The following is a 71,639-nucleotide window of genomic DNA, read 5'->3' as shown; positions in this document are numbered from 1 at the left end:
TAGCATCAACCTGGGTGAATGCAATAGCTCCACCTCCTTACTCCTTGTCAGCCCTGTGTCACACTCTGTGGAGGAGTCAGTTACCTGGGTCCGTGGTGTGGAGATCCAGGTGGACACAGTGGTTATCTAAGACTGGGTTGTGTGGCTCTGGGGCAAGAGCCATTTCTACCCCTCGCCTGACCAGTGCCCCTCCCCCCACATGGGATATCCACTAGCCCCACCCTCTCGACTCCCTGTGGCACTGCTCTGCCAAGCTCAAGTCCTGCAGAATTGTCACGTGGCTGTGGTGGGCCTGGGCCTGCAATACAGAGTTTCTGGGAAGACTCTCAAGGACGTCTGGACAGAATTGGGGAGAGAGTTAGTTGTGTGGCTCTGGTATGGGGCTATTTTCCCCTTGAACTCCTGACTAGCACCACCATTTCTGTGCAGAACCCTCCCTTCATACAGCCAAATCTTGGTCTATTTGAACCTGTTGAACTCTGTTGGCCTCACCCTGATAACTCTCTGAGATCCCGCCACACCACAAAAGTCCATGGGTACCCATCAGGTCATGGCTGGTCTTGGTGTACCCTGGGACATTTGCTGAGTGACCTTAGACACAGCACTGGTACCGAGTTTGAATCTGTATTAGTCTGGTGAACACCACTCACCCCTACCAGGTGACTCACTGAGAACCAACTGTGCAGAATTTGCATACTGCCAGAGGCTCGGTCAGTGACTAAGACTAATAGGCAGCACCCAAGTCTGATAGCTCAGTTGGTTAGAGTGCTGTCCCAGCATGCCAAGGTTGTGGTGCATACAAGAATCAACCAATGAATGCATAAATAAGTGGAACAACAAACTGATGCTTCACTCTCTCCCTCTCCCATCTTCTCTCTTTCTGAAAATTAAATAATAATAATTAAAAAAACTAACAGACAGCTGGCAGGTGAAAACAGATCTCAGGGTGCCTTGGGTTTTTTGCTGACCTGCCTGGGGTCTTGGTGCTGTAGGAATCTGGCTATGGTGTGCAGCTTGGTCCTTCCCACTCACACCCAAGCCCAACAGAGGCAGCCACAAACTATGGGTCACTTTGCTGCTCTAAACAGAGCAGGTCACAGGCAGAGCACTTTGTAGCTCTATCCCAGAGCAGGTCACAGGCAGTGCTTGACCCCAACCTGCACTGAGTCCCTCCCAAGAGGCTCCAGGGTCAACATACCTGGTGGCAGGCTTCAGACCACATCAGAGCACAACTCAATTAGCTCTAAAAGTGGCACACCCAAAGGGAGATCTCAGCACACGCCAGACCCTGCTGGGACAAATCCCACTTTGTGGAGTCAGCCCTCACAGAGCAGCAGCAGCACATGCACTGTAGTAAGGGTTGATCTCCACAGTTAGCCAGTTTATGGGTTAACCCCACCCACAAATAGGCCAACAGCAATCAAGACTCAAGTACAACAGGAGAGGTCACATGAACCACACAAGGGACATTTCTGGAGCACCTTCCTCAGGAAAATCCCTGAGCCCCACATGATACCTACTATATAAAGGCCACCTATCAAGACTGGGAGACATAGCAGATCTACCTAATATACAAAAACAAATACAGAGAGACAGCTAAAATGGGGAGACAAAGAGACTTGTCCCAAGTGAAAGAGGAAATCCCTAGAAAAAGAGCTAAATGGAATGGAGGCAAGCAATCTACTAGATACGGAGTTCAAAACAATGGATATAAGGATACTCAAGGAACTTGATGAGAACAAAATGATAGCAAGCATAAAAAACATAGAAGTCATTTTTAAAAGTAAAAAATGAATAATACAATATCTAAAATGAAGAATACACTAAAAAGAATCAAAAGCAGATTAGATGAAACAGAGGATTGAACCAACAATTTAGAAGACAAGGCAGCAGAAAACACCCAATCAGAGAGCAAAAAGAAAAAAAGAATTTTAAAAATAAAGCATTATATTACCTGACCAGTCAGTGACACAATGGATGTCACTGGGAAGCAGAGAACTCAGGTTCGAAACCCCGAGGTCGCAGGCTTAAGCATGTGATCATAGACATGACCCCATGGTCACTAGCTTGAGCCCAAAGATTGCTGGCTTGAAGTCCAAGGACGCTGGCTTGAGCCCAATGTCACTGGCTTGAGCAAGGGGTCACTGGCTCGGCTGTAGCCCCCTGGTCAAGGCACATATGAGAAAACAATCAATGAACAACTAAAGTGCCACAAACAAATAATTGATGCTTCTCCTCTCTCTCTCCCTTCTTGCTTCTTGTCTGTCTGTCCTTCTCTCTGTCTCTTTCACTAAAAAAAAAAAAAAAGATTGTTTAAGGCAGGGGTTTTTAATCACCAGTCTGTGAACCAGTGCCAGTCTGCCAAAAATTTCATGCTGGCCCACAAAAGAGTTAGCCATCTTGGCCCTGGCCGGTTGGCTCAGCGGTAGAGCGTCGGCCTGGCGCGCGGGGGACCCGGGTTCGATTTCCGGCCAGGGCACATAGGAGAAGCACCCATTTGCTTCTCCACCCCCCCCCCCTTTCCTCTCTGTCTCTCTCTTCCCCTCCCGCAGCCAAGGCTCCATTGGAGCAAAGATGGTCCAGGCGCTGGGGATGGCTCCTTGGCCTCTGCCACAGGCGCTAGAGTGGCTCTGGTTGCGGCAGAGAGACGCCCCGGAGGGGCAGAGCATCGCCCCCTGGTGGTCAGAGCGTCGCCCCTGGTGGGCGTGCCGGGTGGATCCCGGTCGGGCGCATGCGGGAGTCTGTCTGACTGTTTCTCCCCGTTTCCAGCTTCAGAAAAATACGAAAAAAAAAAAAAAAAAGAGTTAGCCACCTTGATGTTGTATGAAGATTACAGAGTCTGTAATCATTGGGTTTATAGTCTTTACACAACATCAAAGTGGTTAACTCTTTCATGGACCAGCATGAAATTTCTGGTGGACTAGCATCAGTCCACATACTGAGGGTTGAAAAACACTTGTCTAAGGGACATCTGGGACAATATGAAGCATAACAATATCCACATATAGGGGTACCATAAGGAGAAGAGAGAGACCAAGGGATTGAGAACATATTTTAAGAAATAATGACTGAAAACTTCCCTAATCTGGTGAAGAAAAAAGACACACAAGTCCAGGAAGCTCAGAGAGCCCCAAACAAGATAAAGAGGCCCACACTATGACACATCATAATTAAGATAGCAAAGGTTAAAGACAAAAAGAGAATCTTAAAAGCAGCAAGAAAAAGATAGTTACCTATAAGAAAGGTCCCATAAGACTGTCAATTGATTTCTCAACAGAAACATTTCAAGCCAAAATATTCAAAGTGATGAAAAGCAGCCCTTACCAGATGGCTCGGTTGGTTAGAGCACTGTCCTGAAGCACAGAGGTTGCCGGTTTGATTCCTGGTCAGGGCACAGACAGGAACAGATGCTTCTATTTCTCTCCTGCTCTCTCCCTTTCTATCTCTAAAATCAATAAAAATAAACATTTTAAGAATAGCAAAGACCTACAACCAAGACTACACTACCCAGCAAGGCTAGCATTTAAAATTGAAAAAGAAATAAAGAGCATCTCAGACAAGAAAAAGCTAAAGGAATTCATTACCACCAAACCAGTATTACAAAAAAAGTTAAAGGAACTTCTTTAACAAGAAGAAAGAAAAAGAAAGGGTAAGATAGATATAAAGAATAAAATGGCAGGCACACAGGCAATCAACAGTTCAAATGCTATAGTGATGTTACCTGAAACTTGTGTATTCTTACTGACCAATGTCACTCCATTAAATTTAATTTCTAAATAAAAAAATAAAATGGCAATAAATATGTATCTGTCAATAATCACTTATACGTAAATGGTTTAAGTGCTCTAATCAAAAGTCATAGGGTATAGGCCCTGGCCTGTTGGCTCAGTGGTAGAACGTCGGCCTGGCGTGCAGAAGTCCCGGGTTCGATTCCCGGCCAGGGCACACAGGAGAAGCGCCCATCTGCTTCTCCACCCCTCCCCCTCTCCTTCCTCTCTGTCTCTCTCTTCGCTCCCGCACCTGAGGCTCCACTGGAGCAAAGATGGCCCTGGCGCTGGGGATGGCTCCTTGGCCTCTGCCCCAGGCGCTAGAGTGGCTCTGGTCTCAGCAGAGCAATGCCCCGCAGGGGCAGAGCATCGCCCCGTGGTGGGCAGAGCGTAGCCCCTGGTGGGCGTGCCGGGTGGATCCCGGTCGGGCGCATGCGGAAGTCTGTCTGACTGTCTCTCCCGGTTTCCAGCTTCAGAAATTTAAAAAAAAAAAAAAGAAAGAAAGACACATGAGGCCCTGGCCGGTTCTCTCAATGGATAGAGCATCAGCCTGGCATATTGATGTCCTGGGTTTGATTCCAGGTCAGGGTACACAGGAGAAGTGACCATCTGCTTCTCACCCCCACCCTTTTCTCCTCCTCCCTGTCTTCCCTTCTTGTAGCCAGTGGCTCAATTGGTTTGAGTGTCAGCCCCAGGCACTGAGGATAGCTCAGTTGATTGAAGCATTGGCCCCAGACGAGGGTTGCCAGATGGATCCCCACTGGGGAGCATGTGGGAGTCTGTCTCTCTATCTCCCCTCCTCTCACTTAAAAAAAGAGAGGAGAGACAGAGAGAGATGAGCAGATGCACGTGCTTGAACAAAGCCAGCCTGTGTCTGGAAGGAGACCGAAGACCTTAGTGACATGTGTCAATGTAGAGAAGGACTGAGACAGGGGGTCTTTTTGTTGTGTCCTATTTGGTAGGGCTGAAAATACTTTTTTAAAACCACTTCATATAACAAAATAAATATGCTTGCAATTGAAAATTTACTGTTGGTGCCATCATCCTCAGAAAGCAGAGCTGCCTCTCCAGCCCAGGTTTAAAAACCTTTTCCAGTTGAAATTTTGACCTTTTCTCAACTACCCCATTCCTCTCCCTCAGGTTCCATCTCCAGGCCTTTGAGGTTCATCCCTCCCCCTTACACAGGGCTGAGTGTTCCTCCCCAAACTATGACTCACTCCTACATAGAGGAGACCAAATAAGTGTTGACTGAAAGATGGGGAGATAGACATACAGACAGGGACACGAGTGAATGAACAGACCAAAGGATGGATGGGTGGGTGGAGAGTGGACAAAAGGAAACATGTGAAAGGTTTAGAGCAGGACCTGGCACATAGTAAACCATTAATTAAGTGTTAGCTTATTGTGGGTAGGGGGAGAGATGGGATGAATGAGTGGCTAAGTTGTAGTGAATGGATGAATGAAAATATGAAAACATGATGGACAACCATAGGCAGACCAGATATGTAAATAAGTGCCTACATCAATAGGTAAACAAATGTTTGGATGGATAGGTGAATGGACAGATGGTAGATGAGTAGGTGAATGAATGGATGAATGATGGATAAATGTATGGGTCTATGTATGGATGATGGGTGTATGGAAATATGGATGGATAGACAAATGGTGAATAAATGAATGAAGAATGTATATAGAGAGGGATGTATTATGGGTGACAGATGTATAGAAAGCCAGATGAATAGATGAATGAATGGAGGATGAATGCATGTATGGATGATGACTGGACAGATAGATGACCATACACAGAGATAAAAGAGCAGATGCATAGACAGAGACCTGGATGGACAACTGTTCTTATGCATCCCACATTCAATAGGGCTGCATGCCATCACTCCCAAGGCCGTTGGCTTATAGGTGCCACACTTCCAGTACTGGATGCAGCCATCTGCTTCCCTCTGGGTTTCAGTCTATCCCTATAGCCTCATTCTGGGGGAGGGGACATGCAGGGGCCCAGAGTCCTCCTCACCACCCTGTACTCCTCCTCCCCATGAAGGGCAAGTCCAGGAGCAAGGAATGTGGTGGAAGATGAAAATAGGTAATCAGCCCATGGAGGGGAAGCAGTGTTAATATCTTGAAGATACTGGGGACACACTGTCAGCTCCTACCAATTAGTGGCCTAAACCTGTGTGGGTGCTCTTCGTGGTGTGGCCAAGTTGATTACTCTAATTAATTTTACATCGACCTGCATGGATCGGCTGGGAGAGCGCTGATCAGCCTGGGAGACAGATGCTGCCAGCCTGCTCGCAGCCCCCAAGGTCTAGCCTCCCCCAACCCAGCCACTCAGCCCCACCCTCACCCCACAGTTCACTAGATCAAACTCCTTCCCACCTGGTGTTCAAGATCCTGGAAAGGGGGCAGCCCCTTCTCTCCTGAGTCCAGCCAACTACCCAGGACCCACACTTACACCTGCCTCACTTGCATCTTTGCAGAGTAGGGAGGAGCATAACGGGGAACCTGCACTCTTTAGCCTCATTTTCTTGTAACAGTGGTGGGAAGGAGCAGCGGCATCTCCTAGGGCAGAGGAAATCCCTTAGCTGGACTTGATACCATTTGTGGTCACTGGAGGCTGCCCCATGAAAGAGTATGTCGGTGGGGGGCACCATGAGTTAAATGCAGTTAATGAAGCTTTTCCCGCAGTGGCTTCTGATAACAGCCAGGCTAACCTTCCACCACGTACAGGTGACTTCCCTATATCAAAGGGGGTATTAGTTTCTTATTTCTGTTGTAACAAATCATCACAAACTCAATGGTGTAAGACAACACAGATTTGCTCTCTGACAGTTCTGGAGATTAGAAATCTTAAACTCCAGGTGTGGGCAGAGCTGGTCCTTTCAAAGGCTCCAGAAGAGAATTGTTTCTAGCCTTTTCCAGCTTCTAGAGTTGCCGCATCCCTGGCTTGGGGCCCTTCCTCCACCTTCACAGCCAGCAGTGCAGCCTCTTCCATCTCTGACTCTGACCCTCCTGCCTCCTTATGAGTATCTGGGATGACCCTGGGCCCCCTGGGGTAATCCAGGGTCATCCCCATCTCAGGGTCCTTGACTTCATTCCAAATGCAAAGTCCCTTTACTACATGAGGTGACATGTCTTCAGGTCCTAGGACCAGAACAAGGACATTTCTGGGGGCCTGTTAATCTGCTGACCACAGAGGGGCATCCCTATACTGAGACAAAGCAACCCCCCATCCCAGCTCTGGTCAGAAGCTGGATACAGCCATGTCTGAATGGACCGTTTAGCTTGATCAGGTGAACAGAAAACAAAAGATAGGGGTTAACCAACACATCCACAGAAAATTACATGGGACCAATACCTGCCCCAAGTCTCCTCCTGTTTCCCCATCAGAGGGCTGAGTGGAGTGACCTCCAATGTTCAGTTTATAATGACTGAATTTTGTTTACAGCTGGATCAATATTTACATATAGATACACCTACTAACTTTCATCCCAGTGAAAATCTACAGTGTTTCCTTCACCCCAGAAGGCTTCCTCCTGCCCTCCAACAGTCTGTGCCCCGCTGGAGGTAATCACTACTCTGACTTCATCACTGAAAATTAGTTTCATGTGTTTTTTTTTTTTGTGGCAGAGACAGAGAGAGTCAGAGAGAGGGACAGATAAGGACAGACAGACAGAAAGGGAGAGAGATGAGAAACATCAATTCTTTGTTGCAGTTCCTTAGTTGTTCATTGATTGATTTCTCATATGTGCCTTGACTGGGGGGTTACAGCAGACCAAGTGACCCCTTGCTCGAGCCAGCGACCTTGAGCTCAAGCTGGTGAGCCTTGCTCAAATCAGATGAGCCCATGCTCAAGCTGGCAACCTCAGGGTCTCGATCCTGGGTCCTCCACATCACAGTCCGACACTCTATCCACTGCACCACCGCCTAGTCAGGCTCATGTGTTCTTGAAATTCACATAACTGGAATGTATGTGTGATCTTTGTGTCTGGCTTCTTTTGCTTAACATCATGTCTGGGAGAAGCACCATGAAAGTGGATATATTGCTAACTTATGTTTTCTTAATGTTATATAATATTCTTTTATTTTTATTTTATTTATTTTTGTGTGTGTGACAGAGACAGAGAGAGAGAGACAGATAGGGCCAGACAGGTAGGAAGGGAGAGAGATAAGCATCAATTCTTCATTGTGGCTCCTTAGTCTCTTTAGTTGTTCATTGATTGCTTTCTCATATGTGCCTTGACCTGGGGGCTACAGCAGAGTGAGTGACCCCTTGCTCAAGCCAGCAACCTTGGGCTCAAGCCAGCAATCATGGGGGTCATCTCTACGATCCCACACTCAAGCCAGCAACCTCACGCTCAAGCGGTGAGCTCACACTCAAGTTGGTTGAGCCCATGCTCAAGCCAGCAACCTCAGGGCTTTAAACCTAGGTCCTCGCATCCCAGTCTGACACTCTATCTACTGCGCCACTGCCCAGTCAAGCTATAATATTTTATTATATGAATAAATCACCATTTATATAATAATTCTACTGTATTTGGGTTGGATGGACATTTGGGTCATGCCTAATGAGGGTACCCATGAGCAAATGTATAGTGAACCATCTTAAAAAGGTTTTTTTGTGTGTGTGGACATGAGCCCTCATTCTTTGGGGGCATTTTCTCAGGAGTGGAATTGCTGGGACCCAAGATAAGCATATATGAGCAATCTTCCAACATAGTTGAACCAAGTTACACTCTCACTGACCATGGAGGAGAGTTCTTGCTCCTCCACTATAGGAGGACTAGCTCGCAGTCAATAGAAAAGAATATATTTATACCATTATAATACTAGCAAATTGTAGTCATCTCAGATCTGCCTTCACTTAAGGATAACTAAAAATAAGAATAAAGAACATGACACAGTGTGTAGAAGGTGTTATATTGAGTGGGACACTTGAAACCATGTCAACACAATAAATTTAAAACTAAAACAAAAACATGAAAACTAAGAGAAGAACCCAAACCTTCAAGAAAATTAGAGCTGCCGATAGGAGCACAAGAGAATTGCTCCAGGAAACAGATGACAAATGTTCCATGCTCTCTGAAGGAAATGAAGGAAGACATGGGTTATACAGAAAAAATATGAAGGATTAAATCAGCGGTTCTCAACCTGTGGGTCGCGACCCTGGGGTCGCGACCCACAGGTTGAGAACCGCTGGATTAAATGCTAAGTAAGAGATTAATATGAATACCAGCTGGCAGGGCTAAGAAATGATGGGAAGGAATAAATAACAACAGAACAAAAATATAAAAATCATTAAATGTTAGACCAGAATCCACATTACTAAAAATCAAAGAGATGTGGATCACTAGTTTTATAAATTATTCTAGACAGCAGGGGGGAAAACAGACAAAACAGCATTGTGCTCCCAAATAGAGCTGAATTCTGTGATCCAGCAAAGAAAACTTTCCTCAGATGAAAACAGGTCTGAATCCTTACTCCAAAAAGGGCTATCATTTTCTGAGGCAAAATGGTAGTAAAACAAACAATATCTACATTTCCAGCTGGGAAATTTGTGCATTTCAAGACTAAGGGAAAACATACAAGAAGAATGCAGATGAAAACAAATGAAATCTGAGCACCATCATAGCCAAGAGGAGACTAAAGGGAAGTGGGGGCTAAAGGTTGTGTGAGATTCTGGGGCAGAAGAAAGGACATTTAGGGGAAACTAAGGATATAGGAATATAGTATAAACTTTATTCATGACTTACATATCAATATTGGTTCAATAATTGTAACAAATGTACTATACTAATGTAAGTAATTGGGGAAACAATGTGGTTTATAAGAATTCTTTGTCTTGTTTTAAAAATTGTTTTTCTTAAATCAAAAACTGTTCTAAAAAATCAAGTTTAGGCCCTTGTCATTTGACTCAGTGGTAGAGCGTCAGCCCTACATGTGGATGTCTTAGATTTGACTTCTGGTCAGGGCACACAGAAGAAGCAATCACCTGCTTCTCCACCCCTCCCTATTCCCCTTCTCTCTCTCTCTTCTCCTCCCACAGCCTCAATTGGTTTGAGCACATTGCCCTGGGCACTGAGGATGGCTCCATGGAGCCTCCACCTCAGGTGCTAAAAATAGCTGGGTTGCAAGCATGACTTCAGATGAGCAGATCAGCCCAAGATGAAGACTGCTGGGTGAATCCTGGTCAGGATGCATGTGGGTGTCTTTCTCTACTTCCTCTCCTCTCACTTGGAAATGAAGAAAAAAGGTGAAAAAATAAAAAATTAAGTTTATTAAAACAACTTACAGAAGAAAAAATCAGGCAGGCTGGGTTCAGATTTCTCATTTATAACTTCACATTTTAAATACAATAAAAGCATTTTCATATACACACAAATACATATATGTATATAAATAATGTGAGGTGATGGATGATTAACCAGATGGTGGGAATTTTTTTTAAGGAGAATTTATAGTTTATTTATTTAAAAGAATTTTTTTTTATTTGGGTCAGTCAGGTAGTGAGAATACTTTACCACAATGTACATGTATATGAAGTTACCACGATGTATACATTAACTATCTTACATTATATCTCAATAAAGCTGGGAGGCAGGGGACAGAAAAAAGGCAATAAAGCAAAATGTTTAGATGGGAAAGCACAGTGTCCTGAGTTCTATTCTGGCAAAGTTACCACTCACTTTTGAAGACAGTAGCTGTACGTGTTCAGGTGGAAGTCAGGAAACATATCACTTCTTTGTCTTTCCTAAACACATGGAAGGATGGCATGTTGTGGACAGAAAAATGAAAGCAAAATAAATAAATACCCAAGAAGTAACATTAAATATTACTATAGCTATGTATGACTGAAATGTGATTATGAGACAGATAAGAAATATATATTTTGAGGTAACCTGGGGGAGGAGGTTAGGAGGAGGGGAGTAAAGAGGGACAAATATATGGTGACAAAAAATGATTTGACTTTGGGTGATGGGCACACAATGCAATAACAGTTCAAATGCTATAGAGATGTTCACCTGAAACTTATGTACTCTTATTGATCAATGTCACCCCATTAATTTCAAAAGAAAAATAATTCAAAAACACAATAATTTAATAGCAAAAAAACTAGGACAAAAAATTCTTGATTGTACTAACAAAAATTGAGTTTGAGAAAGTTAGTTAGTTTCTTACAAAACTACACATACTCTTAGCATATGATCCATCAATTATGCTCCTCAGTATCTACTCAAAAGCACTGAAAATTTATGTTTACACAAAAACCTGCACACAAATGTTTATAGTACTTTTATTCATAATTGTCAAAACTTAGAAGCAGCAGATCTGTCCTTAGGTAGGCAAATGAATAAATAACTGTGGTACATCCAGGCAATGGAATATTACTCAACACTGAAAATAAATGAGCTACTTAATAAATCAAAAGACATGAAGAAACTTAAATGTGCATTGCTATATGAATAAACATAAATTACTAAGTTTATATTACAATCTGAAAGGGCTATGATTCCAACTTTATAACATTCTGGACAAGGCAAAACTATAGAGACAGTAAAAAGATCCATGATTTCCAGGGGGTGATGAAGAGGGGCGGGGGAGGTATAAAGTATGAATAGGTGGAGCACAGAAGATATTTAGGGCAGTGAGAATGCTCTGTATGATGCTATAATGGTGGATACCTGACATGATACATTTGTCCAAACTCATACACTGTTCACAAGAGCAAACCCCACTGTAAACTATGGACTTGGGGTGATGATAAGGTATCAGTGTAGGTACATCAATTATAACAAATGCACCAGTCTTGCTGGGGACATTGATATTGGGGGAGGCTGAGTGTGTGTGTGTGGAGGGTGGTCAGGGGGTAAGTGGAAAATACCTTATTTCCCACACTTTTTCTATGAACTTAAAACTACTCTTAAAAATACAATGTATTTAAAAAGCAAAATAATGGATAAAGCTACACCAGGCAAATGCAGGCCCCAAAGGCAGCAAGGGCCATAATTCTGAGATAAAAGTGAATTCAGGGTAAAAAGAATGGAATGCAAAAGAAAGCCTATTTGTTATTGTTAAGAACATAATGCAGATGGAAACATAACCTGTCAGGAACCTAAATGTGCCAAAGAATACTCGATGACACAAAGCTGTCACACAAAGGGGACATCTTTAGAAATACAGAGAAAAGTGGTCAGATGCCTCATAAGAGGTTTTGACCCACCCCTCCTAGTACGTGTCAAAGGAGTAAACAGAAAAAGAAGACTGACCAGGATCATTATAGTTTCAATAATGAGATTCAACTAATAGGCACATCAAAGTCTGCTGAAGCAGAGGATAGAATTTATATTAGAGGCCAGTGAAACATTTCAAAAGCCAGCCAACTACTGGGCCACAAAGAAATCCTCAATACACTTCTTTCTTTCTTTTTTAATGTTTATTTTTTATTGATTTTAGAGAAAGGAAGGGAGACAGTGAGAGAGAGACACAAACATCAATCTGTTCCCATATGTGTCCTGACCAGGAATCGAACTGGCAACCTCTATGCAGGACAATGCTCTAACAAACCCAGCTATCTGGCCAGGGTCCCAGTACATTTCTAAGAGTGGAAAGAGCATTGGCCATGTTTGTCAACCACAATAAATAAAGTGAAATAAATAAAAAAGTAGTAAAAAAAAAACCTAAGTCTCAAATCAAAACAATTTCAGGGTATTTTAGAAATAATGATGGCCCTGGCCAGATAGCTCAGTTGGTTGGAACGTCATCCCAAAGAGCAGAGGTTGGTGGTTCGATCCCTGGTCAGGGCACATACAGGAACAGATTGATGTTCTTGTCACTCCCTCTCTAAAAATCAATAAAATAAACATTTTTTAAAAAGAAAGAATGAGCCTGACCAGGAGGTGGCGCAGTGGATAGAGCATCGGATTGGGATGCAGAAGACTGACGTTCGAGACCCCGAGGTCGCCAGCTTGAGCATGGGCTCATCTGGCTTGAGCAAAAAGCTCACCAGCTTGGACCCAAAGTCGCTGGCTCAAGCAAGGGGTCACTTGGTCTGCTGAAGACCCGTGGTCAAGGCACATATGAGAAAGAAATCAATGAACAACTAAGGTGTCGCTACGAGAAACTGATGATTGATGCTTCTCATCTCTCTCCGTTCCTGTCTGTCTGTCCCTATCTATCCCTCTCTCTGACTCTCTCTATAAAAAAAAAAAGACTTCAAAAAGAAAGAATGGGCCTGACCTGTGGTGCGCAGTGGATAAAGCTTCGACCTGGAACGCTGAGGTCACCCATTGGAAACCCTGGGCTTGCCGGTCAAGACACATATAGGAGTTGATGCTTCGTGCTCCTCCCCCTTCTTTCTCTTTCTCTTTCTCTTTCTCTTTCTCTTTCTCTTTCTCTTTCTCTTTCTCTTTCTCTTTCTCTTTCTCTTTCTCTTTCTCTTTCTCTTTCTCTCTTTCTCTCTCTCTCTCTCTCTCTCTCTCTCACACACACACACACACACACACATACACACATCAATGGGGGGGGGGGAGAAACCGTGGCTTCTCCTCAGTGATAAGAATGATAAAGGGATCTTTTGTTATTCATAACAAGCCCTTTCACTCAAAGTAGAATTTATGTTAACCAGGTGATTTGGAGTTGTCCTAGCAAATTAATTGAATCTGAGAAGGGGGTCATGGGAACCTCCAATATGGCACAGGTGACAACCTAGACTCTCGATTGGAGTCTGAGGTGGGGATAGTCCTGTGGGACTAGCCCTGAAGCTGTGAGATTTGACTTTATAGCCAGGGAGATGGTATCAAAACTTGAGTTAAATTTAGGACATGCAGTAGGTGCTGTGGAAAAAGCTCCACACATTTGGTGATGAGAAGTGGAGTACATTTCTGTAAGTGTCACAGTATAAAAAAGAAATACAGCAGTACTTTACCATTAAAGTGGCAATTAAAAAAGTTTTGAAACTAGAGAGAGGTAATTGTTGCATGAATATACCAAATGTCTCTGAACTGTACATTTAAAAATAGCTAATTGTGTTAGATAAATTTCACCTCAATTGCTTGAAAATGGGGCAGGGTGGGGGCGGGGTGGGGGGAGTTGATGCCAGACCCAGATGGTTTAACAGATAAATTTCTTCAAGGTTAAAGAAAGGGGACATGAACTTGATTCCTTTCAGCCATCTCAAAGCATGGAATAATGAAGAATATCCCCATATTAGGGTGTCTAGAGTCCTGTTCCCCCAATTTGTGTCCACTCAGACCTTCAGAATGGGGCTTTATTTGTAAATAGGGTCTTTGTTGATATAATTAGTTAAAATAAGATCAAATTGGAGTAGGATGAGCCTCAAATCCAGTGACAGATGTTCTAATTAGAAGGCCATGTGAAGACCCAGAGAGACACACAGAGAGATAGATGGCCATGTGATGACAAGGCAGAGATCTGAGTTATGCTGCCACAACCAGAGGAACACAAAGGATTGCTGAAATCACCAGAGGCTGGGAGAAGAACATGGACACGATTCTTCTTCAGAGCTTCCAAAAGGAACCAGCCCTGCCAACACCTTGATCTCAGAATCTCAGACTTCTGGCCCCAGAGTCTTGAAGGTATAAACTTCTGTTGTTATAAGCCACCAGATTTGTGGTACTTTGTTATGGCCACCTCCAATGTATGAGTTTACATGCCAGCAGATCCCAATACCAAACTTGCCAAGAACAAAATAACAAATAAATCTGCAGGCCACTCATTAAAGGATGCAAATATACCAAGTAAACCCTCATCCAAGTGAATCCAGAGATGTTTGAAAGGAAAAACCATCATCAATTCAGGCTGGTCCCAGAACAGCAGAAGTTAGCTAGCAATAGAAGATCTATTCTGTCATCTAAGTGAATTGGAGGAGATGACCCAAAGGCTCCACCAGTTAAATGCCAAAAACATTTCACACAAATTCTAGATAGGATGGGAGGAGAAAGAAGTGGGCACATCAACTGGCATTACTACCCACCACATGAAATCTTCACAGAAGTTTTGAAGAAAGAGGCCCCCTAAGTGTTTTTTGCTTTTTCATTGGTGACCGGCATGTACCTTAATGAGGGACAGGTGTCCACATGAGAGCAGAGAGCTGGACATGAGGTGTGCACTGAACAACGAAAGCTGCAACAAGTGAGTGTTCTGAAATCTCTAAATCCCACGGCATATTGAGAGTGATGGTTGGGTTGGGACCCCACGGTCCTGCTAGTAGAGTTTGCCCCCTTCTCTCTCATCCATGAAGCCTCCCCATCAATGCCTTTGCCGATAAGTACTTCATCAAAATCATCAGCATTTAACCCCACCTTGGAAGTGCTAGCCAACTCAGACCATCTGGGATCAAAGCCTGCCTCACCCTGAACCAGTTGTGTGATCTTGAGCCATGGCTTGATCTCTCTGGGCCTCAGTTTCCACATCTGTAAAACAGTGAGTCCCCACCACAAGACTAAATAAGATACTATGAGAAAAGCACTTAGAACAGCACCTGGCATCCAGTAGGCACTTAAATAAGTATGAATTTAATGCTTTCTGAACACATTTCTGTTTAGTTTGCATTATTTTATGACAAGCAAGCAAAAAACAATAAAATGGAGCTAAATAAAGCCCAGGGGGAATAAAGTTTTAAACATAAGTAATAAAAGTACAAATTATTATGAGCAATAATTTGAGCTTGTTCCAATGTATATAATTTGAAGTGAGAGGGACTTTCTTGGTGAGACACTGAAGGCAGAAAGTATAAAGGGAAGATGGATAAATTTGACTACATAAGTATATTTTTAATTTTTTTATTTATTGAATTTAGAGAGAGGAAAGGAGACAAAGCAAAAGAGAGAACCACTGATTTGTTGTTCCACTTATTTATGTATTCATTGGTTGATTCTTGTATGTGCCTTGGCCGGGGATTGAACCCATAACCATGGCATATCCAGACGACACACATAACCAACTGAGCTAACTGGCCAGGGCTCGGCCACATGAGTATTAAAACATCATAATCAAAAATAGAAATCAAATGAGAAACTTAGGAAAAAAAGAGTAAAACATGCCTGACCAGGTAGGTGGTGGAGCAGTGGATAGAGTGTAGACCTGGAATGCTGAGGATCCAGGTTCGAAACTCCAAGGTCTCCGGCTTGAGTGCGGGCTCATCCAGCTTGGGCATAGGCTCACCAGCTTGAGTATGAGGTTGCCTGATTGAGCATGGGATCATAGACATAAACCTTTGGTTGCAAAGGTCACTGATTTAGCTTAAGATTGCTTGCTTGAGCAGGGATCACTGGCTTGGCTGGAGCCCTCTGAGTCAAGGCACATACGAGAAAGCAATCAATAAGCAACTAAAGTGCTACAGCTATGAATCGATGCTTTTCATCTCTCTCCCTTCCTCTCTCTCTCGCTCACTAAAACAAAAAAAAAAGTGAATGGCAAACTTAATATCCTCAATTTATAAAAGAGATCTTGTAAGTTGTTGAGGAAAAACATAGCTACCACCAATGAAAAATGGTCAAAATCACAAAATAGTCAATTCAGAAAAGCAATGGCAAATAGTGAAAATAAGATACAATGATATACAAAATGAGATACAATGATACTATGTTCTACATAATAGACTAACAAGACTAAAAAGAATAACAATGCCAGCTGCTGGAATGGACTTAGGTATTTTCTGTCCCCTGGTGAGAGTATAAAGTGCACAGACTTTCAATAAGGTGATTTGATGATAAGTCTCAGAACTTCTTTTCCTGTTACTATACTTTAACTTACAAAACCATCAGAGAAGATTTAGTACAAGGATGTTCATCCCAGTATTGCTCTCAAAAACAAAATTGCTGGCCCTGGCTGGTTAGCTCAGTGGTAGAGCAGTGGCCTGGTGTGTGGGTATCCCCAGTTTGATTCCAGGTCAGGGCACACAGGATAAGCGACCATCTGCTTCTCCACCTCTCCCCCCCACCCTTCTTCCTCTCTCTTTTTCTCCGTCTCTCTTACTCTCTCATTCCCTCCTGCAGCCATAGCTCGAATGAGCAAGTTGGCCCTGGGGGCTGAGGATGGCTCCATAGCTTTGATGAGCAATGGAGCAGTGGCCCCAGATGGGCAGAGCATCAGCCCCAGATGGTGGTAGGGGGGCCTTGCTGGGTGGATCCCAGTAGGGAGGTCTGCAGGAGTCTGCCTCTCACTTGATTTAAAAAATAAAAATAAAAGGTAGATTGCTGGGTAAATAAACTTGGTATTGAAAAACTTAACCATAGAATACTGTATGATGCAGAAATTCCACTCCCAGCCAAGCGGTGGCACAGTGGATGGAGTGTGGACCCCAGACTCTGAGGACCCAGGTTCAAAACCCCGAGATCACTAGCTTGAACGCAGGTTCATCTGGCTTGAAGGTGGGCTCACTAGCTTGAGCACGGGGTCTCTGGCTTGAGCAAGGAAGGGGTCACTGGTTCGGCTGTAAGCCCCCCCTGTCCTCCCTCCCATCATAGCAGGTATGAGAAAGCAATCAATTAACAACTAAGGTGTCACAATTATGAGTTAATTCTTCTCATCTATTTTTCTGTCTCTCTCTCTCTCTCAACGAAATCTACTCCTAAGTATATACAACAAAGAATTGAAAACGGATATTTGAATAGATAGGCTACTCCCACGTTCATAGCAGCATATCATGACAGCCAAAGGTGGAAGTGTCTATCAATGGATGACTGCATAAACAAAACTGATCCCAGACAGTGGAATATTACTCAGCCATAAAAAGGAGGAAAGCATTGACACTTGCTACAATGTTAATGAACCTTGAAGACATAGTACTCAGAGAAGTCAGACACAAAAGGCCACACAAGTGTGTGATTCCATTTATGTAACATGTACGGAACAAGCAAATCTACAGAGACAGAAAGTGGTTGTCAGGGACTGGGGAGAGGTATGGGAATGATTGCTAATGATGGACAGGGTGTCTGTTCTGGCATTTGATAGTGAAAATGGGTGCATGACTCTGTGAATATGCTTTAAAAACCATTGAATTGTACATTTTAAAATATTTAATTTTATACTATGTGAATTCATCTCAATCTTAAAAAAAATAAATAAACTAAGTTATATTGGCAAACACAATACAGCTATCAAAAATTGTGAAAAAGATGCATAGATACTGGCTTAAAAATGTTCACAATATCAAAAACAGCATTTTACTCCCCTATTTATAAAATGAATGTATTTGTATCCTCAAGAGTATCTGCATGAAAAAAGCCTGAACTATCATGGGTCAAAATAAGAGAGATCTAAACCCCTTTGTGGGATTCTGGAACAGGAAGAGGATGTTAAGAAACCTGGGGAAATCCAACTCAAGTCTATACTGTCAACACCTGTTGGACCAATCCCAATTTCTCAGCTGTAACAAACACCCTATGAAGGAAAGTAGTGGGGAAAGAGGGACGTCTGTCTTATCTTTGCAATTTGTCTGTATATCTAAAATGATTTCAAAGTAAAAAGTGAATTTCTTTTAAAGGGACAGAACTGCTATTTCTGTTCTAAGAAATGAAATGATCAATGATTACATTTTTCCCATTACGCCTTCCAGTGTTCTCTAATTATTTCTGACCCTGGCAACACTTCTTTTTTCACTGCAAAGAACTGCTAACCCTAAAATATATCTATAACAATAAAAAGAACTACTAACCTTTCAGTGCAGGTGGCAAAGAAGGTATGAGGCCATTTTTTTAAACTCTTCTAATACATATGCACAATTATTTTACAAGAGTATGCACGTGAGCATGCAAGAAAGCACATAAGCTTTCTCTCTGGAATGATACGATGGATATTTTTAGTTGTGATGGTGAATGAACTTTATTTTACTACAATTCACCACCATAGACATGCAGCATTTGTGTAAATAAAATAATAACAGCTCCTGCTCCTTGTGACAGCTCCTAACGGACTGAACTGGGGTTGGGTTGCATTTGCAGGGATTTGGAATGGTGTTGGTGCCAACTTGGACTTGGTGAACATGTTAAGGACACTACTCTTTTATGAATTACTGTGTTGGCCAAGAGTTTGCTTAAAGGCCTTAATCACTGTAAAAAAAAATAGAGGACTGGATAGAGAAGATGTGGCACATATACACTATGGTATACTACTCAGCCATGAGAAATGATGACATTGGATCATTTACAGCAAAATGGTGGGATCTTAATAACATTATACGAAGTGAAATAGGTAAACCAGAAAAAAACCAAGAACTGCATGATTCCATACATTGGTGGGACATAAAGGCGAGACCAAGAGACATGGACAAGAGTGTGGTGGTGACGGGGGTGGGGGGGTAGGGGTGGGAGGGAGAGGAGCACAAAGAAAACTAGATAGAAGGTGACAGAGGACAATCTGACTTTGGATGATGGGTATGCAACATAATTGAATGACAAGATAACCTGGACATGTTTTCTTTGAATATATGTAACCTGATTTATTGATGTCACCCCATTAAAATGAATAAAAATTTATTTATAAAAAAAAATAATAATAACAGAATTTGTTTTTTCTGCCCCAAACTGTCCCCCATGGCCTCCTGTGAATTTGCCCAATGACCTTTCCTGATACTCACAATAATTGATTCTAATCAAATATTCAAATGGGGACTTTGAAGTAAGACACAGTGATTTGGCAACTTTGATTATAAATATTTCTTTGCCTTGCCCCTGACGGCTTCTCCAGCGTCCCTTTTGTGCAGCCCCAACATGGCCCTCCCCACTAGAGTCTTGCAAATATCTTTTGGTTTTAAGAGTTCCCCAGGGAAGCCTTGTTCTAAATGAGGTGTAAAAATCTAAGCGGCACAAAAAAATATATAGCGTGAGGTGGGAATCAATATTCTCTTCACAGCTCCATCGATTAACAACCATATTCTTCATTTATTAATTATGAAGGGGGTTTCAGAGTCCAGTATCTTTCTTTTGCTGTAACATGGTGGCTTCCCCCCATCCCTTCCCCCTCTGCTACCTCCCAGGTCCGGGGCAAAGGTACCCTGTCCTCAGCATCCAGGGCCTGGAAGAAAAGGAGGCAAGACACCTGCCCCCTTCCAGCCAGGAGCACAGAGTTTTGGAATCGACCTTGCAGCAAATTAATCTATTTCTTTGTTCCTTTGCTTTTTCCCCAACGCCCTTTCTTTCTTCTCAACTAGCACAAAGCTCCATGTGGGACCCTGGCTGCTTTCTTCCTGCTGTGTTTCCACGGCCGGGCACACGTGCTCAATAAAGATTTGCTGAGTGATAGGGCAGGTGGAGACAGAGAGAGGAAGCAGCCTGAATTGGGACTGGGGGGAGAAAAGTTAGAAAGAGAGTTCTAACCACAGTAAATTCTTGTGAGTTGACCCACAGAACTCTTGCCAAGGCCACCACGGAAGTGACAGCTGGCTTTGGCTCCAGGCAGTCCTGGCATCATCCTCCCTAACTATGCAGGCTTCTATTTGTTTATATGTAAAAGGTTGCTTTGTTCAGATGAGGCAATCCCTCATGTCAGCCCTTGTCTGTGCTGAACCTGGTTATACATATGAGGGTGACACATCTTTAAAATGGGAACTCATGGGGCAGACTCATTTTATCCTCAGAACGCAGCATTGGGATGGACTAGAAGTGGCTGGCCAGAAAATGCTTGTGGTGAATGTGAATGCATGGGTGAATTGATAAATAGATGGGTGGGTGGGTGGAGGGTGGATGGAGGGTGAATGAATCAGGGAATGGATAGGAGGGTGGTTGGATTGGCAGATGAGTGGAAGGGTTGAGGAACAAATAGGAGTGTAATGGATAGGTAGATAGGTTGGTACATAAATGTGTGGATGGGTGGGAAAGTAAATGGATAAGAGAAAGGATGAGTGGATGGCTAAAAAGACATAAATGAATGCATAAAGGAATGGGTGAGATGTTAAATGTATATGAGTAGGTGGTTGAATGGTTTAGTGAATGAATGTGTATATGTATATATGTATGTATGTATGGATGGATGGGTAAGTGGATAGGCAGATGAGTGAGTAGGTGTGTAATGTGTGTCAGAATGAATAGATAAATGGGTGATGGATGGATGGATGGATGGATGGATGGATGGATGATGGCTAGGAGGATGAATGAGTGAATCAATGATTAGATGAGTGGTTGAATGAATGGATGGATGAATGAGTGGATGAGTAGTTGAGTATGTTAGTGAATATACAGCTTGTTGACTGTGTAAGTGAATGGCTGGATGGCTAAATGGACAAGTGTCTTAGTGAATGGGTTGACGAGTGAATCAATTCATACATATCTGTATGAATACATGGATGAGCATGTTGGTGAGTTGAGTGGGTGAGTAGGCATCTTGGTGGTTGACCAAAGGGGCTTAACCTAAATAGCCCCTTAGCTTTCCAGAACTCCCTTTCCAAGTATTTATTGTACCTGTGCAGGTGCTGTGGAAGAGAACCTCAGCCAGCATCCTTTGCAGAGAATGGCACATAGAGCCAGGGAAGAACAGGGGACATATAGGAGAGTGTCACAAGTAACAGGAGTAGCCCCTAGACCTGGTGTCCCCAAACTACGGCCTGCGGGCCACATGTGGCCCCCTGAAGCTGTTTATCTGGCCCCCCGCTGACTTCTGGAAGGGGCACCTTTTTCATTGGTGGTCAGTGAGAGGAGCACTGTATGTGGCGGCCCTCCAATGGTCTGAGGGACAGTGAACTGGCCCCTGTGTAAAAAGTTTGGGGACCCCTGCCCTAGACTCAAAGCTGGCACAGCCTCAGTCCTAGAGGGTGAACAGCAGGACTCTGGACAAAGAGGGATTCCTGTTGGAGGGTAGTCAGCTGGAAGACCTGGCCTCCTTCCTGAGGGATCTCTAACAACTGCAGCTGGTTCCTCATCTTCCAGGGCTCCAGTGCCTTTGCCTGCCCCCATTTTGTTCACTCTGAACCTCTCTCTTTTCTTTGCTCTGTCTGTGCCTCGCCCCACAATCCCTCTCTCTGAGCGTTGCTGGAAGAGAGGGGGCAGCTCTGTGCTGGGTGCTGGGGTGCAGAGCCAGCAGCAGGAGCTGTCAGCGCCAATGCAGGGAGGGGCACCTCTGCCTGAGGTCGATGGGAGCGGGGGTCGAGGCTGCGGTTTACACTGAATCCACGAAAATCACCGAGGCTTGAAAAGTGCTCAATACACCATCGATCGCTCTCTGCTGATCGGCTCTGCTGCAGCAGGCTGAGAGCAAGGGCAAGCAGTTCCCCCCACCAAGGGCCCCAGGCAGGACCAGAGATTCATGCCTCACCCCACCCTCCCAGACTCCAGCCCCCTGGGCCTGGGAACAGCATCCCCACTGTGCCCATTCAGATTTCAAAATTCTTCCCAACTGTTTTGGGTGACAATGGAATTAAGACAAAACTAGTCTCATCCACCACTGAGCTGTGTGACCTTGAATGCATCTTTTAACCTCTCTGGGCCTCAGTTGTTTTCTCTGTAAAGTGAGCATTATAACAATTCCTGGTGCCTTCCTTTCCTTTTCAGCTGGGGGAAGGGTTTCAGGCAGAGGGGAACAGCATGTGCAAAGCCTTGCAGGCTGGACACCAAATAGGGCATTCAAGGAACTACATAAGGAAAAGTGGCTGTGACCTGTCTTTCAAAGGAGGTTGAGTGGGGAGGAGTGAGATCTGTGTGCGATGTTTGGAGCAGCTTTGGTGTTTAATCCCAGCGGTAACAGGGAGGATTTGCAGTGACAGGACTAGTTTAGCATATTTCCTCCAAAACCTATGCCTCATCTGCCCTGCCTCCCAGGGCCCATTGGCCAATACTTCCTGCTCTTCTCCCTCATGAGTCCCTTCCTGGCTGACCCTACTCTAGCTACCAGGGGCCTTTCAAGTCCCAATTTAAATTTGCCCCTCTCTTGCTCTAAGCCATCCCATGGCTCTCATTGCCAGTCCAGGAGGCTTGGCCTGATGGTCCATGAAGACTGTCCCACTGAGAGTCTAGCCACAAACCAATCAGTCTTCCCTGCTCTGCCTCACATACGAGCACAGCCCAACTGCTATCACATGTGCCATCACCCCACCCGGATTTGTCCTCCAGCTTGAATTCTGTACCCACCTAATAGGTCTGTGAAACCTCTCCTCACCCTCAAAGCCCCTGCCCAGCAACCTCAGCCCCTGGCAGCATCTCCCCTACACTCCCAGCCCTGAGGTTTCTTTGGCCTGTGTCTGGTTTTGTTTCCTCAAGTCCTGAACTGGGGGGCTCCCTGAGGGGCTTGACATCACCCTCCCTGAGATTAGGCATGTTGGGGATCAGCTATGAGTTTTGAAATTTAAACAAGGAGAGATAGAAGGTGAGGTCTTTGTAGCAAAGACTGGGAGGGAACTTTGCGGAATAGAACCTTCCTCCAACAGCCTGGGAAACTGAGGCACATCTGGGGGTTCCTGCCTCCCTCAGCTTCCCTTTGCCTTTAAGCCCATCCCCTAACCCACACCCAGCATGACTCCCCACCCCTCACTGCATGCTGAAGGAAGAGAGAAAAGAAAAAAAGGGGGGGAGGAAATGAGACCAGTGGCTTCCCTCCTGCACATTCTTTTCCAAGATCCCCTTTTCTGGACTCTTCTGAGGGAACCCTCTCCTTGCATGTCCCAACCCTACTATCTCCACCTGACCTCTGTGAGCAGGGGCTGCCCCTTCCCACCCCTGCAGCCTTCTCCCCAAAGGTCAGGGAGCTAATTTCATTTCTCTGTATCTCTCACACCTCAGTGATTAATAATTGAAGTATGATGTATTTCTTTGGGGGTCCAGGGTAAATCAGAAATAACTACAGCATACCTATGCTGCCGTAGGGCTGGGATGCAGTGAGAAAGGGAAAGCCAGAGGGGGGATGTGGATCTGAGGTTCAGCAGCATCACACTACTAACAAATCATTTCAAAATTATAATAATGGCAGAAACAATGAGAATCTTTATTGGGCACTTGCTCTGTTTCATGGGGGCACCATGCTTGTGGAGTAAAGGATTGCACTGCCCCCAATTTACAGATGAGGAAACTGATGCCTAAATCGGGATAAGTGACTTGACCAAGTTCACACAGCTAGGATTCAGACTCAGGGGGTCCTATCCCACACGTGGGACTCTATCTAGGACTCTTCAATTTGGGTCTTCAGGCACAGTTCACCATGGGGTGGGATGGAAGATGTTTGATTCCATGTGAGGTCTGTTCACTGCCCCAAAGTTGCTTCATGGAAACTGATGAGTCAGAGTCACTGAGGTACACCCATGTTCACAGCAATAGGATTCACAATGGCCAAAAGGTAGACATAATCCAAGTTGAAAAGATGAATGAATAAAGAGTGTGGTCCATTCACACACTGGGATACTACTCAGCCATGAAAAAGAGCAGAGCAAAATGTGGGTGGACCTTGAACACATGATGTCCAGTGAGAGAAGCCAGACACAAAAGGAAAAATACTGTGTGATTTCACTCATATGAAAACCCTAGAGGAGTCAACAGAAAGTAGATGGTGGTTGCCAGGAGCTGGGAGTGGGGGCGGGATAGGGAGTAAGTGTTTAACAAGGACAGAGTGTCAGTTTGGGAAGATGAGAAAGTTCCAGAGATGGATAGTAGGAATGAGTGCACAATGATATGAATGTACTTAATGCCACAGAACTGTATGCCTAAAAGTGGTTACAATGGTCAATATTATGTTATATATATTTTACCACAATGTGAAAAAAAATTTTTTTAATAATTTTTGTGTTAGAAGAACAACACATTCATTCTTTATATATATATACTTGATGGCCTTGGGTATTTTTTATGTTTGTTTTTATTGATCTTTAGAGAGAGAGAGAGGGAGAACAAAAGGGAGAGAGAGAGGAGAAAGATGAGAAACATCAACTCATAGTTGCTTCACTTTAGTTGTTCATTGATTGCTTCTTATATGTGCCTTGGTCATACCAGGGGGCTCAAGCTGAGCCAGTGATTCCTTGCTCAAGCCAGTGACCCTGGGTTCACATCTATGATCCCATGCTCAAGCTGTTGAGCCCACATTCAGCAACCTTGGGGTTTTGAACTGAGACCCCAACATTCCAGGTCAACACTCTATCCACTGTCCCACCACCAGTCAGGCTAAAAAAATAATTTAAAAAGGAGTGAAGGGTTGACATGTGCTACAACATGGATGAAACTTGAAAACATCATGCTCAGTGAGAAAAGTCAGACACAAAAGACCACACAGTATGTGATTCCATCTATGTGAAATGTCCAGGACAGGCAAGTCCACAGAGATGTAAAGTGGATTCCTGGGACTTGGGGGAGGAAGGTGAGGATGAGTCCTAATGGGGACAGGCTTTTATTTGGTGGATGACAAAAATGTTTAGAAACTAAATAATAGTAATCATTGTACAACATTGTGAATGAACTAAATACCACTGAATTGTACCCTTTAAAATAATAAATTTTGGCCCTCGCCAGTGATTCAGTGGATAGAGCATCAGCCCAGTGTATGGATGTCCTGGGTTTGAGTCCCAGGTTCGATTCCTGGTCAAGGCACACCAGAGAAGTGACCATCTGCTTTTCCCCCTCCTCCCTCTCCCTTTTTTCTCCCTCTTTCCCTCCCACAGCCAGTGGCTCAATTTGTTCAAGCATGGCCCTGGGCACTGAAGGTAGCTCCACTGGAGGGCATCAGCCACAGGTGCTAAAAATAGCTTGGTATGTGAGCATCAGCCCCAGATGGGGTTGCTGGGTGAATCCCAGTTGGGGCTCATGCGAGAGTCTGCCTCACTGTCTCTGTTCTTCTCACCTAAAAAAACAAAGTGAATTTTATGTTATATGAATTTCACCTCAATAAAAAAGAAAAATGTACAATGAGAGTGAAGCAGACCATCCCCATCACTGGGCATCTGCCTGTGTTTTTGTGATGCTGGCTCCCCATGGGTGGACTAACACACTTTAAATGCTTTTTACCCAATGTAGACATACAGGTGTGGGGTCTATGTTATCTACATTCTCACCCCCAATTAATTTCCACCTGTTATGCTTACCCTATGCCATTTTGCCCTTTGCCAGAACATAGTGTGCTGGGACTAGCCTTGCTGCCCAAGCAAGAGGGATTAATAAATGGTGGATGTCTCTCCTATGGGGGGAATTCTGGGTAGCTAGTAAAGGTGATAGAAGTGGAGAAATTATAATGACATGGAAGGATGTCTATGTGATAAAGTGAAAGACACAGACCACATGGCAGCCAGAGATTACATGAGCCCACTTTAGAAAGTCCAGGGGCTCTGTCAACAATTTTCTGAGGTCTTAGCCAGAGCCTGTTATACCCAGCAATTCCTGGGACCCTGGAGAAGACCATCCTTATATACCTCTCCCTCTATGCCCACCTATAGCAAATCAAATGGTGCCCCCTACAACCCAGAACCTCAGAATGTGGATGGATTTAAAAATACAGTCTTTGCAGAGATTATTAGTTAAGATGATGTTGTACTGAATCAGGATGACCCCTAAATCCAATTACTTGTGTCCTTATAAGAAGAAGAGAGATACACAAAGACTCAGGGAGAAGGCCAGGGGTATATGACTGTATGACAGCAGAAATTGAAATGATGCAGTCACAAGCCAAGGAATGCCAGGATTGCCAACAACCAGGAAAGGACAGTCAGGAAGGACACTACCCTGCTCACGCCTTGATCTCAGACTCTGGCCTCCAGAACCATGCAAGAGTAAATCTGTTTAAGCCTTCTGGTGTGTGGTACTTTGTTACAGCAGCTCCAGGAAAATCCTATGTACAACACCAGTCTTGGAAAAAGGAAGAGAAGTGAAGGAAAGTACATGGGTAAGTGTTATGGAAAACTTAGTGGCTTTAAAGCCAAACAACTCAGAGGAATAGGAGGAGAAAGAGGAGATGAAGAGAGAAGGGACAAAGTAGGAGAAAGAATAAGGAGAAGAAAGCCGAGAAGGTGGAGTAGAAGGTACAAAATGGAGAAGGACCTCTTCACTTTCCTTGCTTCCTCATCTGTGAAATGAGGGTAACCAATGCATTGGGTTTTGAAGAACCAATGCATTAAATATATGCAAAGTATTTAGTACAGTGTTTGGCTCACTGTAAATGCTCCATGAATATTATGAAGATAAGTAGAGGCAGAACAAAGTGAAAGGAAACCGAAAGAGCAGGGACCCCCCTGTTCTGAACAACTGCAGTCTTAGAGCCAGTGACTTCCCCTCTGAGATCTCACTCAGCATTCCCACCTGAGAACAAAATCATGGCTGATGCCTGCTGAGAAACATAGCACTTTACAGGATACCTCAGAGAGACCTTCGGGCAGGTACTATTTTTACCCCGCTTTAGAGGTGAGACTCCTGAGGCTCAGTGAGACGAGTTCAGGTGCCCAAGGCCACTGAGCTAGTGGGTGGCAGGGTCAGGATGCTAACTCGGGGAATCTGGCCCCTGTGTCCACCTCCCGGCTGAAGCCGGACATTCACTAACCCCCTTGGCTGGTATATTGGGAGATTTTAAGTGCAATGGTCCAACTAGCAGTAAGCGCTGCGTGAATGTGAGCTGCTGTCATTGTTATTATTATGGAAGGGAGCAGGAGGGGAGGAGGTGGTGGGTGGCGGGGGCACTCGAGCTCCTCCCTTAAGCCCTTCTCCGAGCTTATTAAGCGCCTCTGGCCGCGGCGATCGATGGCCACTGGGCGCCGGCTGCAGCATTCCTCCCGGCCTTGGGCCACGCATGCGTACGGTAGCCGGATTGATCGCTGCAATCTCCGCTCCATCACCGTGCCGGCCCCGCCCCTTCTCCCCGGCCCGCGTTGCCCGGCAACCGCGGCTCGGCGCACTCCTATTGGCCCGCGGCATGCCGGGCTCCAGGGCAGCGCGTGGTCAGTTGGTCAGCGCGGCCTCAGTGTGGCCACAGGCCTGGCTCCGGGCGCGGGTCGATGCCGCCTCCCATCTGACCTTTCCCGACGCGGGGAGGGAGCTGCGGGCGGGAAGGGGGCCTGCGAGGATGAAGTAACCCAGTGGGTCTTGGAAAAAAGTTTATTGACCCGTTTCTTATCTCGGGGACGCAAGGCTTCTTGCGGTGGGGCGACTAAATAGCCAGGGTGGGGGTGGAGGCGGCGAGGACCCCTTCTCAGCTTTCCTGGTCCCCAGCACACATGGGGCTGCATCTGCAAATTCTACCTGGCCACTTCTCTGGGCTTGTCTGAGTCGTAGGATTTATAGGGTGCCGATGGGCCTGATACCCGGAGGTATGGCTCAGGGCCTTCAAATTTTCTCTGCCACACCAGGTTGACCACTAGACCCCCTAAAGAGGCCAAAACATTTATTCAAGGCTCACTGGGTCCAACACATTTACTGCCTATGGCCCACAACTTTCTGAGGAAGGATGATTTAAATTAAAATGTAAGGTTGACATTAAAGGGCTTAGGAATGCTGAGGGATCTTCTTGTCTAAACAGCACCTCCTCCCACGGAAGTCCAGGGTGGGGCAGGCCCTGACCCAAGGCAAAATTGACTTAAAAAAAGAACATTGGTTATTTTGAAGTAACAAGTTGTGGTGCCCTAAAGTTTTCAGTTTAGTAAAAACACAAAATCCCAAAGGCCCCAACGACTACTTGGGTTTATTAAAAGGAATAACTGAATTTTGTCAAAGAAAGGTTTATTGTAAAAATAAAAATCCCATTTATAATAGAAAGGTAGGGTTCTCTCCATGGGGTCAAAAATATTTCCTCCTTTGGAGTGAAAAACAAAATTGAATAACTTGATGCAAATGGCTGATTGTTTTAAAATTTTAGTGCAGCCTGACCAGGCGGTGGTGCAGTGGATGGAGCGTCGAACTGGGATGCGGAGGTCCCAGGTTCGAGACCCCGAGTTGCCAGCTTGAGCGGAGGCTCATCTGGTTTGAGCAAAGCTCACAGCTTGGACCCGAGGTCGCTGGCTCGAGCAGGGGGTCGCTCGGTCTGCTGAGGCCCGCGGTCAGGGCACGTGTGAGAAAGCAATCAATGAGCAACTGGGGTGCCACGACGAAAGGCTGATGATTGATGCTTCTCATCTCTCTCCGTTCCTGTCTGTCTGTCCCTATCTATTCGTCTCTCTGACTCTCTCTCTGTCTCTGTAAAAAAAAAAAAAAAATTAGTGCACATGACAGTTTTAATATGTGTTGTGCCAAGTCCAATGCTAGGAGATTTATTTAAATGATCTTAATTAATCCTTCACAAACACACCCCAAAATCAGCGTTTTAGAGAAACTTTCAGTGCAATTCCATAATCACTTTAAATGAAATTTAAAAAGGCAAAACCCTAGCCACAGATCCCCCCATTTAAAATTAGCTGTGGAGCCTGACCAGGTGGTGGCGCAGTGGATAGAGCGTCGGACTGGGATGCGGAGGACCCAGGTTCGAGACCCCGTGGTCACCAGCTTGAGTGCAGGCTCATCTGGTTTGAGGAAAAGCCCACCAGCTTGAACCCAAGGTCACTGGCTCCAGCAAGGGGTTACTTGGTCTGCTGAAGGCCCGCGGTCAAGGCACAAATGGGAGAGCAATCAATGAACAACTAAGGTGTTGCGACGCGCAATGAAAAACTGATGATTGATGCTTCTCATCTCTCTCCGTTCCTGTCTGTCTGTCCCTGTCTATCCCTCTCTCTGACTCACTCTGTCTCTGTAAAAAATAAAAAAATAAATAAAAATTAAAAAAAAATTAGCTGTGGACATTTTGTTCAGAGATCCCTGGACTCTGTGCTATGCACAGACAAGCTTTTCAGAGCCGCAATCTTTATGTCATCCCTCTCCAAATGTTTGCATTTATTATTTTATTTATTTAATTAAGTGAGAGAGAGATGGGGAGGCAGAGAGACAAACTCCTGTGGGATCCAATGGGCAGGCCCCCTACCAGGGTGATGCTCTGCCCATCTGGGGGCTGCTGCTCTGTTGCTCAGCAACTAAGCTATTTTAGCACCTGAGAGGAAGCCATGGAGCCACCCTCATCCCTCAGCACCCAAGGCCAACTTGTTCGACCATTCGAGCCATACTGCGAGAAAGAAAGAGAGAGAAAAGGGAGGGGAAGCAGTGGAGAAGCAGATGGTCATTTCTCCTATGTGCCCTGACTGGGAAATGAACCTGGAACTTCCACACGCTGGGCCAATGCTCTACTGCTGAGCCAAACAGCCAGAGCTGTTTGCATTTATTTACTTTATTTTTCACATAATGTTGCACCTGATAAGTCTTCAGTCTTCCTCAACTATTTGTGTGTATGCATGTATATGTTTGTACACATGTATGAGCATGTGAAGTGTGTCAGTGGTTACTAGTCACATATGAGTACGTGTGCATGTGAGCATATGCCTGGCTTTTGCATTTCCAATTCTTAACAGCTGAGGAAGGCAGTACTGACTGGAGGGTGGTGGGGGGTGGTATTTTTGAAAGCAGATACTGAAATTAAATTTTCATTTTAACCTGGTTATTGAGTGGGGAGCAGGAAGGAGGCGGAGGTGGGCAATTCACATGTAAGATAAAAAGCTGGATTTTATCAAAAGATGAGCTATTTTGAACGTGGCTGTTTGTAATATATGAATGGTCCTCATGAGTGTGAGTGAGCATTCAACTGTTTATTTTAGTGAACAAATGTACAAGAGTGTGTGGGTGTGTACATGTGTACAAGTACGTGCTTGCATGTGAGTATGTGACTGTACATCTGTATGTGCACATTTGTGACATGTACATGGGTATGTTTGTGTGAAAGTAGGAGAGGGAGGGAGGCCGAGGTTGGTCAGTGTGTATTTTTAGCATGTGTGTGCATGTGTATGTAAGAGTCCACATGCATGTGTGTGAGGGCATATGTGTGCAAGGGCATGTGAGAGTGCATGAATGTGTGTGTATACGCGTGGGTGCATATTTGTGTGTATGCATGTATATGTTTGTACACACGTATGAGCATGTGAAGTGTGTCAGTGGTTACTAGTCACATATGAGTATGTGTGCATGTGAGCATATGCCTGTGTTTTTGCACAAGTGTGAAGGTGTGCGTGAGTACACATGGGTTTGTGTGTATTTGTGCATGTGTATGTGTGAAAGTTTGCACAAGTGTTTCTGCACTTCTATCCCTATAGCCTTTCCCTCTTGTCCAAGCTCCCAACTTTCTGTTGCCACTCTGTCCCTGCCTAGCCTCCCACTGTTCCTCCCACAGGGACATGGTTATCCCTCTCCCCTGCTGACCCTGCTCATATCAGGTCCCCTTCAAGTGCCACCTTCTTAGGAAACATCCCAGATCCACCAGGTTCAGATGCCTCACTTGGAAGAACACTGGTGATTCTTTTTTTTCTTTTTTTTAATTAATTGAGAGGCAGGGAGGATGACAGACAGACTCCCACATACGCCCTGATCAGGATCCACCAGCAAGCACCCTACAGGGCAATGCTCTACCTATCTGGGGCCGCTGCTCAATTGCTCAGCAACCGAGCTATTTTAGCGTCTGAGATGAGGCCATGGAGCCATCCTCAGCAGCCCAGCCAACTTGCTCAAACGATTCGAGCCATGGCTGTAGGAGGGGGAGAGCGAGAGAGAGAGAGAGAAAGAGAGAGAGAAGGGGAAAGGGGAGGGCTGGAAAAACAGAAGGTCGCTTCTCCTATATGCCCTGACTGGGAATCGAACCCAGGACATCCACACTCTGGGCAACGCTCTACTGTTGAGCCAACCGGCCAGGGCCAACACTGGTGATTCTACATAAGCATTCATTTTATAAATGTTAGCCATGCTCAGGCACCCTCTGAGGGCTGTGGCCTGCTGTCCTGAGAATTGCTTGGTCCCCAGAGTCAGGACAGGATGACTGAGAGAATGACAATCCTAGGTGAGCTGTGAGACAACTGGCCTGGCCTGTGCCTGGCACAATGCTCCATTGCCAGGGTGGATTCTCCCTTGATAGATGTAGAAGCTGAGGTCAAGACAACAGATTCCCCCCACCCCAAGCTGTGACCCCCTCCTAAACAAGTGCTTACCCTGGTGGGTGTCAGCTGCCCTGGAGCGCTGCCCCAGGTGGACATGGTCTGGTGCATGGATTTCCGAAGCCGTCTCTCCATCTGGCAGCTTTATTAACCCAATTCAACTGATTGAGTGATTGACATGTTTGCTTATCAGCTATTCCCGCCCCTCTAGGGACCTGTGTCAGGTACTCTCCACCTCCATCTCCATCAGCCCAGGAGGAAAGGGGCACCAGAAGTAGTCACAGCCCCATCTCACGCACACACAATTACACACTTTTGGTGATCAGGTCAATTTGAATGGATCTTTCCAGAAGGCAATGTGCTGGCATCTGACAAGATTTAAAATTCAAATTTAAAATGAGAGCTTTGTAAGGACAAGGACTTTTATCTGTCACCTTCCCCACTCGGTCCTGAGCCCCTTAAAACCATGCTCAACACATAGTAGTTGCTCGCTAAATGGTAAACAAATTTCCCAGGTCCCTGTGTTGTTTCCACTGCTGGAAATACCCCATGGGTATGCATGCAGAAGTATGACAATATTTATATAAGAGCATGTTCCCAAAAGCATTAATTCTGAAAACAACCTAAATAGACAACAAGAGGATGCTGGTTAAATAAGTTACAGACTGTCCACATCACTGAGCACTGTGCAGCTCCACCTGGTAGCAGCACTAAATATTTCTAATATATATTTGGTGAAAGGCTAGCTGCCCCAAAGGAGCCAGCAACTATGTCTACATGGGTGTTTAGAGCAGCTTTAAACATAACTGGCCAAAACTGGAAGCCACCAAGATGCCCTTCGAAAGATGAGTGGATAAATCGACCCAGACAATGGAATATTATTTAGCACTAAAAAGAATAAGCTATTGAACAAAAAGACAAGGAGGAAATAAATGCATATTACTGAGTGAAAGAAGCCAGCCCGAAAGGTTACATGCTATATGGTTGTAACTCAAGGACAGTCTGGAAAAGGCAAAATTGTGAAGACAAGAAAAAGATCCATGGGTCCTGTGGGTAGGGAGAGGGAAGGATGCACAGGTGGAGCATAGAGGATTTTTAGAGCAGTGACACTACTCTTTATGATGATGTAATGGTGGTTGCATCATATATGCAATTAAAACCCATTAAACATACAACACAGAGAGTGAACCTTAAAGTAAATGATAGACCAGAGTTGATGTATGAATTTCCTGGGGCTGCTGTAACAAAGGACCTCAAAATGAGTGGCTGAAATACAGAAATGTATTCTCTCCCAGTTTTGAAGGCCAGACAGAGTCTGAAGTCAAGGTGTCAGCAGAGTGGGTTCCTTCTGAGTCCACGATGAAGGATATGTTTTATCTTCTCTCTCCTGGCTTTTGGTGGCTACAACCATCCTTGGCATTCCTCGGCTTGTAGACACATCACCCCATCTCTGCCTTTGTTGTCACATGAACTTCTCCTCCTAGTGTGTATATCTGTCTACTAACGTCATCTTCTTATAAGGACATGTCACATTGGATTAGAACTACCCTAATGGCTTCATCTTAACTTAATCATCTGCAAAGATCTTATTTCCAAAATAAAGTCCCATTCACAGGTACCAGGGTAAGGACTTCATCTTTTGGGGGGGGGGAAGGAAAAAATTCAACTCATAACACTTAATAACAATGTATTAATATTGGTTCATTAATTGTAACAAACGCACCACACTTACATAATAGAGGAAACCATGTGTGTGTGTGATGGGGATGTATATAGGAATTTCCTATACACTGTTCAATCTTCCTGTAAATCTAAAACCATTCTAAAAAGCAGTCTATCATTTTAAAAAAACATAGCTAGGTGCCAAACAGTGAGTAGAAGATGCTCACATTTGCATAAAGAAGTGTGCATATAATCTATATGTGATACTCACATTCTTTACATATTTAAGAGACCCAGGAACAGAGCCTGCTGTGCAGACAGAAACTGGTGAAGCAGGACAGGTGAAATGGAGATGGAGGCTTATGGTCCCTTATATGGTTGTTGTTCTTTTTTATTTTATTTTAAAGATTTTATTCATTGATCTTACAGAGAGAGGAGAGGGGGCAGCAAGAAGTATCAGCTCATAGTTGCTTCACTTTAGTTATTCTTTGCTTCTTGTTATATATGCCCTGACCAACCAAGCCCAGCATTTCGAACCAGTGACCTCAGCATTCCAGGTTAATGCTCTGGCCACTGCATCACTACAGGCCAGGCTGTTGTTGCTTTAAAAAAAATTGTCCCCCATGCATATATTCCTTACTCAAAAACATTTAGAAGATATTTTTAAAAGTACAGATATTCCTATTTGTAACTCAGCTTTTCTGAAGTTAACTGTGACAGGGGAACCCTGGCCCTCCTGCCATCTCCTTTTCAGATAACTCTGTCAGATGTTCTCTCTCCTTTGGGACCTGGGGTCTGTCCTCCATGACCCAAGCCTATGGCCTCCAGTCCTCCCAGCTCATCAGCTCTGAGCAGGAAGGAGGTGGCGGTGGCTCACATCTACATAACTCAGCTTCCCTTCTATAGTGAAAATATTATCGCCAGCTTATTTTGAAAATAATAATAACAATCCAACCATATTCTTCCCTACTTCAGCCCCTCCCCACAGGTACTGCCTTACCCAACCATTCATAAGCCCACATTCCTCTCACCACCAAGCTTTTGCACATGCTGTATCCACTGCTTGGAATGCTGTTCCCACTTCTCAATTAACTCCTGCTTCACTTATGGTTATCAGGGCAAATGTCCCCTTCTCACAGAAGTCACCAGTCCCCCTTTTAGACCCTTTTGTCTGGGTCATGCTTTAGGACCTGCAAAGCCCTCGCTCCTGCATCCAGCTCTAGGCTTGGCACACAGTATACATGAAAAAAATATATTTTGGGCAACTGCACAGATGAAAATACACACAGCAGGAACTCAGTAAAAATGGGATCACCTATTGAAGGGTTATTAGCAGGTGCCTGGAGCCCCCCTCTGAGCCCCCCAAGATGGATGGGGGCAGGGGAGAATACAGAAGTCCCTTTAAGGGTCCAGCACCACCTTGTTTTCTCAGCAGCCCGGGACTCACCCACCCACCCAAGCTGCCCATTAAGTGATTTTTTCCCCTCCACTTATAGCTAGCGGCATTGACAGGGATGCTCAATATCTGAAGGGCCGTTGGCCTTGGAAGAGAGATTGCAGCCGCCTGGATAAAATATTCCCTCTCACCCATGCCTCCCCAACCCTGCAGAGGCTGAGTGTCTGATCCCCTCCCATAATGAGGTCAATTCTCTACCCTCCAGGTGGATGAGGTACTGCACACCCCCTTCAGCCTTTCAAGCTCAGCTCAAGGTTTGGAGTGGAGGGGGGATTGGAAGGAGAAATATCCCACCTTCTACCTGTCTGGGTTCTTCTGGGCTCACCTCCCCCAGGAAGTCCTCCTAGATCATTCAAACCCAGACTCCAGATTCTTGCAGCCCTGGCAATCTCATGTTTTCGGGTGGGGTGGGGGTTGGAGTACACAGAGGGGCCCCTGTGGAGTCACTCTGAAGTGTACAGATGCCAAGATTCTTGCCTGTTCATTTGTTCCATACAGAGGGAGGCAGAGGTGGGCTCTTAAAGTCCCAGCCCCATGGTGCCAATGTGAGTGGCTGGGTAGGAAGGAGAGGGGACACAGGAGATGAAAGGCAGGGGTGGGGGTGGGGCAACATAGTGCAAGGCTGAAGGGAAGTCCCTCACAAAGCAATAATGGCAAACTGGGGGGCAGACAGTCCCAAAATGACTGGACCAAGCTCTTTCAGCCTGCTGGAGAGGAGGAACATGGGGTCTGACCCCTGGGGCAGGGGAGGGGACTCAGATGCATGGGCTGGGAGGGAAGCCCCAGCCCAGAGTCAAGTCCTCCATTTCTAGATTCAGCACCAAGGACAGCTCCTCTGAACTGGAAAGGGGTCCCACTAGTCGGGGAGAGCCTGGTACCTCATGAGAGTTGCTCCCGCCCCCAGCTAAACCCAGGTGCCTCCTAGTACGGGCCTCAGCGTCCTCCTCAGTGGTCAGGGAGGACAGAGAGCTACAGACAGCAAGGCTGTTTACAAATTGAGTTTAGTGCTGGCTGGCCATTTTTCTCAGTGTCTAGAACACCATGAACTCTTCACACAGAAGGAGCTCAGAAAATGTTGAGGAATGAGTGAGTAAATAAATAATGCCAAAATTTGAAATCTGACCCAAAGTCCTCCTTATTATAAGGGAAACTGAGACTTGAGAAGAATGTGGCTTTGCTCCTTCTCCCTGGCCAAAATCCAGAATCTTCTCTCTAGGCCTAAGGGAAGGTGGGTGTGAGCCCTGTTTATTGTCCAAATCCTGATCCATCCTGAGGATTGATGCTGAGGTCCTAAAGGGGACCAGCTTTGGCTCAGTTCTCAGAATCCCCCAGGCTGTGGGTGAGACATAAGGACACTGGGTGGGCCACAGAGTGAGACACCTAGGGCTGGGGAGTCCCTGGGTGGAGGGAAGGTTCTGTGGTTGGGGCTGAGGAAGGGCAGCTAAGGTTCCATCTGGGAAGGGAAGGGAAACTGTATAAAGGAGGAGGCACTGGAGCTGGGCTTTTCAAGTAGAGTAGGAGTTTCCTAGAGAGAGTGGAGGGTCAAGGGAACAGCAGAGGGTCAACAGAAACACAGTAGGAAGATTGGTGAACGTGGCCCATTTCAGGAGAATTAGAAGGGGCTCAGCTCAGAAGAATGTCCATTTCCAGGGGAGGATGGAGGTAGGTTGGGGGGCCGAGCTTATAGCTAGAGGCCTGGTGGGACTCTATCAGGGTAAGGAACAGGTGGGGGTGAATCAGAGGTGAGATGGGCGGAGATGCTCAGAGGGACCCAGGCACCAACTGGGAGCAGAGCAAAGCCTCCTGGTCTTCACATTCACTAGACTCACACCAAACCCAGACTCCCCCTCTTCCAGAGGAAGACTCCCCCTTTTCAGAGAAGAAAATGCTTTTTGTATTTTTTTCAGACAAAATATTGATAATGGGCTTAACATTCCTTTCCAGCTTTTGTGTGTTGAGAGGGCTTTTCCATCCAGGTTTACTGCAGAGGCTGCATGTTGCACACATGAACATGCATGTACACACACACACAAACACATATCACAGCCCCTCAACAGCAGATCATGCTTATCTGCAGAGACACAGTTGCGAGTGGGGTGAAGGGTGACTTGATTGCCGCCCAGCAGGTTGGGGCTGTCCCTTCTCTGCCTGGAGCCCCCACCTCTGCTCCACAAAGTCAGACATTCATCTGCCCTAAGGTGGGTCAATGTGTTCTGTCGAGAGATAGTGTTTCTGATGGCTCCAGGTTGAGATATAACTTCAAGCTGTTTAAAATTTGCCTTCCTTTCTTTTGGCTGTGGGGAAACAGAAAGGTAGGGGCCTCCATTCATTCATTCACTCACTCATTCTTTCATTCATATATCCATTCATTCACTCACTCATTCATGTATCAGTCAGTTATTATGTACCTATTGTGCACCAGGCCCCTGCCTCCATGAAATTCCATCTGTTCAGAGAGAAGGGTACTAAGCAAAAAGTTCCAGGAATAAAAATATCAGTATGAATTGTGATAAAATCTCTGTAACAGATACAGAAGTATGAGATAGTAAAACAGGGCAGGACTGATGAGTCTGGGGGCAGGAAGGCTTCCCTGAGGTAGAGAAACCAGCTAAGACCTGAAGGACCAAGAGAAGTGACCTCTGCAAAGAGGGACAGCAAGGAGCTTCACCTTCCTCAGGAGGGAGCAGCCTGCACAAAGGCACAGAAGCACAAGACAGCAGAATTCACTCTCTCAGTTTTTCCCGAATGTAGGTGTGCATCAGGATTGCCTGGAAGGCTCATGGAAGCCCTGATAGCTGGCTCTCCATATCTGGTGGCCCATCTGGGACACTGATTCAGCAAGTGGGGCCCTCATTCTGAGAGCCACTGTGCCAGGGGAAGAACCAGCAGATTGGTGAGATGAAGACATGGGACAAACCTCCAGAGAATTCAAAGGGTTCAGGGGGACCAGAAACCCTTGAGCCCCCACTAACCCCTGTGTGCTCTAGGATTGCTCACTTAAACTTCCAAACCTCAGTTTTACCTTCTGGAGAATGAGCACGATTTCCTGTGACTGGAGAAAAGATAAACCAAGACGATCCAAATCAAATGCTTAGTGTACAGCCTGACATGCAGTAGGTGCTTGATAAGTGCAAACACCAATGATGACCATGTGTGCAATTAATTAAGGAGTAGGAGGCCTGTACTAAGCTGGTAGCAGACAAAATGCAGAAAGCAAGAGCATGATTCACCTCATGTATTAGTTAGCTAATTAGTTGTGTTGATTCAACACAAATTCACCATCGTCAAACAACACACATTGCCAGTTTCTCTGCTCAGGTCCCACAAGGACTCAGAGAAAGTGTCCACCAGCTGAGTTCCTGTCTCGTTTTCAAGGTTCTTTCCAAGCTCTGGTGGCTGTCGGCAGAATTCAAGTCCTTGTGGTTGTTGTACTGAAATCCTGTTTTACTTTCTGACTGTCAACTGCTCTCAGGAACTAAAACATACCAAATGTTCCCCAACAGTGTGACCCCTCCAGGGACCCCTAAAAACACTGCAGCTCATTTCTTCAAAGCCAGCAGAATTTTTACTAGGACAGGGTCTTACATAACAAACACATTATAATCATGGAGGTTACATCCATCACCTTTGCCATGTTTCATTGTCTATAATCAAGCTACACTCAGAATGCAACACCGGCAGGCAGAGATCAGGGCCATTTTATCTATCTATCTATCTATCTATCTATCTATTATTTATTTATTTATTTATTTATTTATTTATTTATTTATTTATTTATTTATTTTAGTGAGAGGAGGGGAGGCAGAGAGACAGAATCCCACATGCACCCTGACCAGGATCCACCCAGTACGCCCACTAAGGGGTGATGCTCTGCCCATCTGTGGTCGTTGCTCCATTGCTCAGCAATGGAGTCATTTTTTTCAGCACCTGAGGTGGAAGCCATGGAACCATCCTCAGTGCCCGGGTCAACTCGCTGGAACCAATCGAGCTATGGCTGCAGGAGGGGGAGAGAGAGAGAAGGAGAGAGGGAGGTGTGGAGAAGCAGATGGTCCTTCTCCTGTGTGCCCTGACTGGGAATTGAGCCCAGGACATCCACATGCTGGCAATGCTCTACCACTAAGTCAACCAGCCAGGGCCATGAGGGCCACTGTAGAATTCTGCTTACATACGTGCATATACACGGGCCCAGGACCATGCCTTTGGATGGCTACAAATGTGTGTGTGGCCACAAATATGCACATTTTTGCAAGTGTTTGTCTGTCTTTTTGTATTGCCTGCTGAGGAACTCAGAGTCAAAATGGTAGCCCACCTGTGGCAAGGTTTTAGAACCACCTGATGTGGGTTTTGTGGACTCAGTCCTCTTCTAGCTACCGCTTCTCTCAAATTCATTTCTAATTTCTTTTCCCTGGCTGCCTTGCCTCTACAGTCCCCTCCACCTCGAATTCCGGGACCTTAAACAAGCTGATAAGGACAGCAGCTCCCATCTGATCAGCCTTTAAAAACTTTCATAAATTCTCTTATTTCATCCTTTCATGATGTCATGGGGTCAATGGAAATTTGCCCAGAGAAGTTGACTAAGAAGTGGATTTGAGAATCTGAACTAGAAGCCGGGCTCCATTCCAGGTGATTAGGTTTGAGAGCTTGGGCTAAATGCATCATATACTTTAAATTAAAACATATACAGAAACTAATTCGCAAAACCCCCCTGAGCAGACTGAATCAACCAGCAGGATGTCCACACAGTGCCAATCTCCTCCATAATTTTTAACCCAACGTTGGAATTCTTTTCAATTTTTTTATTTATTGATTTTAGGGAAAGAGAACATCGATTTGTTGTTCCACTTATTTATGCATTCATTGGTTGATTCTGGTATGTTACTTGATGGGAAATCAAACCGTCAACCTTGGTGTATCAGGATGATACTCTAACTAACTGAGCTACCCAGCCAGGGCCCAAAGTTGGAACCCTGGCATAGATAACCTGCTACCAACTCATCTCCACCCACACATCCATCTGTGGGCAGAACAGAAAGTGCTGAGGCTTGAAGTCCACACACCATGTCTGCTGGGGAACACACCCTCTCCAGCCACCAGACTAGAGCCCAGCTTGCCCCCACACCTCTTCCAGAGCTCTCTAAAAGGAAGACGAGAGAGGCCCTGGCCGGTTGGCTCAGTGGTGGAGCGTTGGCCTGGTGTGCGGGGGTCCCGGGTTCGATTCCTGGCCAGGGCACACAGGAGAAGCTCCCATCTGCTTCTCCACCCTTCCCCCTCTCCTTCCTCTCTGCTTCTCTCTTCCCCTCCCGCAGCCAAGGCTCTATTGGAGCAAAGATGGCCCGGGGGTTGGGGATGGCTCCAGGGGCTCTGCCTCAGGTGCTAGACTGGCTCTGGTCGCAACGGAGCGACACCCCCTGGTGGGCATGCCGGGTGGATCCCAGTCGGGCGCATGCGAGAGTCTGCCTGACTGCCTCCCCGTTTCCAGCTTCAGAGAAATGCAAAAAAAAATAATAATAATTAAATAAATAAATAAAAGGAAGACGAGAGAGAGAGAGAGAGAGAGAGAGAGAGAGAGAGAGGTACAAGGGCAAATTATACACTTCCTTGCATACATATTTAGCTGTCATCATGAACTAGACAGGCCTCAATCCAATGCTTCAGATGCAATTGAACAGACCTTTTAATCAGCTGTCCCTACTATGTGCTCCTGACCTGAGCTGGATGATGAGAACACTGGGACACCCCAAACTTTCACCTTCCAGGGACTCCCAGGCTGAGAGAGAGACAACAGGCAACAGGAAGCCAATCCACAGTGCTAGAACAGAGATCTTGCAGGATGAGGTAGAATCCTAGCAGGGACTTCTTGGGGTACGGTCCTTGGACTCCCCATCCCCCATCCAAGCCACTCTCCTTCTTAAGCTACTTCTTGGCAGCTTTGCTCAGTCCTGGTTCCAAACACAGGCCTCAGTTTGCACCCAGCCACTCACATTAGAACAATGGCACCTCCACGCTCCACGCCAGGTCTAAACAACTTGCATCAATTCACAAAAATTTGACACGATCCTCACTTTGTATATGGGTAAACTGAGTCACAACAAATTGGATGCATTACCCAGATACCACTAGTGGGGGCCTGAGTCCACAACTCAGTTATGTAATTGTCAGGAGAACCAGGGAGCTGAAGCCTCGGTTTGTTCACTTATAAAATGGGTGATTACCCTGACCTTGCCCACCTGCTGGGATAGGGGAAGGTGAACTGAGGCTGATACTTTGATGATACCTAAGGATGCTGAATCCAGGCTCTCTCACCCCAGCCCCCTAAAGAAACCAGAAACAGTCCCAGCCCTGAGAAGGTCCAAGGAACAGAAAATCATGGGCTTGGTGTGCAGCCAACCCAAGGCCACCTAAATCCCCAGCCATGTGCCTGTGCTGCCTTCTCCTGTGAAGTGGGTTCCACACTGTCTAGCTCAGAGGGTCCCCGCAGGCAGTGGCATGGACCTGTAGAGCATGGAGGGTAGTGGGGTTGGGGTGGGGGGAGGAGCCTCCCTCTGTCTCTGCCTGCACCTCACAGTCCTCTCCTGCCTTTTCCAAGCCAGGCAGCTCCACTTCCCCCAGGATCAATGTGAGCATCAATCCCAGGCTCCAGTCCTCTCAGCCCTGGCTCAGGATCCCTCTGTGCACCTAGCCCTACTCATTGGCTTTCACTCAGTCTGGAGCGAGGATAATGCTTGGTGGATGTACTGATCAAGAGCACTTTCTGAGCATCTATTAGCACCATGGAGTTTGCAGTGAGTGGCTGGCTGTTTTATGCTCATTTCACAGATGAGCAAACTGAGGCTCCAAAAGAGTTAGAGAAGTGGACAGGGGGCACTTGGGTTCAAATCCAGAACTCACTCAATCTTGTGGGGGTGAAGCTGATGGCGCCTAGGAGGCAAGTCCGGGAATGATCCCCTTAAACCCTGGGCACCCCAGGGGATGTCCGCCCAGAGGGTAGATAAGTTCCCCACTGAGCAGCCAGTACAGGCTCAACTCTCCACCCATGAAATGGGCAAATGAATCAGCCACAGTAGCCTGAACCGACCCTCCGACACCCATCTACCCACATCTCACCTTTTATTCTGCTTCTAGGCACTAAAGGGCTTCCATTGTCCCAGACAGCTGAGAGGTGCCTGCTCTGGGTTTCCTCCCCTGGAAAACAATCAAGTAGTCACCAGATGACCCTTGACTCTCCTCAACCGCTCCCTCTCCTGCTGGGGCTATGAACCCCTGGGTGCCAGGCCTGGCAGCCCACCAGGAGGTCTTCCTGGTGGGGACTGTGAAGGAAGGAGGTGTCCCTGGTTTCCCACTATGCCTGGGCCACCAGCCTCCTGTTTCTTTCCTCCTACTGGAGGGCTAGCAGAGTGAAGAGAAGACTGGAGGATGTCCTTCCCACCAATTCCCTGGAGACACTGCCTATGGGGGCCTGACTTCTTACCTCCAGGTGCACAGAAGTTCAATGATAATAGAAATATGATGCTGTGCTTGGTTTTTTAAGTGAGGAGGAGGAAGAGAGGGAGTCCCAGCTGTTCTTACACAGCCAAAGTTTGGGCACTCGTTGCGAGGCAATTACAAAGGGAAGCCATGGGGCACTGCTTAAAGGGGTAGAGGAGCAGAGGGGCTGCCTGGGTGCTCACTAGGTGGGCTAACCAGCATAACAGCTTTCAGCACTGGAGAGAGGGAAGGAAAGAGGAAGGGAGCATCAAAAACCCCTTTTCTACGGAGCAGGGGAAACTGAGGTCACCCTCAGCCCCTACAGACCCTACAGGTGGAGGTTTTTGTACCAGGCTTTGCTCTCCAGTCCCCTCATCCCTGGCCCAAGGGCTCCCCAAGGGGTTAAATTCAAAAGAGTTGGGGGTGGGACAGCAGTGATCTTTTTTAGGAGGAGCCCAGTTGACTCTTCCCCTCCGGATTCTTTTAATAATTAACTGGTCAGGGCTGAGCACCACAAATACTACACCTTTGTTCCCACTGCCTAGTTGCTGATCACAGGCCCCAAAACAGGGAACCCTTCTCTAGTTCAGGCTAGATTATTCTTCTGGTCTCCTCATTACTGACCCTCAATGTCAGAGTCTGGGGCATCCTGGGTTCCCTGGGATTGTCTGAAGGGCTGGACTGGAGGGAAGGATACTAGTTAGGGACATTCAGTGTAGCTGGAATCTATGCCCCAAAAATTCAGCTGGGACTTCATTCATTGTTGCCTCCAAGTCCAACTCTATCACTGGTGGGACACTCCAATGTGTCCACAGATCTCATGCAAACTGGACACATGTTGGGACTTAAAGCCCCAAGGATACCCAATCCTGCAGAGCAGAGGTCAGCTCACCGCTGAGGGGTTCAAGCAAGTCCCAGGAACCCCCTGTGCTTCATCTGAAACATGGAGATAATTAGTCATTCCCCAAGTCTTCACTCAAAGCAGGCAGAGTAGGGGAAGCAAACGGAATGGGGTTCTGATGGGAGCATCATGTCCCCAAGTTACTAGGACCCTCATCCCCACCCTCTGGAGAGGGAGGAAGAAGGTGGCTGATGACTGAAGGAAGGAGAAAGCCTTTCCTTTCTGCACACAGTGACTCACCGACAGGGTTCAGAAACAAAGAGCTCTTCTTACCCCTTCGCACAGCACTGGTGGCAGGGCTCAGTCTTTCTACACTCACTGTGTCTTGGATGAACCCCTTTGTGCGGCCTCAGGCTGGAGGGAGTTGTTCTGAAGACCACCTGGGACCCTCTTCTGCTGGCCTCCTGAACAAGAAAAAGCAGGGCAACCTCCTCTTAGACTGGCATTCAAAGCTGGGCTTTGACACCTTCCAGCTCCCACCCTTCCCCAGCTTTATCTCATTGACTCATTCAATAAATATATCCTCAATGAAGGCCTGCAAGGTGTCAAGCTAGTGCTAGTCATCTGCCCTTGCTCCACTTCTTCACTTCCCAAATTATAAGGGATCTTTTCATCCCTTGACCCACCTACCTGACTCGAACACCTACACATCCTACAAAACCCAGCCTCAAGGTTTCTTTTCCAGGACGTCTTCTCTCCCTGCCTCAGTCCTGACCCCAGAGGGATAAGTGATTGCATAGTTTTTGCCTCCCCTCCCCAAGCCTAAAAGTTACACTTGTGATGCAGGAGCTGAGGCCTCAGCTCTAAGGTGGGGACTACACAGACAAGTTTGTTAAATCAAGTGAATTGGCCCTGCTCCCTTTCTCCATTCTTTACCTGTAGATTCCTACACCCCTCCACCCCAGCCTCAAACCCTCACTGTCCTTCAGAGAGGTCTCTTGGGCACCTTCAAGAGGTACGGACAAAGGAGCCAAACCTGGAGGGCGGCAGGAGACGGGAGGTCGGTCTCACCGTCACGTGGTGCACGCGCCTTCTCTTCCTCCCCTTCCGCCTCTCCGACTGAGCGGAAAGGGCGCGGGTGTGTTCAGATAAATGGCGCGTTAATGGGGCGCCAGGGTTGGGACGGGCTCCCAGCCGGAAGTCACCGGAGGCGGGGGCTCGGACTCTCGGAGCCGGAAGGCAGGACCCTCACTCCCTACTGGAGCCTCGGTCTCCGCGTCTGGAAAGTGGGCACAAGCCCAAGCCTCCCCTCCCCTCCTCTGTCGTCGCGTCCTGGGCTCCCCGGCTCAGGGCCCGACCCTCGGGACATGGAAGCCTGCGTGCTCCGCTCCGCAGAGCCAGAGGCTGGGAATGCGGCACAGGCGGTTCCCGGAGGGGCCCCCACGGCAGCCCAGCTTGGGACCTCAGCAGACCAGCCCCAGACTCCAGGGTTCACCGGCCGCTTCTCTGCAAGGGAGAGCGTTGTAGATTAAATACATACAGATTTGCATTTTTAATTATCAGAGCCTCCTTTTCAAGAAGGGCCAGAGGGCGCCTGGGCCGCGAGGGGACAGGGGTCTCCCTCAGCTGCCGGGGCGGGCGCTTCGTGGCGGGGGTGGCGCGTGGGCCCCTCTGGAGCGCCAGACGCGGGTTTCGTTGCGCCCGGAAAGCCCGAGTCCCGCAGTGCCCGGGCGGCGCGGTCCGCGGAGCCGGGTAAGGGGCCCCCTCAGCTCGGCAGCGCGTCCTGTCCTCCTCCCCCACCTTCCGGGAGGCGACAGCCGTGCCCTGCCTGACCTGGCCTCAGTTTCCCTGACTGCAAACTTCGGGAAGACTCCTCGTTTCCTCACTATCTCATGGTGGACGGTAATCTCGGCAAAACCCGAGAGGAGGGGTCTGGGCCTAAGTACGGGGTTCGCACCGTGTCCCCAGCCCCTTCGGGCAGCTCCTGCAGCCAGGCCTCGCTGTGTTTCCCACCTGGCGTCGGAAGCTCCCGCCTCCGGCCCAGCTCCAGGATCCGCCCTGGCCCGGGGCGCGCAGAGGAAGCCAGAGGAGGCAGAGGGAGCGGGATGAGCGCGAGCAAACCTCACGGGCTCTGCGACCCGCCAGCGCCCTGGGTGTCACTCTTCAGATGGAGAAACTGAGGCTCAGACAGAGCAGTGCGGGCCAGACCCCGTGGCCCAGGCCCCCGCGCCCGCCCGGCCTGGCCAGACCACCCACTCCCGTGTAGGGAGATGGAAGGGGGCTGAAATCCCCACGGAGCCCGTGTCGAGGGCGAACCCCGAACTCGCGAAGGCCCAGCTGCTGAGGGAGAGGAGCGAGGGGGCCCCCGGACACACACGCCCTGCTCGCTGCGGCCGCCGAGCCCTGGTGCCCCAGCGCAAACAGGAGCCGTGTTTGCCGAGAGCGCGGCGGGCGACGCGGCCCCGGAGCGATGAGGATTCGATGGAGCCGCGCTCCGCCGCGGAGGCAACGGAGCCCGGGCGGGCGCGGGGATCGATCCAGGGCAGCTGTTGCCAACACGCCCGCCGGAGCATCCAACCCGCGGCCCCACGCGACCCGGCGGCCCCCGACCGCAGGCAGAAAGCTTGGGACGTCTGGTCCGCTAGGGGCGAAACCCCGAAGTAGCTGCGCCTCAGGTTAGGTTCTGCGATTGTCCCGCGACCCGATGTCCAGATAATGAAACCTTGGGCTGTAGCGCTCGCAGGCTAGCCGAGCCCCCGCCAGGCCAGAAAATCCTAACACCCTCCGCCGAAATATAAATAAGTCTTCTAACCCCGCCCGAACGAAGGAGCCGGAGTTGGGCATGAGGGCGCGGTCCGGCCAGGTGCGCACCGCCGGAGATTTGGAGCGTCTGCAGGTTTGGGGGGCTGGAGCTGGGGCCGGTGAGGGTCTCGGGTTCCGGCGAGACTGGGGAGCGTTAATCATCACTATTTATTAAAACCTCGTTCTAATAAAAGAAAGGGTGCGCAGCGACTGGTGACTTTCATTTCCGTGGGAGACAAATGGAATCATAGAAATCAGCTGCGAGATGTGGAGGGACCTTGGGAGGCCCAGAAAGGAAAAGTTTTAGGTATATTCCCACCCCACCCCAATATCTTTAGTTGGGATGCAGGAACCAGAACAACAAGGGACAAGGCCTGTCAAAGAAGAAAGGAGGTGGAGGATACTGGTTAAAGATTCCAGCTCAGGGAAGGTGGGTTATGGCTATTGAAGCTGTGGAGATGACTGGGACCCCACGGCAGGAGGAGACCTGAATCCCAGTGGGCCCTTTCACTGCTCACTAGACACTTGGAGCCTCCTGGTCTGTGTACCAGGGTCTGTGCTTCTCGGTTCTACCAGGCCTAGCTGGACAGAGAGAGGGTGGGCATTGGCCAGGGGCAGCCCAGCACCTGCAGAGGCTAACGCAGCACAGAAGCGGGCTCCAGGGGTCAAATTGCAACTTTCCTGGAGGGGACACTGAGGTGGGTGAGCTTTCCCCACATGACTAAGGTCCCCACAGAGGCAAAAATGGGGGCACCCTGCCCCCATCTAGCCCACCCTTCCTGTGCCTGCAATTTGCCTAATGATTCAAAATCGATCAGGCTCCAGCCAGCAGCCCGTCCTGTGGCAGGCTCAGTCCTATTTTGCTAATTACTAAAGGGCCATTGGTGGGGGAAGCTTGTTCTGAGGCTCCAAGGGGCCACCTCTCCTACCCTCTCCAAAGGTTGAAAAAATTTTCTCCATCCCCCACTGGAAGTGCAGCATGCTCCGGGAGCAAGACTGTCCTGGCTGAAGCTGGTTCTCGGGGCCCAGGCAGTCTGTCCAGGATTTGGGGTCTTAGGGGGTTCTGAGACAGCAGAAGGGAGGGCGCTCTTCTCAAAACCATGAGTCCACATTTTTTCTTTCAAAATGGACGCTTTACTTACTAGGATAGAAAACCCTCAACTCAATGCTTGTTATAAAAATGAAAATGATCATTGAACTGGAGGAATATAAAAACACAGAAGACTGCATGGCCGTGACCCCCATGGAACACCCCTCAGTTGACATTTGGAGGTTCATTCTCCCACCTTTGCTTTTCCACCTAGAGACTCTGATCAGCTGTTTCTGGGTCTGTGATGTGATTATTTTATGAGGCTGATTGATTTTTAAATCCCATGATTATTTTTAATTATCTGTGATTGTTGGAATGGGGGCCCAGGCTGGGGCTCAGAACAGCCAGAATCCACCCCTCTCAGACTCAGAATCTACATAGGGATCAGGGAATTCAGTTGTTGAACCCACCCCCCTCTCCCATCTCTGTTTTCCCACCTGGAAGGTGAGTGTAATGACAGATAACCTGAAATTGTATAAAAACCATGGACTTGAAATGCCCATGGACCTGAGGGCAGTGTTACACTTGGACAGAACAAGAGAACTAAGGGGGAGCCCTACCCCCAACACTCCCTACTGTGGTCCTGAGACATATGGAGAACTTGACTTGGCTCCCCCTCCAGGCTGGATGAGGAGAGAGTGTGTGCCTGGGAAAGAGTAGGCAGCTGCTAAATGCTGAGTCCTCAGCACGAAGCAAGAGCAGGGATCCCCTTTAGCGCTATTCCACCCCAGGACTCTACCGTCTGATTTCTGCCCTGGTCAGCTCATCCAGGCCCACAAACTGCTTGGCACTCAGAGATGGTCCTCTTTCCTTCTGGTGCTCTGCACAGACTCCATCTGATCTCAGCTGGGGCAAGTAGGAAGAGAAAACTGAGACACAGAAAGGGCCCTGCACAGACTTTCAGTGCAGCCAATCTAGTCCCCAAGGTGTAACCACAACTACAAGGGTAGGAGAATCCCATTAAAGGTGAGGGTAGGGGTGCCCAGATGGTTTGCCTGGGGGACTTGAGCAGAGGCCTTAATAGCTTTACCTTCCCTTTCCTCTTCTGGAAAACCGGCACAGGTTTCCAAGGTGCGTGTGTGTGTGGGGGGGGTAATGGGGAAGGGGGAGGGAGCTAATTTGGGAATTCCCTCCCCACCCAAGACTGACCATGAGATGGGAGCACCTTTTGGGGTCTGGTCTGGCCGCTCCTGATCCCCCTCTTGACCTGCATTTAGCCCCACTGGAGAGATCACTGGAGGGTCTCTGAATGTGGAGACCCCTGATTTATCCCAGTTCCCAGGGCCTCTGAGCCTCACCTGTCTCCAAGTGGTGGTGCACCCCCCCCCCCAAAGAGAAGCCCTGGGGAAGGGGATGGTTGAAGTAGGAGTTCCTTGGGAAGCAGAGAGAAGAGGCGTCCTCCGCTGGCCCCGCTGGAGGAGGACAGGGCCTCTTTAAGGATCAGCCCAAGCCACTCCCATTCTGAGGTTGAAAGAAAGTCAAAGGACCTAGAATTAGGAGGGGCCTTTCGCACCCCTGAGGCCACGTAAATTGGTGTACAGCTGAGAAAACTGAGGACCGGGTGTCTATAATCGGGGGCAGATCCAGACATGCCCCCAAACAGGCCCTGCGCCAACTTGAGGACCCTCCTTTTCTCACCAATGGCCCCAAGAAAAGTCGTTTGAGAAGTCTGTGACCGCCCCCACCCCCGTGTGTGTGTGTGTGTGTGTGTGTGTGTGTGTGTGTGTGTGTGTGTGTAGAGGGAGCTGAACTTGCTGAGTGATCCACCTCCTGGGGTCTGTGTGTGCGCTGTGGGAGAAGAGGTAGATCTTAGGTCCCTAGTCAGCCATAACTCCACCACACTCTCGAGATCGACTCGGGGACGCTGTCAGGAAAGTACTCTTCCTAACCCTCTGGGGAGGGACACAGAATCAGAGACACAGAGAAGAGGCCCCAGCCCCACCTGGCCATAGTCTGTCCCCAGACCCCCTCCTGTTGTCCCCGGTAAGTCCGGCCCCCAGGCGGCCTGCGCAGAGTAAGGAGTCGCCAGTAGGCCCACTCCAACCTGCCTGACGCTCGAGGGGACCCGGGAGGGCGGAGAGCATGGTGGTGGGAGGCGGCGGCGAGGGGAGCGGGTGGGCGGGGGCGCTGACGTCAGACCCAGGCCGGGCTGCCGGCCGCTGCTACCCCGCCACATCCTGGTGGCCGCGCTCGCAGCCAGGCCGGGCCCTGCGCCGCGCAGCCAGTAAGCCTCGCGCGCAGCCACCGGGGAGCAGGAGGGGGCCATGCAGCGGCCTTGAACGCGCCGAACCGGCGCCTAGGAGCGCGCGCGGCGGGCGGGCGGCCCAGCATGGAGCTGAGCCTGGAGAGCCTCGGGGGCCTGCACGGTGTGGCCCACGCGCAAGCGGGCGAGCTGCTGAGCCAGGGCCACGCGCGCTCAGCAGCGACGCAGCACCGCGGCCTGGTGGCACCCGGGCGCCCGGGTCTGGTAGCCGGCATGGCAAGCCTGCTGGACGGCGGCGGCGCCGCCGGGGGCGCGGGGGGCGCGGGCGCTGCGAGCGGCGGCACCGACTTCCGCGGGGAGCTAGCTGGCCCGTTGCACCCGGCCATGGGCATGGCCTGCGAGGCTCCCGGCCTGGGCGGCACCTACACGACGCTCACGCCCCTGCAGCACCTGCCGCCACTTGCGGCCGTGGCGGACAAGTTCCACCAGCACGCAGCGGCGGCTGCTGTGGCCGGGGCTCACGGCGGCCACCCCCACGCGCACCCGCACCCCGCGGCCGCGCCGCCCCCGCCACCCCCGCCGCAGCGCCTGGCTGCCAGCGTGAGCGGCAGCTTCACTCTCATGCGCGACGAGCGCGCTGCTCTCGCCTCCGTGGGCCACCTTTACGGGCCCTACGGCAAAGAGCTGCCCGCCATGGGGTCGCCGCTGTCGCCGCTGCCCAACGCCCTGCCACCTTCGCTGCACGGCGCCCCGCAGCCCCAACCGCCGCCGCCTCCGCCGCCCCCGCCGCTGGCAGCTTACGGCGCTCCGAGCCACCTGGCTGGGGATAAGCTGCTGCCGCCTGCTGCCTTCGAACCTCACGCAGCGCTGCTGGGGCGCGCCGAGGATGCGCTGGCCCGGGGGCTACCAGGAGGCGGCGGCGGCGGCAGCGCAGGTGGCGCGGGCTCCGCTGGGCTGCTGGCGCCGCTGGGCGGGCTGGCTGTGGCCGGGGCGCACGGGCCGCACGCGAGCGGCGGCGGCCCAGGCGGCGGCGGTGGCCCTGGGGCTGGCGCGGCGGCCGAGGAGATCAACACCAAGGAGGTGGCGCAGCGCATCACGGCGGAGCTGAAGCGCTACAGCATCCCGCAGGCCATCTTCGCGCAGCGCATCCTGTGCCGCTCACAGGGCACGCTCTCTGACCTGCTGCGCAACCCCAAGCCGTGGAGCAAGCTCAAGTCGGGCCGCGAGACCTTCCGCAGGATGTGGAAGTGGCTGCAGGAGCCCGAGTTCCAGCGCATGTCGGCACTGCGCCTCGCAGGTAGGAGCGCGGAGCACACCGCCCGGCCCTAGGACGCTGGCTCGGGGCTCCCTAGCACCAAGCAGCCCCGGCCGCCTCCCCATGCCCTGGCCGTGCGCCCCTCCAGCCAGCTCGGGGATCCCCTGTAGGAGGTTAGAGTGTGATCTGCGCCTCTGCCGTCTGTACCGTCGCCGAAAGGGAGAAAGGGGTTGTGCCGCCTTCCCCCCCATAGCCAGCAGCCCAGCCCGTCTGGAAACCGAGATCCCCGAAGCAGCCTGCAGGATCGATTATCGTGTGTGTGTGTGTGTGTGGTGTGTGAGTGGGGGTGAGGGTGCTCCCCAGACACGCCGCTGCTGTCATCTCGGGGTGCCACTCTCCTTTTCCGGAACAGCCCCTCGCTGTGCCTCAAGCCCAGAAAACTGGGACCGCACACAGGCCGAGGGCGCTCTGGTGGCCAGGGCCAGGCCGGAGCTCAGCCCCTGGCCCCGGCGCGCGCATCTTTGTGGCTCAGCCTCTGCGATCGATAGCCCCCTCCCCATCTCCGGCCGCTGGCAAAGGTCACTGGAGAATGGGCGGGGGAGGGGCGGCCCGGGGAACCCTGGTCTGTGCGGTCCGGAGGCCTTCACACCGCTGCCTGTCGCCTGCTGCGCGTTTGCTTTTGGCCCAGAAGCACACCCCCTGCCCGCCTTGCGTTTGTGTTGTTTCGATTCTGCCTCCTCTCTGTCGAAGCAACCTGGTATCTATTTTTCGCTTGCTCGCTGTTTTTCTCTTGTTTTTTCCTTATTCTTCCTCCTTTGTCACTCTTTTTGTCTCTCAGCTTCTCTGTCTCACTCAGCCCCCAGCCTCCCTAGAAACCCCACTCTCTCTTTCCTCCCAGCTGACAACAGCTGGGTCTACACTTGCCCCTAGAGAGGCGGCCTGACCAAGCCTCCTTTTCCTGGGTGCAAGAAAGCCCCCCCAACTGTCACCTCAATGAGCCTGGCTTGTAAAGGGCGGTCTTCCCCTGGCCATGCTGGGGACGGGGCTGCAGAGCCCCTGCCACAGGGACAATAGCTGCTGCCGGTGCTGGATCGATGGCTTCTCTGCGCACAGGAGTGAGTGGGCTGGGGCTCACACTAGGCACCCTTCAAGCAGGCAGGCAGGGTGGGTTTTGGCTGTGCTCCTCTCAGACAGGAGACTGGGAAGGGGGGTGCCAGTTGGGGACTGAGAGGGAATCTTATATTCACTCGTTCCCTCCCCCCAGGCATACTGGACAGCTGGAAGAGCCTGGACCTACACACAGCCTCAGTTTCCTCCTCTGCAGAGGAGGTGACTAACTGAGATGCCTATGGGCTCCCTCGATTCTCCACTTTGGGGAATGGGAACATAAACGCTCCTTCGTATATAGCAAGTGACCAACTGTATGGGGAGGCCATTGTGACATGTTAGAAATAGTGTGAAAAACTTGGACAGTTTTATGTAAGAGCAGCACTGGCTCTGTCTTGCTCCCCACGACACATTCAGTGACCAACTGTGCTTGAAGGGGACATATCAACGCACAGCCACAGCCTGCTGTTGTAGTGTAGATGATCTCAGGTAGCAGACAGCACAACCCCTATGCTCCCGCCAAAGGTATCTCCACAGTGCATTAGACACTAAAAGGTACTGGTCAAATGGGCAACACGTGGCATTTGACCTATTGCCATACTGGCCACCTTCCACCTCTTTGCCAGCGCATATGTGTTGAAGACATTGTGTCCAACATGGGCGTATCCCAAAGAACGCATGCCACTTTACAGGTTCCTCACTGTCCTGTTATGTAACTAACATGATCCATTAGTAGTATCTCAGTTTCACACTTCGGGCCAACCAAAAAGCAAGCCAGGGCCTCAAGAGGACAAAGCGCGGGCGGGAAGGCCTGTGGAGGGCGCCGCTGCTGGGTGTGGAGGGCTGCGCCAGCCGTGGCGGGTGCCCTAACCCCGAAGTGCACGCTGCCCTTCCCGCAGCCCATACAATCACAGAGGGGAGCCTAGGCCTGTGGGCGGCCTCCCTGACTTCCACAGCCTTAGCAGCAGTCTCACCTCTTTGAGCCCGGGCTTTCCCTTTTGGGAGGTAGGAGTCAGAATAGGGGCGCCGGAAGGAAGTGGAGAGAGTGAGTGCAGGGTCTAGAAGCGCTGGGATGTTGGGGATAATGAACCATTCAGCCCGTCACAGCACTCGCTCCTCCCCGCCGCGGCCCAGCAGTGACCCCACCTGGTCCGCGCGCAGGACCCTGGGCACCTGCGGCACCTCTGGAGCACTTGGGACCACGGCTACACCCGGGTGCTGGCTAGGATGTTAGAGGTGGCGGAGGGCTTCAGGGTAATTAGCACGGGCCCGCGGAGAGGCTTTTAGTTCTGGTCGCCGAGCAAATGAAAAGCGGTTAAGTGGCGGCAAATCTCCGCAGTTAGAGCAGGAAGGAGACAGGGCGCAACCCGCTCCTAAATGTGCCACCCCGCAGGGGGGCAGCCCGAAGCGCCTCCAGGTGCCCCACCTGCTCCCCCTCAGCATATTTCAAACCCTGGCAGAGAGAGCTAAATGCCCTTCCTCCTCCCCATCCCGGGCCCAGCGAAAGCCGCCCGTCTACCCTACGGCCTCTTTGCCCCGGAGAATCGCAAGCTTTGTGCCCAGTGTGGCACGCGCGCCTGCCCGCCTCTGGGCGGTCCCGTCCGGGTGTCTGGTTCCAACTGCGACCAGGAGGGAGACACATGCAGAGAGAGACACACACAGAGAGAAAAAGACAGAGATAAGTAGGAGAAACAGAGAGTGACAAAAACAAAGAAAATGAAGAGACAGAATTGGAGAGACCAAAAGAGAAACAGAAAAACAGAGGGAGAGGGAGGAGAGAAAAAGAGAGAGAGAGAGGCACCGAGAGAGGAGAGAGGAGAGTTCCGGTGGCTGAAGCCCCTCTCTGTGTTGTCTATGTTGCTTCCACAGGGCCTGGGTCTCTCCCCCCACCCACCCTACTAGCTTTCCCTCCTCTCTCTTTCCTGGATCTTGGACCAAGGCAGGAAGGGGTGCTTTCTTTGTTTCTGCAATGTACATGAAAAATCTGACCAGGTAGACCTCAGAGTCGCCCCCCACCCGACCACCGCTCCCCACCTCTCCTGCCTTTTTTGTGTACCTCAGTTTACTCATCGGTAACGTTTGTGCATTGGAGGGGCTAGGTTCTAGGTCTGACATTCTTAGATTCAGGGGCCCACTAGTCGCAGATTCTACAGCCTCAACCCCACTGCCATGGGGGCCTTACCCTACTCCATCCCAGGGTCCTCTGATTTCTGTCAGATTCCCAGCCACCTCCTCTTCGAAGCCCTCCCTGCTCTGTCTCAAACAGTAATTATGGGAGAGGGGCTGGGGGAGGGGCAGCAGGCTCCTGGGCAGGGGCGGGGCGGTCGATGAATTCGAATTACCGTCTCTAATTCATCACCTTTGCCGGATCGATAGCTTCAGCGGGCTTCAAATATTGTTTAAATTGCAACTCTAGAGAAAAAATATTTTTGTAACTAAGAAGAAAAAATGTGTAAAATAAAATATCAGATGGAGGCGATTAAAATAAGGGCCCTCTCTTCCTCTTAGGCCCACTGGTGAATTCAGAGCCCAGAATCCCTGAGAGATGAGGGAGGCCAGAGTGGGGGGAACTGATATAAGAAGGGAGCCATTTCTGGAACCACGTTGCTGATGGGGGCGGATGCAGTGATGGTGGACATCAGGGTTGGGGTAGGGTGGGCAAAGCAGTGGTCAGGGTCTTGAAGGTCTGGAGGGGCTGGTAAAAAAACTCAGCCTAGGCCTGACCTGTGGTGGCTCAGTGGATAAAGCCTCAACCTGGAAACACTGAGGTTGCCGGTTCAAATCCCTGGCTTGCCTGGTCAAGGCACATATGGGAGTTGATGCTTCCTGCTCCTCCCCCTTCTCTCTCTCTCTCTCATCTCCCCCCTCCTCTCTAAAATGAATAAAAAATTAAAAAAAAATTAAAAAAAAAAAAACCCAGCCTGAACTGCAAGGGAGTCATACTTCTCACAAAGTCTGCCCTCATACCCTAGAAAAGACATCCCAGCAGAGAGCTTGGAAACGGGATACTCACCTGAGCTGTAACACTGACTGATCCTGGGCAAGGGTCTGAACCTCAGTTTCCTCATCTGAGAAATGGACAGACACCAGCTAGCAGGTACTTGCTGAAATTGATCTAATCAACCAACTCCCTCCTCCTATGGAGACCTTCAGGGCACCTTCACAAACCTTGCACTCTGAGGCCATGTTGCTAAGTCACCCCTTCACACCCACTTCTCATCTTGGGGGGTCCTGGTCACCTGTGGCAGCCTGGGTGCTGTAGGACCCTTGGAGATTGGGCAGGGGCTTCTGGAAAAGATCTGGGGTCTGGAGGGGACACTGTAGGTCCTCACAGGGATGCACAGAGTAGAGGAATCTGAGTTTGGAGCTGTGTGTGCCAGAGCCATATGGGGCTGCTCACATGACGCTGGGTTCCCCCAAAACCAGTCCCTGTTTTCCAGACCACAGACCAGGATTGGGCCAGCTCCAGGACCCTGCCCAGGTTCAGTGATTCTGCCCCACTCCCCTCATGCAGAGGGATTAGAGCTGGCTGGGATGCTGAAACCCTCCCTCTGCCTCTCAGCCAGCCCACCAGGAATAAGATATGGAATTATCCAGAATAACCTTTTAAATCAAATGGAGTTATTGTGCCCACTTTACTTACCAGCAAGCCAAGGTTGAGAGGAAGAAAGGCACTTGCCCAAGCCACATACCCAGTGAAAAGCGGTGCCAGTTCCAGTAGGAGGGGGGACAGACCCGGCTCCTGGCAGTAAAGGGGGTTGGGGGCTGCATCCCCCTGACCTCTGAGTCTGGTAGAGCTGCAAGCCCAGCTGGAGATGCTCAGGCTCCCACCTTCTACAAAGATGGGAACATTCCAGGCAGGTGGTCCAGCAGAGACAAAGGCTGGGAGGGGAATGCTCAGTGAATTTAGATGAGGACAGTAGCATGGCTCTTTTTTTTTTTTTTAGATTGTTATTTGTTCATTTTTAGAAAGAGAAGAGAGAGAGACAGAGAGAAGGGAGGAGGAACAGGAAGCATCAACTTCCATATGTGCCTTAACCCAGCAAGCCCTGGGTTTTGAACTGGTGACCTCAGCGTTCCAAGTCAAGGCTTTATCCACTGCGCCACCACAGGTCAGGCCAGTAGCGTGGCTCTTAAAGTCACAGCTTGGGTGACCCTTGGGCAAGTGGACAGTGGGGGCTGGGGAGGCCTGTGCTTCTCCTCTCAGTTCTCTCAAGAGTGTCAGGATTATGGGCTCTTGTGAGCCCCCACCCCTAGGGAGCACCAGGGGGTGCTCCCTCAGGGAGCACGTGTAGAAACAAAGTTCCAACTCCCTCTCTGCCTCCCAGCCAACTCCAAGCCACCAGGATTCCTCCCACCCTCATGCCTTTTCTAGTGAACCACCCACTCTTCGACGTCACTCCCTCCTCAATGCCTGACCCTTAGGGTGAGCCTGGGCCCAGCGTTGGAAGTCCAGCACTCTCTGAGCCCCAAGCCCAGTGATAATTCCTTCCTACCTGAGAGGAATGGATGGTCTCCCCAGTTCACAGATAACCACACAGATGAGTCTGCAGGGCAAGGGGCTGGAGCTGGCATTTGGCTCCTTTATTCTGAAGGAATAAAGACCTGACTATTCTCCTTAATCTCTCCCACTCCTGTGTTTCCTCTCTATCAACCATCACCACTCCAGTCTGATGGACACTGACACTGCCTCCTTCTCCCTGCTCTCCAGGCTTTGCTCTTGCCCCTGGTGTCCTCTCCTCTAGAGCTACAGTGTCAGGGGGCTTTTTCCCCTTTCTATTGAATTTATTGGGGTGACGCTGATTAATAAAATTCACAGGTTTCATGTGTACGATATTACAAAACATCATCTGCACACTATATTGTGTTCACTACCCCAAAGCAGTGGGCTTTCTATGATCACTTTGAAGCTCTTTCCTTCTCTGCTTGGTGTCCTGACAATGGCTCTCAAAGCCCTTAAGATGTGGAGGAAGCCTTTGAACCCCTAATTTTGTGCCCCGTGTGAATGTGGAAAGGCACTGCTGGCTAGTGGAGCCAGGAGGATGGGTTAGGAGGTGGGAAGCCCAGAGCAGTAGTAAGGATTAAGCCTGGGCCCCTGAAGCTAGCTAGTGTCTTTGTATGTAGCCATGAACCCGGGGAGCTGGGATTGTTTGAATCAACTTTTTAATTAAATATGGCCCTTGGTCAATAAGGAAGGTACTGCTAGTGGGGGAGGGGAGAGACTGGCCTGGGAGACCCAGTGACCTCAGCCAGTCCCAGGATATCTGCAGCCTCAGTTTTTCTTTTGCCTAGTAGGTGTAGATGTAGGTGGGGCTAGGAAGCAGGACCATCCTGCCTCTGGATTCTTGTCCCATCAGCAGTTGTGAGAGAGGTGGAGGGCCCCCTCAGACCTACCAAGTCACACACACACAAGACCACAGACTCACACTAGATGAAAGCAGGGACAAGGAGAGGGGTCCGTGAGTGGCACAGGTGGCCAGGGAGAGAGGTGCAGGGATACAAATGTAGATGCCCACATTCACATTAGAACTAGTGTTCACAGACTCCAACTTAGGACCCCCGTTTGCCCTCTAGCTGGGTTTGGCATATTTCAGGCTACACAGAGCTGGAGGCATCAGGAAGAATTCCCCAAGACCTGTGCTGACGATTTGGAGTCATCCATGCTCCTCCAGGTGCTCCCACAGGATCACATCTTCCCTGCATCCACGTAGATGCTGTCTGACCCCACTTCGAGTACTGGGGGCTTGGGAGGGGTCGCATCTGCCCACAGTGACGGGGAGGGGAGGCAGTGAATTGGGAATCTTATTTGGAGACAGCAGGATCCAGAAGTCCCCAAGTGCCCTTGCTCATCCGCAGACATTGGGCGGATGTCTGTGCCTGTTTCCCCCTCATTGCCTGGAAAACTAATCGTGGAATCAGGAAGGATTCTCCCCACACCCACCTAGAATATAGCGTGCACGGGCCCTCCACAGCCTGGCAGGACCAAGGTGCCCACAACCGGGCTGAAGACACTTGGTCACTTGCCCTGTATACCCACGGCCTGGGGCCTCAGGGTTATCGTCGCGGGATAGCGCAACCCGCAACCGGACCTGCATCGCGTCTCAGGGAAACCACAGCTTGCCGGGTGGGAGCCGTCTTTGGGCTCCCCTCCTTCCGGGCTGAACTTCCCAAGGCGGCAGTGGTCTCGGTGCGCTGGCCTGTATGCCCCAAGCATCATCGGGGTGCTGCGCCCACTCCCCGGGGAAGGCTGAGGGGACCCAGGGGAGGGGTGCTCCGGGAAGGATGGCAGGGTGGAGTCACACGCGTTGACCGTGGACAAGTCGCTTCCCACCTCCAACCCCCGCCCTGTGCACTTCCGTCTTTATTGAATGAAGACTGGAATCCCCAGCCCAGGAGGAGCAGGAAGTGGATAAATAAAAAGCTCCCGCAGGGGCTGTAGGAGCAACCGCAAAGCCTTTGCTCTCTCCCTCCACCTCCCTTCTGTCCCCACTTCTTTAAAACTGCTGTAGTATTTTATTTTATTTTAATTTTTTAAATTTATTTATTCATTTTTAGAGAGGAGAGAAAGAGGGAGAGAGAAACAGAGAAAGAAGGGGGGAGGAGCTGGAAGCATCAACTCCCATATGTGCCTTTACCAGGCAAGCCCAGGGTTTCGAACCGGCGACCTCAGCATTTCCAGGTCGACACTTTATCCACTGCGCCACCACAGGTCAGGCAACTGCTGTAGTATTTTAAAACACTGCACACATTCACCAGGTTCCAGATCTGAACGGAACAAGAAAGCATCTTCCCTTCACCTCCTTTCTGCAAACCAGTTTCTATTTCTCCTTCTAGAGAGAAGTTACACTGAATCCCGCAGCTACAAGGGTACATTCTTTTCCTTCTCTTTTTCTTGAAGAAGACACACACACACACACACACACACACACACACACACCGGAGAGCATTCACTCTGCCCCCATTAGGAAAGAGAGTGCCTCCAGGTCGTTTTTGCTGGCTGTGTAGTATTCTTCTCTTTGGTCATTTCCTTTTTCCTTCAGCCAGCTTCCTGCCCGTGATCCCTTATCACCCTGGAGCCTGGGGCTTCTGGGGTGGACCATTTTGTGTGTGAGTTGATCGGTTTGTTTCTCGGTTATTGAAATGCTAGGTCCTCCCCACACCCCTGTTTCTGCATTGGCCTCTCTGCTCTTTTCTTATCACCAGGTTCTTTCCTGTCATCTTTTTCAAATCCATTTCCAACTGTCAGCTGCCATGACTTCTCAACATTTTTTTAAAACATAAAAACTGTGTGTGTGCCTGGTTTGCCCCTGTGTGACTGTGCCTGAATGGAGGGGGCCTCTGTGCCCCTCCATGTGGTACAACCTCCAGATGAAGCTCCAGGAAAGGTAGCCCAGAGTCCAATGGAAACACTTATTTCCCTGATAAGTCTTTGAAAGGCTCAGAACTAATTTGAAAATGCGGCCATTAAAATCCCATCGGGGAGAGGATGGAGGGAGGAAGGGAGGCGGGGCCTCTCCTGGGGGCTGGGCACCTGCCAAGGTACTTGCAAGGACCAAGAGGAGGGGGGGTGGTAGAGAGTGGGAAGGCGACAGCTGGGACAGAGTGGAAACAGATGAAGGGCTGCTGAGGCCTCCAGGGGTCCTCATCTGAGAGCAAGGGCCTGACTCAGCGCTGAACCTGCACCCTCCACCCATGGGAACCCCTTCCCCTGCTCCCTCAGATGTACAGGATGTGGATAAAAGTGGTGGACACATGTATTCTCCAGGACCCCTCAGAATGATATCACCTTGGACTAGTCACCCACCTTCTTTGGCCTGGGGAGGCCAACAGGGCAGCTCAGCCCAGTGGGGACAAGCCACCAGGGTAAAGGCATCAATGTTCCCCACATCTGGGGCTGGCTGCTGGTGGCCAGGGGCGGGACTCGTTGCCAAGGAAACCAGTCATCATCCCAGCCGGAGACTGGGCTCCGTATTGAATTGTCTGCTTCGTGAAGCCAGAGCTGAGCACTGGAGGTGGCCAGAGGGGAGGGAACAACCGGCTCCAGCTCTTGCTTCCACCCCACACCTCGTGTGCCCTGGTTGACAGATACTGAGGCAGGAAGGCTGGGGGTGGGGCAAAGACAAGAATGCTCACTTACTGCTTTGGGTGCTGCACAGACAGTACAATACAGAGGGACAATGACAGTCACTCAAGTGCCCCCATAATTGGATTCAGGGGCCACCATCCTGTTGCCCCTCCTTGTCAAACCTAGCCTGGGAGGGGTAGGGCCAGTCCTCCTGCTGCCGCTGTAGCTCATTCCTCCTATCCTCCCCTGGGCTTTACTAGCTCCTCTCCTCCACTGTTCCAGATGCCTGAACTCTGTCTCCAGTTCCATCTTCCTTGCCTAGGACTGTCCCACTTTCAGGCCTCTCAGAATCCAGCCTTGCTCGGGTCTCTCCAGCCCCAAATTCCCCACCCAGACTCTGCTTCCATCCCTGCTACTCTGAACAAAGCAGCAGCAACCCTGTTCTGGGACCAAGTGGATCATCCCTTTCCATTTATTTCTGTGATTATTGGAGCAACGTGGCTTCCACATCAGATTGTGGCTCCATGAAGCAGGGCCTATGTTTGTCTTGCTCACAGCTGTCTCCAGCATTGCCTCATGCACCGTGCACACAGTAGGTGCTTGATAAATGTATGAGGAAGGAAGGAAGAGGTTGAAGGTTCTCATTCATTCAGCACTTGCTGCACAGATCTCATGACCCCTGCATGGTGAGACCATCGTCACCCTCACTTACAGACAAAGACATCAGGGTCATGGGTCACTGTGTCCATTGATAAACCAGGAAACTGATATCCATAGAGTGTGTATGTTGAGGCCACTCTGCCCATGGAGCCCAGGCCTGGCATTCCTGCTGACTAGGAATGGCAAGGGTGGGAGGGAGGGAGCAGCTAGCCAGGTCAGGCAGACAAGAAGCTGTCCTGGGGCAGGGGGTGTCTAGATGGACACAGCCTGTATCCATGCACTTAGAAGCAAAGGGTTTCCACTGGGTCACCACCCACCCAATGTCACACCCAGTTGTATTACATCACACCATTAGTTCTTCACACTGCATCCTCCTGTCTTATATTCATACTGTGTGTCCCTAAGGCCAGCTACAACCAAATGTTCTGCCGAGCTCTGCAGGCCCCTAGGACTTTCCCCACCAACTCTGGGCCTCTTCTCTCCACCACCCCTCTATGCTGCTGCCCATATTTCCTGCTACAGATTGCCCCAGTTACTCACAAACTCACATGTGATTTGATTGTGTGTAGACACCTCTCCCCTTCCCCACTGCAGCAAAGCACACCACACACCCACACCCATACACCATCCTCCACCCAGCCAGGTCCTAGTGCAGCCCATTTGGTCACACTCAGAGGATGGGGAACAGATGGACACCTGCATGTTCAGTCCGCTCAAGGCCAAGTATAGAAAGGACAAGCAGGAGAAGATGAAGAGAAACAGGACAAGGGAAAGGGAGACATAAAGGAGGGAAGAGGGGACAGGAGAAGAAGGGGAAGAAGGGAGAAGTAAAGGAAGAGGAGCAGAGAGGAGGGGAGGAGGGAGAAGAAGACCACAATGGATGGGTATCTATCAGAAGGCACCCATGAGGGTGAACACGTCTGGTCTCCGCTCCCTGTGGTGCAGACCTGATTCTGTTCAACCCACTAAGGAGTGACTGAACTCATGCTTCCCCATCCCACCTGCCTGTCAGTAGACTCAGTGGCTCCCTCGCTGACTGAGGATGGGGTGCTCCCTGATGAGAATGCTCCCAGGGGTCCCACTGGCCCTCTAGGGCAATGGCCAGCTGGGTCACCCTGGCCAGGTCACTGAGTCTGTGCTGAGTCCCCTTACTGCCACACTGCCCACACCAGGGGCATCAGTCATTGGACAAATTCACTCACAGCCATCTCCTTTAGAGAAGAGGGCTTTCCTGGAAGAAAAGCCACTGCTGCAGGGCTTTGAGGGATATGTGAGAGTTTTCTGGCTGGGGCAGCCCAACTCCCTGCTCCTGACTTCAGTTTCTCCCCTCTCCAGGAAGAGTCCAGGAGAGGTGCCTTCCCTGAGGGGGAGAAACGTCATGACCTTTCTGTAAGTGGGTTCCAGAGTTAGGACCCTCCCAGGAACTCACAGATGGAAATTTAGGGCCTCATCCCAGCCCCACCATTGTATTCACAACTTTTCTGACTAAACTCCTTTCCACAGCCCAGCAAGACAAAGGCCATGATCACAACAATTTTCAGTTGAGAAAACTGACGCTCAGAGAGCTGACACCTCGCAATAATTCATGGGGGGCGGGGCGGCGCTGGCTCCTTCATTGGCCCCCTGGAGGGTCCCGGTGGGTGGGTGGGTATGCTGAACCTGGCAACTTTCTAGAAGGGCGAGAAGCAGGAAGAAAGAGGTGCTGTGGAGCAAGTTTCAGGGGATCTGAATGGAAAGGGCTTTTCCATCTGGAACTTGAAAGTCCCGGGATTCAATTTTCTTGCCCCGCACCTGGACTTGGGCTTCTGTGGGATGGCTGCCCTCTGCTGGTCATGTAGGGAACCTCAGACCAGGTGCTGAAGAAAAGACCTTGTTAGCACTCTTGGGGCTGGTTTGGGAATGGGATTTCTGTCTCTTCTGGGTGGCTTTTGATATCCTCCCAGGGCTTCTGGGACTTGCTAAGAGGCAGCCTCAGGACCTCCTCAGGTCTAGACAATAAAAAGACTGGGAGCAGCCTGACCAGGCAGTGGTGCAGTGGATAGAGCATCGGACTGGGATGCGGAAAGAGACAGGTTCGAGACCCCGAGGTCGCCATGGGCTCATCTGGCTTGAGCAAAAAGCTCACCAGCTTGGACCCAAGGTCACTGGCTCGAGCAAGGGGTATGAGAAAGCAATCAATGAACAACTAAGGTCTCGCAACAAAAACTGATGATTGATGCTTCTCATCTCTCTCTGTTCCTGTCTGTCTGTTCCTATCTATCCCTCTCTCTGACTCTCTGTCCTTGTCCTTGTAAGAGGGAAAAAAAAAAGACTGGGTGTCCTTGTAAGAGGAAAAAAAAAAGACTGGGAGCAGTGGAGGAGACAGGTTGAGGTGAATGAAGCACTGGATGTCTTGAGATACAAGTCTTGTTATTAATGGTTCTTAGCATCAGGCTCTCAGTCCCTGGGGTCATAGAGGGCAGATAGAAGATAAAGTTGGACCCAAACCCTCACTTAATGGGACCTTTGGATAGAGTGGGTAAATCATTGTGAGTGCTATGGACAAAAAGATAAAGAAAAACGGTAGGAGGTTGCAGTATTAAACTGAGGATCAGGGTAGGCCTCACAAAGATGTCTGAGCAAGAACTAGAAGGAAGCAAGGGAACCATAAAGAAATGCAGGCGAGAGAGAAGCAGGCTGAGGTGACAACCAGTGCAAAGGCTCTGAAGTTGGACCGTGCTTGGGATAAGAGCAGTATGACAGTGCAGTGAGAGGCAGCAATAGGAATCAGGACAGAGAGGTGACTAGGTGGGAGGCAGAGGAAGGAGGAGGGGGCTCAGTGAGGTGGGGAAGGGGGCTTGGAGCAGCTGATGTGCACTGAAAAATGTTTTAAGGAGGCAGTGTCCCAATTTTGCAAATGAAGAGACTGAGGACTTGCAAGGAACTGACTTACCTAGGGTCCCAGAGGTGTCAGATGCTCTCCCCCACACTGCAACAAACCCACAAGCCAGCCCTGCTGGCTCCTCCATCAGTTGTCATGGCAGCTGTAGTTAGTGGTGAGCCTTTGTGTCCGGGACCACACCCCGTCCCCTCACCACAGATTGGGAGCCCCGGAGTTTCCCTGTGCTGAGCACATATGAAATGGACCCTGTGGTGATGTTTGGCAATGTAGATGAGGATAATGGAGAAGATGATGGTGGTGGTGCTGGTACTGTTGATACTGGCAAAGATGAAGAAAACACAGTAGGTTGATGGTGGTAATAAAAAGAAAAGTGATGGAGTGATATAAGGGAGGTGATAGCTGTGGAAGTGATGTTGTTTGTTGATAGAGGTTATAGTGGTAAAGACAGAGGTGATGGAGGTTCAAGAGCTGATGGGGTGGAAGGCATATGGATGGTGGAGGAGGTGATGGTGGTAGAATTGATGCAGGGGATGAAGGTGGAAGTGACAGAGGTGATGGTAGGAGGTATGATGAGGTAGAAGTAACACTGACAGTGGAGGGGGTGCTGATGGAGGGTGCAATGGAGATAGAAGAAATGTAGATGGGAGGAGGTGATGGTGAAGGAGGTGATGGTGGAGGAGCTAATGGATGTAGAAGGGATATAGGTCAAGGAAGTGATGGTAAAGGATGCAATGCAGGTGGCAGACCTTAGTGGAGATCATTATGGAAGGGGTGGCCATAGCAAGGGCAGCATAGTCTGAGGCTGGTGGTTGGTGCCCTGGGTAAGTCCAGGACTTCTCATGCCAGTCCCCTGACCCCTGTCCTGCTTCCTGGTCAGTTCTTCTCTCCCAGCCTTAGTTTTCACTTCCATGAAAGGGGTTCATATGCATGGCTTCTCCCTTTCCCGGGCTGCCTTGGGCCACACAGAAAATGCAGTGGCCTCCAGGGCTGGTAGGAGTGATTCTGGGTGCCTGGAGGGATACTGATGGGGGGGTGTTTGGGGCCATAGGCAGGGGCCGCCAGGCTGGCTCTGGGGCGTTGTGGGGGATGGAAAGAATGACAAAGCTGCTCGGGATAAACAGCTCCAACTGGAGCCTGGATCGATTGGGGCTGTGAGGAGCTGTAATTAGATTGAACGCGGGAAAGGAGGCGGGGGAGTAGTGAACGGAGCCTCTTTTTGCTGTGATCGACAAAACAAGAAGTTTTTTCACAACTCTGCTTCACCCAGCCCCTGCCCCCAGCCTCTGCATTTGGGGCACTTGTGGGCACTTGATTGGAGAAGAGGGGATGGGTGGGAAAGGGGTGACCCACATATGAACTCTCCCCCACCCCTGTCTGGACTAGCCAACCCTGATTCCTTTTCTGTTCTGCCCTGCCAGGCTCACTGGGCAACCTTGGGCAAGTGGCTCACCTTCTCTGAATACCTAAGGAGAAAAATCTCTGCCTTAATGGAATTACTACAGGATTAAAAGATAAGATGCATGTAATGCTCCTGTCAGCTTTCTATGGAGCATTTGTATCTCTGTCCCTACTGCAAATGTATGATGAATCTGTAAGTGAATTGCTAAGAGAATGAGTGAATGAATGAATAAATTGATTACAACAAGTGATCAAGAAAGGGAATTTAAATGCCTGGGGATGACTTTTGAGTCTCCCCTCGTCCCTGGCCTCATTGCCTGAGACCCAGCTTTCTCATTGAAAGAATGAGGGACCTGGACTCCTCCCATGACCCAAGTTCCAAGGAGGTGGGAGCTCAAGCAATCCCTTACAGTTCCTCCCTACTTTTTTTTTTAATTCAGTGAATGGAGGAGAGGCAGAGAGACAGACTCCCACATGCACCCTGACCAGGATCCACTCAGCAAGCCCACTAGGGGGCGATGCTCTACCCATCTGGGGCGTTGCTCCATTGCTCAGCAACCTAGCCCTTCTTAGAGCCTGAGGCAGAGGCCATGGAGCCATCCTTAGTGACCAGGGCCAAGTCACTCCAATTGAGCCATGGCTGCAGAAGGGGAAGAGAAAGAGAGAAGGGAGAGGGGAGGAGTTGGGAAGCAGATGGGTGCTTCTCCTGTGTGCTGTGACTGGGAATCGAACCTGGGACAACCATATGCTGGGCCGACACTCTACCACTGAGCAAACCGGCCAGGGCCTCCTTCCAATGTTTTTTTATGCAGATAAAAAGTGAATGTAAGTTCTTTCTCCTTTGTTTTGTATTTAGAAAGGCTACCTAGTACTCTATTCACCCTGCAGGTTTGTCTCACCCTCTTTCTGTAGCCATACCACACCCTCTCCTTCTATCAGCTTCTCAGTATAGTTACAAAAACATTATTTTGCCTAAATCAATATTCAGTATTAACATTATTATGATTTTAGTGACTATCAACAGCTGAGTCACACAGACTACTGGGATTGGATTTCCTTTCTTGTACAACTGTTTGTTTTTCCAGAAGTTAATAGTTGCCAATCACAAATTCTTCCCACACTCCCCAACAACATGCAAAACCAACTCAATAGGATTTTCCACACATATGAGGTCATCCCCCTTTGCACTTCCCTTGGTGCTCCTGCTCTGATCTGGGTGAGGTTTCCCTCTTGCCCTTGGTGCCTTTGTCCTGCTGTCTTCCAGCCTCTCCCCTCCTCATTTGAGGGACCTCTTTTCTCTTTCTCCTAAGTTAAACCACATTTCCTGAATCCCACACCTTCCTTTTTTTTAATTTCTCAGTTTAAAATTTTTTTATTGAATTTATTACGGGTGACATTGATTAAGAAAATTATACAAGTTTCAGGTACATAGTTCTACAATACATCATCTGTATATTGCATTGTGTGTTCACCACCCCAAGTCAAATCTCAGTCCTTCCATCACCATTTATTCCCCCCTTTACTCTCCTCCACTTCCCCTCAACACCCTTTCTACCCTGCAATCCCCACACTGTAGTCTGTGTCTATAAGGTTTTTTGTTTGTTTGTTTAATCCCTTCACTTTTTTCACCCAACCCCATCCCCTCTAACAGCTCAATCTATTCTCCATATCTGTGAGTCTGTTTCTATGTTGTTTGTTAGCTTATTCTGTTTATTAGATTCCACATATAAATGAAATTATATAGTACTTATCTTTCTCTGACTGGCTTATTTCACCTAAATAAGCATAATAATCTCCAGGTCCATCCATGCTGTTCACAAAAGGTAAGATTTCCTTCCTTTTTATGGTTTAGTAGTATTCCATTATGTAAATGTACCAAGCTTTTTTAGTCACTAATGTACTGCCACACCTTCCTTTTTTTATTTACTTCCTCATTTTGATGGAACATATCCTGCAGTGGCTTTCTCAGAAAGATGTTGCTGTCTGAATATATCTTTAGTACATCTTCATGCTTGTTGTTTGGTGGGGCATATAATTTTAGCTGAACATAACTGTCCTTCAGAATTTTAAAGGCATAACTCCATGGTCTCCTAGCTTTTTGAGAAGCCCAAAGCCATTCTTATTCTTAGTCCTTTATGTGACATCTGCCTTTCCTCTCTGAGGGTTTTTACAATCTCTTTTTTTCTGAGTCTCTAAAATTTCACAAGGATGGACTTAGGAGTGTCTTCTTTCATTTGTTAAGTTGAGCACTTCATGGGCTCTTTTTTTGTTTTTTTGTTTTTTTGGGGTTTATTGTGACAGACACAGAGAGACAGAGAAATAGATACGGACAGAGACAGGAAGGGAGAGAGATAAGAAGCATCAATTCTTCATTGTGACTCCTTAGTTTCCTTAGTTGTTCATTGATTGCTTTCTTATATGTGCCTTTTTTTTAAATTTTTTTAATTTATTCATTTTAGAGAGGAGAGGGAGAGACAGAGAGAGAAAGAAAGGAGAGACAGAGAGAGAGAAGGGGGGGAGGAGCTGGAAGCATCAACTCCCATATGTGCCTTGACCAGGCAAGCCCAGGGTTTCAAACAGGCAACCTCAGCATTTCCAGGTCAATGCTTTATCCACTGCACCACCACAGGTCAGGCCTATATATGCCTTTATATGTATGTGCCTTGACACTGGGGTGGGGGTGGGGGGCTCCAGCAAAGTGAGTGACCCTTTGCACAAGCCAGGGACCTTGGGCTCAAACCTTGGGCTTCAAGCCAGTGACCATGGATGGGGTCATTCATGTCTATGATCCCACGCTCAAGCCAGCGACCACGCGCTCAACCTGGTGAGCCCGTTCTCAAGCCAGCGACCTCGGGGCTTTGAACCTGGGTCCTCTACATCCCAGCCCAACACTCTATCCACCGCGCCATCACCTAGTCAGGCTTCATGGGCTCTTTAAACTGGACTCTCATGTCCCTCAATCCTGCATTCTTTTTTTTTTTTTCATTATTTATTTGACAATCTCCTCTACTGTTGGAGTACCTCTTGACAAGATGACAAACCTGCCCAATTCATCCTCTAACTTTATTATCTTCCTCTCATTTCTTATCTCTGCATCTGCTTTATACTGTTCCCAGGGATTTTTGCTTAACTGTATGTTTCAATCCTTACATTGATTTTATTCCAGCTATTACATTATATATTTAAATTGTAACACATTGACCCTTCCATTGTCCTTTTTATTGAACAGCATCCTGTTCCCATTTCATGGATACAGTATTTTTCTCATACCCATCCAAGAATATTAATTATAGTTTTGACTGATTTGTCTGTTTCTTCTAAGATCATCGTCCCCCTTGCCTCCTACCATTTTTGTTTGTTTTCTCTCCCCTTCCTTCTCGCATATTAGAGGCTTTTCTAGAATGTCTGGTAACCTCTAGCCATCACTGTTATTTAATATAAAGCCCAGAGTAGTCAGTAAGAAGTGCCATGAGTTCCAAGTCAGAGGGAGACAAAGAATGGAATGGTTGTCAGGTCACATGGGATAACCTGTCCCTGAGAAATGTGATCCACAGCACAGGGAACATTCATCTCTTTTTGTGGATGTATATGGACATGGATCTGGTGTGCCATGTGGTTCAGACTGTTCTGGAACCCAAAAAAAAGCAGGGGGGAGCTCAGTGTGTGGTCCCAGCGTGCCACCACCAGGGCTGGCAGTGGGGATCTGCTAGGACAGCCTGCATCATTGGTAACTGCTGGAGAAGTAGCTGGGGACATGGAGTTCATGGGGAGGCATGATGAGGCAGGCTCTCCACCACCCACAGCCCCAGACTGATATGTGACAGAGAAATTAGGACTCTGATAGAGTTTGTGCTGAAGCCACAAGCATCCCCCAGACCCTAAGTGGAGGTAGCCCACCCTGGCTGATAGAGCCCATTTTTTCCACCCACTGGCCCCTACTGCATTTGAGGAGGGAGCCAACTTTGGAGCTGGGGAGGGAGGAGCAAGACCACAGATGATAGCCTTGCTCCATACTCTTAGCTGCTGCTGTTTCCCTATTGCAAGCATCTGCTGGCCAGGGGCAGCCTCTCCCTGCTCTGTGCCAGGTGGCCCTAGGGAGGGGTGGCCCTGCAGCCCCCCCACACACACACTCATCCTTTGATCCTCCCAACTCCCTTGGGCACTTGAGTCTCAGCCAGCTGATGAGGGAGGGAAACAAGCCAGAGTGGCAGCTCAGATATTGGAATCAGATGGTAGATGCCAATGTTGTTCTGATACAGGCCTGTGGTGGTCAGGCCTCAAAGGAAAGCCCAGGGAAGGAGGCATGGACCATCATGGTCCTTCTGAGAGCAGGGTTGCCTATCACCCCAAGGGGAAGTTACTGGGATTTGTGACATACCCCAAGGACCTATTAATTAACTGCTTCTTTGCCCATCTACAGTGAGCCAAATAATTCAGAGTTTCCAAGTCATTTTCCCCAACACTCCCCAGGTGTGGGCACCAATTGTTGTATTGTTGTACTCATTGGGTTTGGGAACCTTTGGTGGGGGTGGAGCATGAGGTTTGGGGATATGAGCTGGGGAGACGGATAGCCTGCAGAAGAGGTATTGGAGGGTGGTGACATAAGCCTGTAGAGGTGTGCTCACACCATGTTCCCTTCTTTGTCCCCCCCCCCCCACCTATTGTACCTGTCCCATGTCTGTCTCCTTACTCCGTGACTGTCTGCCCCCTTTTTCATTTCTGGCTGTCTTGCCCACCTTTTTGCTGCTCCCTGGTTTCTCCCGTGTCGCCCTATTGACATTTCTGTCCCCTATCTCTTTTTGGCCCTGTCTCTTGCTGTCTCTCCATTTCTCTGTGCTTCCCATATTTCTGCTTTCCTGGTGTCTCTTTGCACTCGGCTCCTTCGGTGCTGCCTCTTTCCTCCTACCCGGCCGCGCGGTGGCGCTGTCTCCACTCGCTCGCCCGTCGGCGCGCCCCTGGTCCGCAGCCTGCAAACGGAAGGAGCAGGAGCAGCAGAAGGAGCGCGCATTGCAGCCAAAGAAGCAGCGCCTGGTGTTCACCGACCTGCAGCGGCGCACGCTGATCGCCATCTTCAAAGAGAACAAGCGGCCGTCCAAGGAAATGCAGGTCACCATCTCGCAGCAGCTCGGCCTGGAGCTCAACACCGTCAGCAATTTCTTCATGAACGCGCGGCGCCGCTGCATGAATCGCTGGGCCGAGGAGCCCGGCGCGGCCCCTGGGGGCCCCGCAGGCCCTGCCACCTTCTCCAAGGCCTGAAGGTCCCTGGCTACGCGCCCTCCCTGCCTCCACAGCCTGGGCGCTGACCCACCTCCTGCCCCACACCTCCCACCCAACCCCGCCGGCCGGGAGACCCGCCTCAGGGGGCACCTGGAGGGGGTGCATTCCGGGCCCCCCATACCCAGGGAGGGGACGCAGCACACCCCTCAGCCCAAGTGCACAAAAGGGCCCCCCTCTTCCCTTCATCCCACCCCTCCAGGCCAAAGGAAGCCCTCCACCATCTCCACCCAGAGGGTGGGGGTGACAGAAAGGGACTCTCCAGCTCCCTCTCAATTTAGGATGTTCAGGGGCCTTGGGAAAACCAGGGCTTACCGTGTCCTCCCCGAAAGCGGGTCAAGAAGCACATACTAGAAATATAAACCGGGTATTAAAAAAAAAAAAGGAATTTTAAGAATAAGCCCTCCTTTGCCAGCCCTCCCCACCCCCATAGAGGGAGGCAGGAAGAGCCTTCCTCCCCAGCAGTCCTCCCACGGACCTGTTCCCGAGAACCCAATCCCTTCTAAAGTGCACACCATGACCAACCCCATCGGCCGGCAGAACTGCCCCAAAGCCAAGAACCCAGCTACCCCTCCTGGCAGCAGCCAGGATTCCTTGTGCCAAGAATTGCCTGCCTTAACGTCTGGGGAGGGGGCCTGCAGCGGCAACCGCCCAGCACCCACAGGCAAGCACCCTCTCTCACCCCATCCTGGACTGGAGGCTATGGCACACTCAACCATGCCGTTAGACTCCAGACGCTTCCCGTTGCCCTATCCCCACACCCTTCTGTCAGTTCACTTTAGCTTTAGGCACCTTGAAAATGACACACAGGGAGAGACAGACCCCAGGAAACAGAAGAAGACATCCAGGTTCCACAGAGAATTCCACAGACACAGAGAGCACCGGAACTGGGGTCATGATGTTGCTGACTGCTTGGAACCCTAGGAAGTTACTCACCACCTCCCAGTGCTTGGGATGCTGCACTGGGCCTGAAGGGGTAACAGGAGTGCACCTATGCTTGCCACGTCTCTCTCCACAGAGAAGGTGGAATCTGCTTACTCTGTTTTATGCCAAAAAATATTTGACGAGGGGGTAGGAAGGGTCAGAAATGACAGTGAGCACGCCCCCACCTCCCCTGCTCATCTGGTCCAGGTGACCTCCAAGTCTGGCCCACAACTGGATCCCAAGAGCCCACCTCCTTGGGGGTTCATGATCTAGAGGCTAGAAGGAACCTCCCCAAAACTCCATCCTCTTGGCTGCCTCCCAGGGAGGTGGCCACCCCCCCCCCTTGAGAATGCAAGAGACATTTCTAGTGAAATGCCCCTCCCCCTCCTCCAGGTAAAGGCTACCTCACTCAAACATTCATGTCTGTGATTGGAAAAATCACGTCTGATACCAAAGATCCCCTCCCCCCACCACCAAGGACTTGTGCTGGTTGCTAGAATTCCCTCGAGTTCATCTCTTACTGTGTGCTTAAGGGCCTGCCCTGAGTTCTGCCCTCTAGGTGCCCCCACCCCACCAGAGAGAGAAAGAGAGGATAGTGAGGTCGATGAGTGCCTTGTTCTTGAACCAAAGATGTGTGTGAAATGTTCTCTTGTCCTTATCGACTCGCTATTGTCCAGGCTTTTTAAGCAACTGAATCTGAGTGATGCTTCTAAAACCTTTGGGTGTTGGGGCGTTATCCTAAGAGTCCCCATTCTGGTTCACCAACCCCTTCCCCAAACAGAGGTGGACATAGCCCCTTTTACCTGCACCCATCTGCACACCCCCCAAACCCGATAACACCTGGGCCCCACTGGCTAGAGCACCTGCTTCGAGGGGA

General features: G+C 49.4%; 1 protein-coding gene across 1 annotated transcript; it reads left to right on the top strand.

The window, feature by feature from the left end:
* The first annotated feature begins 49,324 nt into the window (after positions 1-49,324).
* ONECUT3 (one cut homeobox 3) lies at positions 49,325-69,945 on the top strand. The gene is made up of 2 exons (XM_066253395.1): positions 49,325-50,495; positions 69,531-69,945. The coding sequence occupies exons 1-2, from the start codon at positions 49,325-49,327 to the stop codon at positions 69,818-69,820; spliced, it is 1,461 nt and encodes a 486-aa protein (XP_066109492.1). The 3' UTR covers positions 69,821-69,945.
* The last annotated feature ends 1,694 nt before the right edge of the window (positions 69,946-71,639 follow it).

This window comes from Saccopteryx bilineata, chromosome 1 (assembly GCF_036850765.1).
Source record: "Saccopteryx bilineata isolate mSacBil1 chromosome 1, mSacBil1_pri_phased_curated, whole genome shotgun sequence".
NCBI lineage: Eukaryota > Metazoa > Chordata > Mammalia > Chiroptera > Emballonuridae > Saccopteryx > Saccopteryx bilineata.
Note: the sequence above shows the minus strand (reverse complement) of the source record. Positions and strands in the feature narration are given on the sequence as shown.

Bases quoted from the DNA above. Each gene is read 5' to 3' on its own strand.
- ONECUT3 (XM_066253395.1), top strand. From the start codon at position 49,325: ATGGAGCTGAGCCTGGAGAGCCTCGGGGGCCTGCACGGTGTGGCCCAC. The intron at 50,496-69,530 runs GTAGGAGCGCGG...CCTGGTCCGCAG, and splicing joins GTCGGCACTGCGCCTCGCAG to CCTGCAAACGGAAGGAGCAG.